This window comes from Papio anubis, chromosome 16, assembly GCF_008728515.1.
Source record: "Papio anubis isolate 15944 chromosome 16, Panubis1.0, whole genome shotgun sequence".
Taxonomy (NCBI): Eukaryota; Metazoa; Chordata; class Mammalia; order Primates; family Cercopithecidae; genus Papio; species Papio anubis.
In genome coordinates this window covers 71,017,474-71,078,421 of record NC_044991.1, presented here as the reverse complement: position 1 = coordinate 71,078,421, position 60,948 = coordinate 71,017,474, and the positions used below count along the sequence as shown (strand labels likewise).

Below are 60,948 nucleotides of genomic sequence, written 5' to 3'. Positions count from 1 at the left end.
TTAATTCACTCCTTCACCAGAGCAGATGTTGGCAGGGTCCCACTCACCACCCCTAGCCAGTACCCTTTCCTTGCTGCCCCAATGCTAATTGCCCTCATCTGCATGGCTAGGGCTTTCTTGGGGACTTGGGGGTTGGAGGCAGAGATTTGACCTCTCAACCAGGAGCAACCTTTAAGCAAAAACCACCCCTAGTTGGAATGTAGATCACTCCAGTCTCCTCCCATCTTGGGTGGTGCCCACGATAGCCCAGTGGGATTGATCTGCATTCAGCTGCCCACCATGGTAATGGGCTTGGCTCCTTTCCCTTCCTGCTTCACCCCACTAGTCCCCTACCTGGCTGTCCTGGGATCACCTTTCAAATAAACTACATGCTCTGGGATCCTTGTCTTTGGGTCTCTGCTTTTGAGCAACCAAAAGTAAGATAACCTGTATTCCTTATCTCCCCTCCCTCAAATCTCCAACTCCCACCCCGTCCCACTCTCAGCTGTTGACCTTGCTTTTTATTTTGAAAAAGAAAGAGAAACAATCAGAAGAGAACTTCCCATGCCCCCACCCCTAATCTGTCAATCTTCTCTCCTGTTACTGACCAATGTCTAAGGGGGTGCCTTAGGGGGCAGGTCTGAAAGGGGCATCAGAGTTAGGCAATTGAAAAAGGAGAGGCCACTGGGTCAGAGAAACAGCATAGGCAAAGCCTTCTGGCACCCTTGGCCCAGAGCAGGCCTGTACACCGGTGACGAGAAGCAGAAGTGACAAGAGGAGGCCAGGCTTCCCCGACCACCTGCAGCCTGGCCCAGCCTCTTTTGTTGGCTGCCTGGGAGGGGAAGTCCTTTGTTGGGCAGGGTGCTGACACTAGCCCCAGTCCCTCACCCTGCCACCCCTCTATCAACATTGCAGGAGATACCTGAATCTGGTCTTTCAGTTACAACCACGATTGTATTAATAATAATAAATAAAATTATTATCAAATAATTAGCTTTTCTTCAGCACTTACTATGAGTTTGGCATATTAGTCTGCTCAGGCTGCCATAAGAGAATACCACAGATTAGGTGGCTTAAACAATATAAATTTATTTCTGTCCTGTAGGCTGAAAGTCCAAGATTAGGAGTCAGCAGGGCTGGTGTCTGGTGAGGCCTCACTTCCTAGCTTGCAGATGGCCACTTTCTTGCTGTGTCCTCATGTGGCCTTTCCTCTGTGCACACAAGAAAGAGAGGGAAAGGTCATAGGGGGAAGATCTATCTCAGTTGTCTCTTCTGTTCTTACAAGGACATCAATCCTATCTGATTAGCCCCACCCCCACTTCCCTCATGACCTCGTTTAACCCTATGTATCAGTCTGTTCTCACTCTGCTAATAAAGACATACCCGAGGCTGGGTAATTTACAAAGGGAAGAGGTTTAATTGACTCAGTTCCAAATGGCTGGGGAGGTCTCACAATCATGGCGGAAGGTTAATGAGGAGCAAAGTCATGTCTCACATGGTGGCCTGCAAGAGAGCCTGTGCAGGGGAATTCCCATTTATAAAACCATCAGATCTCACGAGACTTATTTACTACTATGAGAACAGTATGAGAAACACCACCCCCATGATTCAATTATCTCCAACTGGTCCCACCCTTGACAATTATTACAATTCAAGGTGAGATTTTGGTGGGGACACAACCAAATCATATCACCCTAATTACCTCCTTAAAGGCCCTATCTCCAAATACAGTCAAATTGAGGGTTAGGGCCTCAACATATGAATCTGGGGTGGGGGTGAGGGAGACACAATTTTGTCTATAATTACATGGTTCTTTGTGTTTCACGTGTATTAACTTTTTTTCATATTCATGTCAGTGTCATAAGGTGGGCATTACTATTAACATTTTTTAAACGAAGAAATGTGGCACCAAAAAGCTTAGTATATTGCTGAAAATCACACAGCTAGTGAGGGTGGTGGGAGGATTTGAATCCAGGCACTCTGGCTTCAGAGCCTGTGCTCTTACCCACCCCTTCATTCCAGGCCAGGCAGCCCTGAGCTCAGATGGCAGAGCTGAGGCAATAGTCACAGACCCCACGGTAAACTGGCCGTGGAATCATAACCACAGGCTTGTTCCTCTCAGTTAATCTTCACAGCAGTTTGAGGAGTTGAGTGTTCATTGTGCCCACTTTATACATGAAGAAACTGAGGCTCTGAGAGTTAAGTAAGATGGCACAGGACTCAGACCAGGCCACACGTCACCCTGACTCTCTGCCCAGTTAAGATTAAGTGAATGAGTGATGGAATGAATGGATGAATGTAGGACATTCCCTGCCCACTCAGTCTGATGTGGGAGTGGCAGAGGCTGTGCGTGGATGGGCCATGAGCTGTGAAAACCTACTTGCTTTAAGACAAGAGACCAAGCCGGGCGCAGTGGCTCACGCCTGTAATCCCCGCACTTTAGGAGGCCAAGGCAGGAGGATCACCTGAGGTCAGGAGTTCAAGACCAGCCCGACCAACATGGCGAAACCCTGCTTCTACTAAAAATACAAAAATTAGCCAGGCTTGGTGGTGCATGCCTGTAATCCCAGCTACTCGGGAGGCTGAGGCAGGAGAATCACTTGAACCCGAGAGGCGGAGGTGGCAGTGAGCCAAGATTGTACCATTCCACTCCAGCCTGGGCAACAAGAGCAAAACTCTTGTCAAATAAATAAATAAATAAATAAACAGACAAGAGATAGAGTCAGGGTTTGAGGCTCTGAGACACTGAGGAGAGGCTCAGGGCAGAGGTGACTATGTGGGGCTGGGGACACAGGTTCTCTAACAGTTGAGGGTCAATCAGAGGAGGAGCAGCTTCTCCATTGTTGACTCAGTCGCCTCCAAAACAGAGCAGGATCCTGGGTCACACAGGATGAGCTTTGGAATCATGGGGATCAGGTTTCCTGCCTCTGTGTGTGAATTTGGCCAAACCAATTACCCTCTCTAAATTTCATCTTCCTCCTCTGTAAAATGGAGGTGACAGTTGCCAGCCCTAAGGCTGCTGTGAGGACAAAGTCAAGGGGCAGACGTGCAGTCACCTGGCAGGTGGCATGTGTCCTCCCCATTGGTGGCTGCTGTTGTCCAGTGGCCAGGCCAGGGTGGCAAGGCCCAAGTGGGTTCAGAGTGGGAGCCAGGCAGTGCCAGAACTGTGCCCCATGGCAGGCAGGATAAGCCACGGGCAAGTCCAGAGCAACTCTCTCCCCCAGTCAGGGTCTCAGTTTCTCCATGTGTAACACATAGCCCCACATCTCTTCCAAAGCTGACCTTCAGGAACTCAGTATTCACTGACACGTCCGGCAAAGGGAAAGTCGTGAGCCTCCCTGACCATAGGATCACCAAGAGGAGCCACAGAGAGGGGACATGGTCCGCCCAGTGTCCACCCACTACAGGTCAAGACCACACTGAACCACGATCATCTGATTCTCAGATTCAGCTTTCAACACCGGGGCACCAAGTGGAGGAAAGCATGCCGGATTTAGAATCAGCACACAGTGGGCCAGTCCTGGATCTGCCACCTGCATCCATGGACTTTGGACAAGTCACTTCCTCCATTTCCTTATCCGTAAAATGGGAAGAATAACTCTTACCTCTTTTAGAAGAAAATGTAGAAATGTTATTGGAGTAGGGAAGGATTTCTTAAACAATTCACAAAAAGCATAAACCACAGAGAAAAATTTGACTACATTAAAACTTAAAATTTCTGTGACCAAAAAGCACTAAAACCAAAATTAAGAGAGAGGCCACAGGCTTGGAAAAAAAATTTACAATACATATAACTGAGAAGGGATTAATATCTATAATACATAAAGAATGTTTACAATCCAATTTAAAAAGCAAACAGAAAAAGAGATAAAAATATCCACAAGCATTCACAGAAGAAACTCTAAAGTCCAATAAATTTATAAATACATGCTCAGCTTCACTGTTGACCAGGGAAATGCAAATTAACGCAACTAAAAGACTATTTCATAAACATCAGAGTGGAGGAAAAAAATCTAACCAAAGGTTGCAGAGGAGGTGGGAAAGACAGGAACTTTTAGGAAGAGAGTGTTGATACTCTTACCTGGGAGAGCAATTTGGCAATATCTAGCAAAGCTGGAGATGTTCATGCCCTAGGGCCTTATAAGCCAACAATTAGACTTTCAGATAAATATCCTGAAAGAGTAATTCCTATTCGTGGGCTCAGGATTTGCAGTGCAGCACTGATGTTATTGGGAAGAGAAAGAGAACAGCCTAAATGCCTATCAGTAGGGGATTGGGTTAGTAAATTTTAAAACCTTACACTAGAATACTAATTTAAGGCAAATGAACTAGATCTACTTGTAAAAAGGTAAATAAATCTTAAAAGCACATGTCAAGTTACAGTAAGTTGCGAAAGGACACATACACTATTATTGTACACAAATGTCAAAAGCCCACCTAACAAAGCTGTATATTCTTTGTGATCATACACAGTGCAGTAAGTTTTTAAACCTGAGTAAGACATGTCCCTTTAAAACACGGGTAGTGACAGCAGTTATCTATGGGCATTGGGATAAGGAACGCTCTGACTGTACTGATAATGTTTCATTTATTTAAAAGAGTTTTTATTTAATTTTCTTTCTTTCTCAGAGTGGGGATGAAGGGAGGGAGAGAGACAGAAAGAGAAATGAGGACAAATCACGGCAAATGTAGCAACACAGTAACATCTGCTAAACCTCAGTGGTAGATTTGTAAGCATTATTTCATTATATTAATCTCTGTACATTTCTGGATGGTTGTAATATTTCTGAATTTTAAATAAAAATTGTTGGAGTGATAGAAATGTTCTATGTTTTTATTGTGGTGATAGTTCTATGAATGTGGACATCTGTCAAAGCTCATTGAATAGGACACTTGAAATGAGTGCATTTTATTTCATTTTATTTTTTTGAGACAGAGGCTCGTTCTGTTGCCCAGGCTGGAGTGCAGTGGCATGATCTTGGCTCACTGCAGCCTCTGCCTCCCGGGTTCAAGCAATTCTCCTGCCTCAGTCACCTGAGTAGGTGGGATTACAGGCGTGCGCCACCACACCCAATTAATTATTATTATTATTATTATTTTGTGTGTGTATTTTTAGTGGAGATAGGTTTCACCATGCTGGCACTGGTCTCAAACTCCTGACCTCAGGTGATCCACCCACCTCACCTTCCCAAAGTGCTGGGACTACAGGCATGAGCCACCATGCCCGGCCTTGTGCATTTTATCATACATGAATTATGCCCCAATAAAGTCGATTCTAAAAGAGGAAACAATTAAATGTTGGCTGGTCACTGCTCAGCATCTCCAGTGGCATCTAGTTCCAGATGGAAGTAGAGGGAGGGAGGGAGGGAGGGAGGGAGAGACGTCACAGGCTCTGCTTCAGTCTTGAGGGTCTGTCCCCCAAACTGAGGCCTTTGGGCTACCCAAGACCTCATGGCAAACAGGATACCCTTTGCTTTGGGGTCAAGAGTAGGCTGAGCTCTCCTCACAGTTTGCTGAGTCTAATTTTAGAGCTTTGGAGGGTGGAGGAAGAGCTGGCTCTGCATCTGCAATGAGTTCATCATGTTTCTTGGCACCTCAAAGTTCTCTCCATTTAATTTTTCAAAAGTACCAACAAGTCAGGAAAGAAGCGTGCCCTGAAATTGCTGTTTGGTGAACATGACATTTGTAGCCCAGCGACAGAAACTGGAGGAGCTGTTGTCTTTGCAACTCACAACCTCATCTCACAGCCCGGACTCCCAAACGATACACACACTTGTGGGGAGAGTAGTTGCTTGGGTGAAAAAATTCAGCTGAACAGGCTCTCAATGAGGCAAGGAAGGAAAGAGGAAGGGAGAGAGGACAGGCACACTGGCTAACACATACCAAACGCTTACTACATGCCAGGCCCACTGTCATTTCTTCCTCAAAACACATATTACTACCCCCGTTTTAGAGACGAGGAAACAAGCTCAGAAAGGGAATGTGTTATCTTGCCAAGAGCACAAAACTAAGAAGTAGCAAGGTTGGATCTGACCCAATCTGGTTGGTGTCAAATTCCTTGCCTATAGCAAGGAGAAGGAGCTCAGTAAATGTTTCTTCCTTTTTATCTTTGTCCCTCCCTTTTCTTCCTTCCTGAGGAAACTGAGGCCCAGAGAGGTTAAAGGATGTGTTAAAAGTTATCAAGCTGTCTTGGGGACAGAACCAGGACTGACCAGGGTAACTGATTGGATGGCGAAGTTGAGGAAGATGGAAGAATCCAAAATGAGTCAGGGGTTCCTGCCATGCACAGAGAGGAGAAGCCTTCACAAGAAAGAGGCTGTTGGTGGGGAAGTGAAGGGAGGGTGTTAGATTGGAGGTACCTTTGGAGTAACCAATAAAGATGTCCTGAGACAACCAGGTTTCTGGCTATAAACTCGTGGAGACAGAGGTAGGCTAGGAAGATGGGGACCCCTCTAAACATGAGCCTCACTGTGATGAGACTTTCTTCTCAGAGCCTAGGAGGATCCCTCAACTCAAAAAGGAGTAAGGATTTCAGACTGCCTGACAGCCATGGGGTAAAGAGGGCATCACAGAAGACAGTATACAAACTAAAGAAGCACACTTGGCAGTCGCGGTGACTCACACCTATGATCCCAATGCTTTGGGAGGCTTAGGCAGGAGGACCCCTTGAGGCCAGGAGTTCAAGAGCAGCCTGGGCAACATAGCAAGACTGTGTCTCCAAAAAATTTAAAAATCAGCCAGGTGTGGTGGCACGCACCTGTAGTCCTAGCTACTCCGGGGGCTAAGCAGAAGGGTCACTTGAACTTCAACCAGGAGTTCAAGGCTGCAGCGAGCTAAGATTGTGCCACTGTACTCCAGCAACAGAGCAAGAGGAAGGAAGGAGGGAAGGAAGGAAGGAAGGAAGGAAGGAAGGAAGGAAGGAAGGAAGGAAGGGAAGAAGGGAGGATATTGATATTCAAGATAGTGATCCTTAACAGCAAGAAAAAGTTAACGTTCAGTGCCTTGCTGCCAATAAGGCAAGATGTCTAATTCTACTTTATATTGATTTCCATTCAATATCAAACCAAAATTGTGCTTAAGGTCGTAAGTTTTAGTTTCTAAGAATGTTCGCCTGGAGGAATCTCCTTCAGGGAGAGACTGTATGGGAAGAAATATCTCACAACAATTTTTTCATTTGTTAACAATAGAACACTTTTTACAAATGTAACCTTACCCAGAGGTGGACTATATAAAGCACAAGCCTGGTCTTTCTGTTTCCACCTCCACAGTTCCTAGTGTTCCTTGGAACACAGTTTGAAAACCACTAAGCTGGCCAGGTGCGGTGGCTCATGCCTGTAATCCCAGCATTTTGGGAGGCTGAGGCAGGTGGATCACCTGAGGTCAGGAGATCAAGACCGGCCTGGCTAACACAGTGAAACCCCATCTCTACTAAAAATACAAAAATTAGCTGAGCATGGTGGCAGGCACCTGTAGTCCCAGCTACACGGGAGGCTCAGGTAGGAGAATCGCTTGAACCAGGGAGGCAGAGGTTGCAGTGAGCCGAGATCACGTCATGGCACTCTAGCCTGGGTGACAGAGCAAGACTCTGTCTCAAAAAAAAAAAGAAAAGAAAAGGAAAGGAAACCACTGCACTTACCTAACAAGGCTACTTTACAGATGGGCAAACTGAGGAAAGGAAGAAAGAAGAAACTTCCCCAAGAAAGGAAGAAAGAAAGAAAGAAAGGAACTTTCCCAAGACCACCCAGCAATATAGCAAAGCCCATGCTGAGGCTGTGGTCTGGAGTCAGTTCCCAGACTTGGATTTCATGAAATCTGAAACCTTAAAGGTAAGAAGAGTATATTTTCGTTCCCAGCAGAGAGAGATGAAGCCCAGAGATGTTGAGTAACTTGTTCTGGTCACACAGCCACGACAAGAATCACAGTGTTTTTTCCTCTGCACAACCTGAAGAAAGTGATCCAACCCACAGTGGAACAGAAAAAGGACGCAGGCTGAAAATCCCAACCCAAGGGTGAGCCAGCACTTCTGTCATGTTTCTATTTCCAACAGAGAAGAACCCCACATTTATATATAGTTGAACTTATAACCACACCTGCTTTAAATGATGGTGAGTTTTTGACTTAAGAGTGAGCTAGTAAAAATAATAATAAAAATTTAAAACCCTGGGTAGTTGCTCCAGTGAAGTTCAATTAAACATGCCCTTAGGTAGAGTAGATACAGTGAGCGATGGCTTGTAGAATCCAATTTCTCTGACTAACACACTCGCCAGCATAGAGCAAGGAGGTTATTATTTCATTTGTTGAAAAGGAGTGCAGTGTAGTGGAAAAGACACAAAATTTAGAGTTGAACAGATCTAATCCACATCAACTCACTGCTATGGATGAGTGAAAGTCACTAGAAAATGGGCATAAAAATCCCTAGCTCAATAGGCTGCCAGAGGATTAAATGAGGTAATGCAAGGAAAGGGTGGTATGAAAATGTGCCTCAAAGAGTAATTACAGCTACTTTTGAGATATGGAATTGAATAACTCAATTATTTTGTGAGGTTTTCTCTAAAATTATCTGAAACATCTGAGGAAAGATGGTAAAGTAAATGCAGGCTTGCTCAATGTCTGTCTCCCCAAATTGAATAGAATGACAACCACAAATAGACATATACTTTTAAATGACCAAGAATAGCAGTTCTGAAGCTAGCAATGGGGACTGCTATGCTTTGAAGGTATGTGTCCCTCCAGAACTCATACATTGGAACTTAACCCCCAAAGTGATGGTATTAAGAGGTTGGGACTTTGAGGGGTGATTAAGCCATGAGGGCTCCGCCATCATGACTGAAATTAGTACCCTTAGGAAAGGGCTCAAGGCAGCCAGGAGCAGTGGCTCACCCTTGTAATCCCAGCACTTTGGGAGCCCAATGTGGGCAGATCATGAGGTCAGGAGATCAAAACCATCCTGGCTAACACGGTGAAACCCTGTCTCTACTAAAAATACAAAAAATTAGCCAGGTGTGGTGGCGGGTGCCTGTAGTCCCAGCTACTCAGGAGGCTGAGGCAGGAGGATGGCCTGAACCCGGGAGGTGGAGCTTGCAGTGAGCTGAGATCGCACCACTGCACTCCAACCTGGGCAACAGAGTGAGACTCTGTCTCAAAAAAAAAAAAAAAAAAAATCATTTTGGAAGAAGACATTTTAGAAACATAAAAAAAAAAAAAAAAATTAGACCACGGATCTATCATAGTCTCAAAGAAGTCAAAGATGAGATGAAAATTTAACAGGATAAGATTGGAAGAATTGCAGAGCCAGGTTAAGAAGTTGTGAACTAGAATAATTGAATTATGTTCCTATTAAATAGATAAGAAACAGCTAGGACAGAACTGACAATGGCAGGAATATAAAGAGGGAGAATTCAAGATGGGATAATAGAAAAATCACCCAAAATGCAAAGGAAAAGGTCAAAGAGTCAGAAACAATTTAGAGCAGATGATTGTTATGTATGACACACAATGGAAGTAAACATACCGATAAGTAGCATCTTTAAAGGGGAGAACAGAAAAAAATGTAGCATGGAAATGATCCATCATATAATAAAGAAAAAATACTGAATGTGAAGATTGAAAAAGTATATGGCTTTCAAAGAAACATTAGTAAAGAAAGGTGAAAATCTAGATATATTGTGATAAACATTTTCAATTTAAGGCATTTAAGAAGGATAATTATATAAGTACCTCGCCAGTAATACCAAGTTATCAATTAAAGGGAGAATATCAGACTGCCCCCACTGATTTCTCTGTATTAATATTTGATATCAGAAGACCAGCATAACATCTGCAAAGGTTTGAGGGAATAAAAGTATGACTTAAAAACTTTATACCCAATAAACAGATGTGAGGTGTTTTTATTTTTGCCATTGTTTTTAGCTTTTTTTCTTTCTAGGAAATTCATTGTATGTATTTAAGGTATACAATATAATGTTTTGATGTACATATACACAATGGAATAACTACTACAGTCAAGCAAATTGTTAACATATCTATCATCTCACATAATCTCCTGTGTGTGCAGTAGGAGTACCTAAATTCAGGGACTGTAGGATTCATCAACATTTCTTTTAAAAAATGCTTTTTAATAATAAAACCCAGGCCAGGCATGGTGGCTCACACCTGTAATCCCAGCACTTTGGGAGAGTGAGGCAGGTGGATCACCTGAGGTCAGGAGTTCAAGACCAGCCTGACCAACATGGAAAACCCCGTCTCTGCTAAAAATACAAAATTAGCCAGGCGTGGTGGCGCATGCCTGTAATCCCAGCTACTTGGGAGGCTGAGGCAGGAAAATTGCTTGAACCCAGGAGGCGGAGGTTGTGGTTAGCCAAGATCACGCAATTGCACTCTACACTGAGCAATAAGATCAAAACTCCATCACGAAAGAAAGGAAGGAAGGAAGGAAGGAAGGAAGGAAGGAAGGAAGGAAGGAAGGAAAATAATAAAACCCAGAAAACCAAAAGGTAATTCAAACTAAAGAAGTGAAGAATAGGAAAGCTATTGAAGGAAAGGTAAAGAAGAGGTTAAGAAGTGAATCCTGGGCCCAGCACAGTGGTTCATACCTGTAATCTCAGCACTCAGGGAGGCTGAGATGGGAGGATCACTTGAGCCCAGGAGTTCAAGACCAGCCTAGGCAACATAGAGAAACCCAGTTTCCACAAAAAAAACTTAAAAATTAGCCGGGTGTGGTGGTGCATGCCTGTACCACCAGCTACTCAGGAGGCTGAGGTGGGAGGATCACTGAAGCCACAGAAGTGGAGGCTGCAGTGAGCCGTGACTGCAAGAATGCACTCCAGCCTGGGCGACAAAATGAGACCCTGCCTGGGGGAAAAAAAAAGGGAATCTTGGATCCTTTTAAATATAAAATCAAGCCTCAATAACTGTGAAATTTAATTTTAAGTCAAAATTATAACTCCTCAAAGAAAATCTATATTATGTAAAGATAAACAATTAAAATAGAGTGGCCTATGATAAAAATCTCAGAGCATAACAAAGTTGAAATAAGGAGGAAGTATGAATCCACAGATCTTGTAATTTTTTATGGTAGAGAGTCACTATACACTATTATACATTGTTTTGTATCTTGAGCTGAGAAATCAAGAAAGAGAGATAAATATATCTCTTTTTAGAAAGTAAAAACATGTGATGAGCTATATCAGTAACTGGATAGTTAAGATGGGGGCAGGAGGGAGTGAGAGAAAAGGAAAGGATTGGGAAGGAATTTTTAAAAAATGATTTTTGAGAACCTGCCAGGCAAATATGAACTAAAAGAAATTAGGATTCATGACATTAATATCAACAAAGTTGAACTGAAACCAAAAATTATCAAATGAGACAAAGCATCGCCCATGTTGATAAAGGATGTAAAACACAATGAGAATGATTGTCAATGACATCATTCCAGATAATGTAACATCAAAAGACATGAAGCAAAAAACTCTTAGATAAATACAATGAGAAATCAGGAGAAACACAAGAATAGAAGACTTTAACTACCTCCTCTCAGAAATAAAGATATAAATAATTTAAATAATATAATTAATGACATTGATCAAATATGTGTGTATATAATATGTTAAACTCTGTCCACAGAAAACAGAGAATATTCCTTTTCTTCACATGCCAGTGGAATATTTGACATGTGCTAGGCTACAAAGGAAACCTAAAAAATCTAAAAGTAGATATAGTAGAATTCACAAGCTCTAACCTGGATGCAACAGAAGCATAAATTAATAGTAAAGGCAAACCAAAAAGTAAAAATTCAGACATTTTCTACCCCCTCAACAACTCCTAGCTGAAAGAACAAATAAACTTAAACAGCTAAAGCTGTATTCAGAAGAAAATTAATACGCTTAAACAATTACATTCCAAACAAACATTCACCGATATGTTCTCAGGTTTCAATAGTCTTTGACCAGAAATTAATTTTAAGATCCAAATTACTATGACTCTTAGCCATCCCAACCATAGTCCATCCTTCTGTTGGTTCCCCATAAAAACAATTCTGGGAACCACTGAGGACTGTTTGATTCTGTTCCACAAGTTCCTTCTGATCATCATCATCTTCTCTCCCCTTCTCCCTTTCCCTCTCCCTCTCTCTCCCCTCCTTCCTCCCTGCCTCAGCCTTCCCTTCCTCCCTCCTCCCTCTGTCACACTTTTCTCTCCCTCCCTTCACCTCTCTTTCCCTTTTTTCCTCCCCCTCCTTCCCTTCCTCTCTTTTTCCCTCCTTTCCTCCCTCCGTTTCTCTCTCTTTCTTTCTCTTTTTCCCTTTCTCTCCCTCCCTCCATCTTTCTTTCTTCCTCTTCCTCTTACTCCTCTTCCCTCCTTTCCTCCTCTGCCTTCCCTGCTGGTTAGCAACCACAAGAGAGCTTTATGCAATGATGGAATTTTCCTATGCCTTGATATGTGCTGATTACAAGAATATATATATATATATGTCAAAACGCATAGAACTGTACACTCTCCAAATAAAGTCAATTTTACCGTATGACAAAATACAATTTTAAAAATATAATTAAGGAATAAAAAAAGTGTTCCAGTGCATTTAGAAAGAAGAATTTTTTTGAATTTTAAATAAAGCAGGCATAAAAGTAGCACTAAAAGCTGAAAACAACAAGAAAAAAGTAAACTGATCCCAAACATTAAATAAAATATTAATGAATCACTTACAGCAGTACATCACATAACTACCATAATATGTCCAAGCAGGGGTTTGCACCAAGACTACAAGGTTGGTTCAATATTCGGTAAATCCATTGATTTACCATATCAATGGGTTAAAATAGAAAAATGACAAGGTCATCTCCTTACATGCCCTCCCAAAAGGTATTGGCTGAAATGAAATATCAATTTATAAGGAAAAAGTTAAAAATAATTGTATAACATTATTAAATATCTGGATAGCTAAATACCCAGATATTTAGCTATCTATAGATAACTACTGGATGGAGACATACTTATGTCTCCAATAACTAACATCTCACTCAAAACTTCAGTCATAGGAGCATTTCTTCTGATAAAACAGAATCAGGGCATCCACAAGTAAATAAGAAAATAATGTAAAAGAGGCCAGGCGTGGTGGCTCATACCTGTAATCCTAGCACTTTGGGAGGCCAAAGCAAGATGATCTCTTGAAGCCAGAAGTTCGAGATCAGCCTGGCCAACATAGTGAGACCTCATCTCTACAGAAAAAATAAAATAAAAATAAAATAAGATATAAGTTTTGGAAAGAAGGCAGCAAAATAATTATATATTATATAATCACCTTCCTAAAAATCTAAGAGTCAACTGATAAACCATTAGAAATAAAGTAATAATTCAATATAATATGATAATACAGGAATAACAATATAAGTTAGAAAAATATATACCATAGAATAGCTCACTAAAATGGCTCATTACAAAAATTTTAAGTAATAGCTGATATTTAAGGAGTTACTATGTAGCATGAACATTTCCATGAAATAGATATTATTTTTATCCTTATGGTAAAAATGAGGAAATAGGCTCAGAGAGGTGACGTCACCAGCCTGCATTTACACAGCTTTGAATATCAGAGCCAGGATTAAAACCCAGGTGGTCCTGTTCCAAAGGCTAAGAACTTAACCACCAGGGACTACTTCCTCCCACTATACTCTGACATATATAAGTAATAGCTAGTTAGAAAATATGATGGAATAAAAGATTCATTTCCCAATAGCAAAAAAAAAAAAAAAAAAATCTTAGGAATGAACATAATAGGAAATGTGCAGAGCCTGTAATGCAGAGAAATGTAAAGCTTAGCTTAGAAACATAATATATAAGAAAAGACTGCATGAATACTGATAGGTACCTTGTATGTAGATCTAACACCATAAAAATATGTATTCTCCTCAAAATACTCTAAAATTTAATGCAATCCAAATTAAAATGTCAAAAACACTTTTTGGGATTTTAACAAAAAGTAATTCTAAATTCTGCCCCCAAAAATAAATGTATAATGCTGTAAAAATCCTTTAAAAAGAACATTAAAGGGGGATTTTCCTTACCAGATATTTAAAAATTACTGTTGTATTATCAAACTACAGTAATCAATAACGTATTCTGTTGCCTAAAGAGACAGACAAATGAGTGAAACAGAATGGATAATCCAAATTAGACCCAAGTGTACACCGAGGTTTAATTTGTAATAAAGCCAGCAGTTCAAATTAGTCAGAAGTTTACGGATTATACAATAAAAGAGATAGGGGCTGGGCACAGTGGCTCACGTCTGTTATCCCAGAACTTTGGGAGGTTGAGGTGGGTGAATCACTTGAGGTCAGGAGTTCGAGACCAGCGGGGTCAACGTGGAGAAACTCCATCTCTACTAAAAATACAAAAATTAGCAGGGCATGGTGGCAGGCGCCTGTAATCCCAGCTACTCAGGAGGCTGAGACAGGAGAATCGCTTGAACCCAGGAGGAGGAGGATGCAGTGAGCCGAGATTCCGCCACTGCACTCCAGCTTGGGTGACAAAGTGAGAATTCACCCCCCAAAAAAAAGATGTTGAGATAAATGGCTATGCATTTGGGAGGAAAAAAAATTTCCAAACTTCCTTCAAATACCAAAATATATTCCAGAGAGATGAGTGAGGTATATATTTTTTAAATGTTTAAAATGGTAAGAAAAATATATCTATATAAAACTTTGGGAATATAAAACTCTAAAAAAGAAGTCTTATTTTATTACATAAAAATGTTAAATGGTAACATATACCATAAGTAAAATCAAAAGATAATTGGTTGCAAGGAACCAGGACCCAACATCTCTACAGTACAAAGAACTCTCATATCAAGAAGAGAATAGCTCAATATAGTAGAAAAATGGGCAAAATAAATGAACAAGCCATTCAAATAAGAAACAAGAAAAGATACTCAACCTTGCTAATGATTAAAGAGTTCAAATGAGGCTGGGCATGGTGGCTCACATCTGTAATCCCAGCACTTTGGGAGGCCAAGGCAGGCGGATCACCTGAGGCCAGGGGTCTGAGGATAGCCCAGCCAACATCATGAAACCCTGTCTCTACCAAAAATACAAAAATTAGCCAGGCGTGGTGGCACACGCCTGTAATCCCAGCTACTCAGGAGGCTAAGGCATGAGAATCACTTGAACCCGAGAGGCAGAGGTTGCAGTGAGCTGAGATTGCAACCCTGCATTCCAGCCTGGGTGACAGAGTGACACTCTGCCTCAAAAAAAAAAAAAAAAAAGTTAAAATGACAACATTGATATTTTTGTTGAAACTGTAAGACTGGCCAAATTGAGCACTTGGAAATAATGCAGGAAGTGGGCTGGTGGAGGCACTAGTCAGTGGCAAGGACACAGGGCTGGAGGTGGGGGGTCATGCCAAAGTGTGAGGCCCGTGGGCCTCATGGCCGAGGAGGCTGGCTGGGGCAGTGGTTTGGGGGGCTTTGAGGAGGTGTGGGCTGAGAGTCACAGCAGCCGCAGATGCAGAACAGTGAAAGGATGTTGCGGTGGTGGAAGATAGGTTATATGAAACAAATAAGCAAAGCAATTGAATACATTAGTACATATATTCGAGATAATGACAGCCACCAAGATTCTCATTGCCTAAGATATTTACAAATGTAAAAGGCGAAGGCTAGAAATAACCTTCTATTTCTAGAGGTATTGGATTGGATTTGAAGGTTTTAGTATAAACTCATGATTCGTGTGTGTGTGTGTGTGTGTGTACATATATATAGAGAGACACATGCAAATAATTTTTAGTTGAATAAGCATGAGTATGTATGTACACACACGTGCATGCACACACATATACCTACATCCCAGGTGTAATGAGTATACTGAGTGCCCTGATCTTGGTTGTAAATATCACCCTTCACTGAAATGAATCAGGGCTACTCCAAGAAATGACTAACGCCAAGGCTGAGGCAGAAAATGCACAATGATGAGATGAACCTAGAATATCTCATTATGCCAGAAAGTAAGGAAATAGTGAATGAATGATGAAGTCATAGTAAAAGGACAAGGCAGTCACTGTGTTCTTGAAGAGGTCCCCGCCATCTGGGAAAAGGTTTGGGTTTTTTTGACAGGGTCTGGCTCTGTCACCCAAATTGGAGTATAGTGGTATGATCTTGGCTCACTGCAGCCTCCACCTCCTGAGCTTAAATGATCCTCCCCACTTCGGCCCCCAAAGTAGCCAGGACTACAGGTGCACACCACCAAGCCCAGCTGACTTTTGCATTTTTTGTAGAAACAGCATTTTGTCCTGTTGCCCAGGCTGGTCTCGAACTCCTGAGCTCAAAGGATCTGCCTGCCTTGGCCTCCCAAAGTGCTGGAATTACAGGTATAAGCCACTGTGCCTGGACTTTTATTTATTTATTTATTTTTTTGAGACAGGGTCTTATTCCATTGCCCAGGCTGGAGTCAAGATTCTGATCATCAAACTAGGTAATGATAGAAATGAATTATAACATAGAAATCCATGAGCTCCTGCTGATATAAATACACCCGTACATACAAAAAGGAAAAGGAAAAGACTTTTCTTACAATAGAATACCAACTCATAGGTGTAGAAGGAATGATGAGAATACAAAAATTACCATTTGGCCAATATCACAAAGGTGACTGATCCAGAAGTCATCCATGAAGGGGGTTTAACAGGGAACAGAAAATATTGGCATCATCTCAGAAAACTTCCCCACAACACACCGACCAATTACAAAAAGGAAATGGTGAGTTTATGGTGGGGAAACCGAAGGCGGGGCACAGTAGCTCATGCCTGTAATCCCAGCACTCTAGGAGGCCGAGGCAGGAAGAACACTTGAGGTAAGGAGTTCGAGACCAGCCTGGCCAACATAGTGAAACACCGTCTCTACTAAAAATACAAAAAAATTAGCTGGGCATGGTGGTGGGCGCCCGTAATCCCAGCTTGAACCTGGGAGACGGAGATTGCAGTAAGCTGAGATTGCACCATTGCACTCTAGCTTGGGCAACAAGAGCTAAACTCCATCTCAAAAATAAATAAAATAAAAACACGGTGGGGAAACCTGGCAAGCACTAAGATGACCTGGTGCTCGAGATTAACACCTCCAGAGATGGCCACCATCTTGTGCCTCCTGAGATGATGCACTGAAATCATACAGCATCATCCTGCGGCCTTCCTGCCCAGGAACATGAGCTGAGTGTGGACACAGGAAACTTCAGATGGATCTAAGTTGAGTGTCACCCTAGAGAATGGAACCCTTTAAAACCGTTGAGGATTCAAAAGACAGGGCAAAATGAGGAACTGTTCCAGCTTGTAGGAAACCAAAAATGCACAAGAACTAAATGCAGTACATGTTCTTGGAGAAGGTTCTGGAACAGAGGGGAAAAGACACATTGTTGGGACGCTTGAATGGGGTCCAAGGATTGGATGGTGGTGTTTGTACTGATGTTGATTTCCTGATTTGAAGGGTTGCATTGGGGTTAGGTAGAGAATGAACTTGGTCTGGTGAAATACACACAACTATGTTTAAAGATGATGGAATATTATGTCTGCAGCTTGCCCTTCAAAGATTCAGAAAGAGAATAATGGAGGGGGGGAGAGACAGAGAGACAGAGAGAGAGAGCACACGTACGAGCCAGATGTGATTAAATGTTAAGAATTTGATGATCTGGGTGAGGGGTATATGGTAGTTCTATGTATTGTTCTAGTAATTTTTCCACAAGCTTGAAATTGTTCAAAGTATATCATCTTTTGAAGCATTCAAAAGAACAAAAATCCAATTAGAAATGTTAGTAGAAAGAATTGTAGAAGCACCTTTGGCATATTTGAAATAGGCCTGATTTTTGTTGAATTAAAGTGTATTCACATCCACTAAATAAATAAACACTCAATGTTGGTGAGGGAACAGATAAAAAAGATTCTGTGGTGATAGGTTTGTAATTTGGTACAATCTAAATAGGCCTTTCTTTGAATCTAAACAATGCATAAAGAAGCATGCAAAGATGTATATGTTTTAAGGATGTTTGAGGCAGAACAGGTTTGAAAAATTGGAAACGACCCATGTACCTGTGAGTGGTCACTGAAAAATTCAATCACGTCCCTACAACTTATCTCTCACGCACCCCAAAACAATGAAGTATTGTTTGATGAACATACAAAGGTGGTCACAATTTATTTTTTGAAAAACAAATTTTTTTTTTTTTTTTGAGACGGAGTCTCGCTGTGTTGCCCAGGCTGGAGTGCAGTGGCCGGATCTCAGCTCACTGCAAGCTCCACCTCCCGGGTTCACTCCATTCTCCTGCCTCAGCCTCCCGAGTAGCTGGGACTACAGGCGCCCGCCACCTCGCCCAGCTAGTTTTTTTGTATTTTTTAGTAGAGACGGAGTTTCACCGTGTTAGCCAGGATGGTCTTGATCTCCTGACCTCGTGATCCGCCCGTCTCTGCCTCCCAAAGTGCTGGGATTACAGGCTTGAGCCACCGCGCCCGGCCTGGGAAACAAATTTATGTATTTATTAATTTGGTCATTAGCTCAGCAAATATTTGTTGAATCCTATTATGTATGAATTGTCGGGTAAGGCGCATTAGATTTAAAAAGATTTATAAAGCACTGTATTTCCTTTTCTGAAACTCCAATTTCTAATTGAGGAGACAGACATATCAAAAAACAGTATTTATGATATCTTCAGTGAAAAGTACAAGTTGAGACCAGGCGAGGGGGCTCAGGCCTCCCAGCACTTTGGGAGGCCGAGGCGGGTGGATCACCTGAGGTGAGGAGTTTGAGACCAGCCTGGCCAAAATGGTGACACCCCATCTCTACCAAAATTACAAATATTAGCCAGGTGTGGTGGCAGGCGCCTGTAGTCCCAGCTATGTGGGAGGCTGAGGCAGGAGAATCGCTTGAACCCGGGAGGTAGAGGTTGCAGTGAGCTGACACTCAAGCCTGGGTGACAGAGCAAGAGTCTATCTCAAAAAAAAAAAAAAAAAAAAAAGGTGCAAGCTGTAGAACATTTGGAAAAAGAAATGATATGAACGGTAATGTGTGTGAGTACACGCATGGAGACGGAAAGCACAGTGGATCGAATACATTATTAGTGGTTCTCTCTGGGAATGGGTTAAAATGGGGAAAATTTTACTTCCTGTAGTGTTTTGAAATTTTTACAATGAGCATGTATTGCTTGTATAATCTGGGGTGATACAAGCAATAAAAATATCTATGACTAAGAAGAGATAAACAACGTCATGTTGCCTGAACACAAAACAAGGAAAAGACGGGTCTTTGTCTCTAACTCGGAGATGCAGCTCTGCCCCGGGAGCGATGCGCCTGAATTATTATTAATTGCACTTGTAGGCCTCAGCACTTTGCCATGTCTGCAATTTTAGAAAGTAAACAAACATCTTGTTCTCAAGATAATCCTGAACTGTTTATATTTGGTCTTCCTGAGAAAGGACGTTTTGTGACTCACCAGGGCCGCAGGAGGAAGGGCAGGCCCTTCCCAGATCTCAGGTTTGCCTGCTGTGGGAGGCCTACCCTGGGGATCAGCTCCTGTTGCCCCCCTAATTTTAGCCATGGAAGGGCCTCTGGTCATGAGCACTTCACCCTGGGGTCCAAGCCCCGCCCTGCTGACCCCTAACCCCGTGAATGACAGGGGATCTTCACGGAGGAGTTGGTAAACCTGGGAAGTGGGAAAAAAATTATATCTGTCTCTTCCGCACCACTGCCCTGAAAGTTAGCATTTCCTTCCCTTGAGAATGTCAACAACAAACCACAGTTGTATTAGTGGTGTGCTTGGCTTTGTCACCGAAAGAAACACAGATATTTTCATATCGCATTACAGTTATTGCTACTATCTCCATAGATCGTTTACACCCAGTACCACTTCAAAGTTAGGATACTAATTAGACCTGTCCCCAGTGCTTGTTATTTAGTGCATTAATCAAGAGGTACATTTATTGCTATATCAAAAGTGTTTTTAATATTTTGATAACTATGTTTCAACATTATCAGAATCCTTTGTAATCTAATGTATTTTTATTTTGTGCATTTAAAAGATGTGCTCAGAGAAGAGGCCCAGGGCTCAGAAAGGTCAGGAGTGTTTGATCATGAGGATTGCAAAGGGTTGAGAGTCCCAGGAGGCCTAAGGGATGGCTCCCAAACCCTGCGAACGGCCAGCCTTTCACAACTCCATACCGCTTGAAAACCCAAGTTTTGGCCAGGCACAGTGGCTCATGCCTGTCATCCCAGCACTTTGGGAGGCTGAGGCAGGCGGGTCACCTGAGGTCAGGAGTTCGAGACCAACCTGGCCAACATTGTGAAACCCCATCTCTACTAAAAATACAAAAATTAGCCAGGCATGATGGCGCACACCTGTAATCTCAGCTACTCAGGAGGCTGAGGCAGGAGAATCGCTTGAACCCAGGAGGTGGAGGTTGCAGTGAGCCGAGACTGCACTCCAGCCTGGGAGACAGAGTGAGACTTCATTTAAAAAAAGAAAGAAAGAAAGAAAGAAAACCCGAGTTTTCACTTTCTTCAAAGAAATAATATTTATGATATCTTCAGTGAAAAGTACAAGTTGAGACCAGGCAAGGGGGCTCACACCTGTAATCCCAGCACTTTGGGAGGCCGACGTGGGCAGATCACTTGAGGTCAGGAGTTCAAGACCAGCCTGGCCAACACGGTGAAACCCCATCTCTACTAAAAATACAAAAAAAGTAGCCAGGCATGGTGGCATGTGCCTGTAATCCCAGCTGCTCAGGAGGCTGAGACAGGAGAATTGCTTGAAACCCAGGAGATGGAGGTTGCAGTGAGCCAAGATCGTGCCACTGCCCTCCAGCTTGGGCAACAGAGCGAGACTCTGTCTCAAAAAAAGAAAAAATTGCTGGCAGTACTGCACCTGCCTCCCCTCCTGGAACCCAGCTCCCAGCACGAGTAGAGGCTTCTCCTTCAGCCAGGGCATCATCTCTAGTGCCCGGGCCCTAGCATGCCCCATCATCACACAGTGCCCCAGGCCTGCCATCTGCACAGTCTCAGAGCTGTGTACCGGCTAGATCTTAGTTGTCTCCTGGGTCCTCTGTAGCCATTTCTTTTTATAACCCTTAATCTAAGTCTACCTACCCATTTTCTGGGTGCCATAGCTGTGGCCTGAGAGGTGGGGAGCCAGGATTGCCGAGCTAAGTTAGTGGCACCCCCAGAATCACCCCGACTTCAGGCCTCTTCTGCTTATTGGCCAGGCTGTTGTCCCTGGAGGACCCCATCCCACCTCCCTTACATTCCACAGGAGTCCTTGGAGAAGGGACACAGCTGCAGGTCCTGTGGTTTTGGACACTCATTGTACTGCCCTGAGCCTTACTTTCTTCATCTGTAAAATGGGTATGATTTTGCCAGGTCTGGGACAAAGTGCAAAATGTAAGGAGGCGCTCACTAGCCTGACCCTGGACGTTCCCTCTTGCCCAGGGATGTAAGGAGGCCGTGGGAAAAGAAGAATAGGAAAGAAGTCCACACGGGGTGGGAGGGAGGGACAGCCACTCCGCTGCACTGTCTTTGATACATCTCACCCCCCAGCATCCTTTCTGCAAAGCAGAACTCACGCTGGGCGCGGTGCCTCAGGCCTGTAATCCCAGCACTTTGGGAGGCTGAGGCGGGTAGATCGCTTGAGCCCAGGAGTTCGAGACCAGCCTGAGCAACATAGTGAGAGCCTGTCTCCTAAAAAAAAAAAAAAGGCAGAACACGCCCCCATTCCTCTTAAGCTCCCTTGTGCCTCCCTACTCATCCACTTCCCTGCCTGGACTGACATGACAACCACATGCATCTGGATCCATTCACCCACACGGAGGGAGAGTGCAGCTTGCTACCGTCATAGCAAAAAATAACTTGGCATCAGCATCAACTAGAATCTTAAATGTCCTTGCCCTTTGATCTAACAAGCCTACTACTTGTGTAGGAATCTACCTGCACAAAGTAAAAGTTCAGTGTATAAAGATATTGATAATAGCTGCAGCCTCCAAATGTGCAAGGAGAAGATCAGAACCATGTGGGGATCCATCTCCAGGAGGGAAGCTGGACACAGTGTGACCTGGCCATCCTGTTGAATTCTATGAAGCCCTCACTCACAGCGGGGTGGACCTGTGCATTTCCACATGGAGAGTGCTCTAACTGGTGAGTGAAGGAAGCAAGACGCAGGCCGATACTCAAGCGTGATGCCATGGCCTGCTAAAAATAGCACGTGTGTGCTGCAAGAGAGGACTATTAACACACCCATCCCCAGCCCCCCGCTCTCCTCTCTGACAGAAAGGGCTCCTTTCCCCACCACGACCTCCCTGGAGAGCCCACACCTGCTCCTGGGCTTCTGTAGAGGCTGGGAAGGGGTGGGCGGGGACTCCCAGGTGGGAGAGCTGGTCTGAAGACAGCAGCTGCTGCTCCGTGACAGGGCATGTGTCCCTCCCCATAGCGCTGTTTGTGTGTATACATGTGTATGTCTATATAGACAGATCATGGTGAGACTAAGATCAGACACACCAGGAAAGGTGCACAGTAAACTGGTCCCCATAGTTACTCTAGGGTGGGATGAGGTGGCCCTAAAGTGATGGGAGAAATGACACAGATTTTAATAATGACATGGAAAGGTATCCACAGATGACTGGGATTGGGGAGGGGAAACAGTTGTGGGATAACAGGACTTGTGGACTACCACTTTCAAAATGACGTAGCTTTGTGTTTCCTTATATAGATACACCATGCTACACATCAAGCTTTTCCTGTTAGTTACTTCCTGGAAACGGGATCAGGAAACAGTGAGGGGCCGCACTGTTTACCTGTCCCTACACCCCAGGGAAAGGGCTGGTGGGAAAATCACAGCATGAAGCATTGAGCAAGGGCTTGGCACTTAAGGCGTCCTCATCCTCAAAGAAAGTGAGAGTTTGGCGGAACTAGCTGAATGGGTCTTTTGTTGAATAAATATTGTGGCTCACAGGTAGGCTGTGCCAGTAATCAAATCCCCGAAAAAGTTTTATGCAATAAAAATACATTAGCATTATACCTAGACTTGACTCATTTTTACAATGGATGATTCAGAGGTTTCTATATTTTTAAGAAACACTTAACTCTCTCGGCCTCAGAGATAACATGTGCTCCTGGTTTTTTTGTTTGTTTTTTTTTTTTTAAGACAGAGTCTCACTCTGTCACCCAGGCTGGAGTGCAGTGGCGTGATCTCAGCTCACTGCAACCTCCACCTCCTGGGTTCAAGCCATTCTCCCACCTCAGTTTCCTGAGTAGCCAGGACCACAGGCATGCGCCACCACACCTGGTTAGTTTTTTGGGGGCTTTTTGGTCTCTTTTGCTCATTCATTCATACACCCACTCATTCGTTCAGCGTATAATTATTGAGTTCTTATTACATGTGAGACACATTCCTTGGTGGTGGAGATACAAGTGTACACAAAACAGACTACATCCCCTGCCCCTGTGGAACTGAATTCTAATTGGAGGCACAAGACAATGAACAAATTAGTTAAATACATAGGTAGTGAGTGATAAGCACCGTGGAGAAAAACAAGGCAGGGGAAGAGAATCAGGAACGTGGAGCTGAAGAGGCAGTTGCACTTTTAAAATGGTCCTCAGAAAAGTTCTTTGGGTAAAGACCTAAATTTGATGAGGAAACAAACCATGCCTATTTCCGGGATGGGGAAGGGTGTTCCAGGCAGAGGGAACAGCAAGTACAATGGCTCGGAAGCTTAAGAGAACATGTAGCAACTGAAAATTGCATGGAGGTTATGGAGCATACGTTCTGGGAGCCAGTGGTGAGAAATGAGTGTGGAGACTGTTAGGGCTTTATCAGGAAAAGCCTTGGGCTTCGGGCTAATGACTGTGGGCTCCATGCAGAGGGTATTAGGGACGGAAGTTACCCCATCAGGCTCTGTGTGGGGAGGGCAGGCGCTGGGGCAGCCTGGAGGCAGGAGCCTGGTGATGAGGCTGTGACAATTGTTGGATGAGGGACAGAGGATGACTAAGGCGAGTGGGAAGCGGGGGGACCTGATGCCAGAAGGGGTGTGTTTGTTTCCTGTGGCCGCTGTGACACATTACCACAAACATGATGGCTTAAAGTCACAGAAATGTATTCTCTCGCAGCTCTGGAGGCCAGAAGTCTGAGGTCATTATCACTGGGCTGAAATTAAAGAGTCAAGAGCACTGTGCTCCCTCCGGAGGCTCCAGGCCAGAATCCATTCCTTGCCTCCTCCAGCTTCTGGTGGCTGTGACACTTTTTAACTTGTAGCAGCATGACTCCAATTTCTACCTCGGTGTCACATTGCCATCTGTCTGTCTGTGTCAAATCTCCCTCTGCCTCTCTCTCATAAGGATTGTATGTAGGGCTCATGCATTCTCAGATAATTTTCCCATCTCAAAATCCTTAACATAGCCAGAAAGACCATTTTGCCATAGAGCTAATATCAATATTTAGGGGCTGTGGGGATTCGTGCCTAGCACCTCATGGGGGCTGCTATTCAGCCTGCCACATGCATAAAAGGTAGATTGCTCAGACCCGGGAATCACCCTGGCCAGGCCTCACCCACATGGCCACTGATGATCTCCACATCACTAAGTCTCCTGGGCAATGCTCAGTCATCTTACCTAACCCGGCACAGCTCAGCTCTCCTAGTTCTCCTCCAACCCTGCAACTACTCCTTCTCATTGCCTCTGCTCATCCCTCCTCTTCTCCCCATGGCCCTGGGGCTCCTCCCTTGGTGACCATGTCTACCCACATGCCAGCCACTCTAGCCCAGACCTCTGTCCCCATCCGGAAGCCCATAAACCTGACTCTCTCAACATCTCCACTGGGATGTCTAGGAGGCCTTTCCACCCCCACAGCTCCAAAGCTGGACTCCTGATCTTCCCCCAAACCTGCCCCACCTGCAGACTCCCCCTTCTCAATTGTCAACCTGTCCAACCTATCAGGAGGCCTTGCCATCTCGGTCTTCACAACACACTCCAATCTGACCCCTTCTCCCCGGTCCCAGCCACCCTCTCCTCTCTTACCTGAATTTGGCTGCAGCCACCTCACTGGCCTCCCTGCCTCCCCTCTCTGAGTGAGCCTTTTTGAAGGTAAATCAGACGGCATCATTTCACCCAGGGTCAAAGTCAGGCCTTGCATTGTTCCACAAGACCCTGCATGATCTGCCCACTCCCTGTCTTCTCTCTGACCTCATCTCCTGCTAATATCTCTCTCCTCTTCCTACTCCTTCCTCTCCACCCACACTCTGCTATTCCTTGAGCTTGCGAGCACCATTTCTTCCCAGGATCTTTGCACTGGCTGTTCCCCTTCTTTGGAATTCTCTTCCCTTCAATATCCCTTGACTCATTCTCTTGATCCTTTAAAATCTTGCTCAAGGGTTAGCTTCTCAATAAGGCATGCTGCGACTACCCCAATAAATATTGCAACCTCCTCCAAGATTCCCAGTTCCTTACCCTGCTCCACACCCTCCAAGGCAGTCCGTGAGGCACATCATTTGCTTATTCATGTTTCCTCTTGAGTTAGCCCCTGCGAGATGGAATGTAGAAATGTTTGTTGATTTTGTCCACTGGTTTCTCCTTTGAACCTAGATCAGTGCCCGGCACATCATAGGTGCTCAGTGTATGTTTGATGCACGGATCACTAGGTATGAGGTTGAGGGAGCAGCAGAAGATCAGAATGGCTTTGGGAGCCTAATTCCATGCGGAGAGTCTCCTGTCTCCATGAGGCAGACAGAGCAGGGGCAGGTCAGGGGAGCTCAGGTTTGAGTGTGGAGGGCGTGAGGCACCCAGGACCCACAGAGATACCTCCCAGTGCAGCTGGCTCTCTGGAACAAGAGCTCAGAGAGACAGCTGGCTGCACGAAAGAGCCTGGCCTAAATGAGCCTGACTTCGACCCTGGGTGAAACTATGACAGAAAGGGCACCTTCCATCCCACCCCAGAGTCAAGCTCACCTGGGAGTGAATCCCAGCTCCTCCCATTGCTGACTGTGAGACTCTGGGCAGATTCCCTCCCCTGGCTGTGCTTCAGTTTCCTCATCTATGAAGTGGAGACAGCCACTGTACAGCATCCCACACCGTGTTGTTGAGAGGGTTAAATGAGACGATACTCAAAGCATTGAGTATGTGGCACATGCCCTTGACTCCGCCAAGGGCCAGGTGGCAGGGCAGGTAGCAAGTCCCCCAGGAAGCTGGCCTGGGGCTTTGATTCACCTGCAAGCCCTGGGCCCCTCAGGCATTTGAGGCTCCATCTTCAACCCCTCTCTCGAAGAGTCCAAGCCCCCACCTCTGCCTCGTGCTGGAGTCATTGCCATAGTGAAAGCAGGCTCTCAGCCACGTCTGAGCCTGAGTTAATGGACCTCTGACCCATTTTTCTAGCAGACTCATTACCTCTTATTTAGCCTTGAAGATTCTGGTGGCTGATTGGCAGAGAAGCTTTCACAGCTGGGAGGAGATATGGGATCTGGGTCAGCCGCCCGCTCTCCATGAACTCTGGCCTCAGCAGCTAAAGGCAGAACCAAGGCAGGCAGAATGAATTCCCTGACCCCAGGACCGGGCCCACCAGGGAGAGAGAGTCACCATGTCCCCCTTGTCTCAGCCTTGCCTGGCTTCCACGTGGTCCCTTTCCAGCCACCCCATGTGGGGGCTGTAAGAAAAGGAGGAGGACCCAAGTGTTCCCTCCCTGCAGTGAACCCCGACGCTTCCAGCTGATGCACCCCCAGGAGAGGATCACAGACCAGTAGGCTTTGCAGGCCACCCCAAGCCTGATTCATGCGTGGGCAGTGCCTCTTCTGGGAGGCCAGGTGTGGAGCTCTGCCGGGGCCACTCTGCCCACAGTAGGGGTAGATGAGGGCCTTGGACACCTTACACAGCAGGGTGTTGTGGGATAAAGCGGCCAGGCTGCATTCTTTAGGGCCAGTCACTGCCCCACTCGGGGTCTCAGTTTCCCCATCAGTTGAACGAGGGTTCTGAGCAGATAATCCCCAATTGTGCCATCCAATGTCACAGCATAAGCCACATGTGGTAATTGTGCCCTTGAAATGTGGCCTGTCTTGTAAGTGTAAAATACACGTGGATTTTTAAGACCGCACAAAAACCCCATCAAGAATATCAGAATAAGTTTACATGAGTTTCAAATAAGTTTTGCTTTGATTACATGTTGAAATGATATTTTAGATATATTGGGTTAAATGAAATATCGTACTAAAATTAATCTCAGCCTTTCTTTGCACTTTTAATGTGTACTTTTACTTTGTACTTTTAATGTGGCTACAAGAAACCTTAAAATGATATATATGGTTTGCATTGTATTTTCACTGATAGCAAGTGGGGCTCTAGAGACCTTCTGAGTTTGAATTTTCAAGGGGTGTGTGGAGGTGGGTGCCATGAGTGTGTGTGTAAGTGTGTGCAGGTATGCGTGTGTTGAGGGAAGAAACTGACAGGAGGAATGTGTGAGCACACGTGTGTACATGTATGTTGCATGCACATAAATGTATATATGTTAGGACCAGGCGCAGTGGCTCATGCCTATAATCCCAGCACTTTGGGAGGCCGAGGCGGGCAGATCACTCGAGGTCAGGAGTACAAGACCAGCCTGGCCAACATGGTGATACCCTGTCTTTACTAAAAAAACAAACAAAAAATAATAGCTGGAAGTGGTGGCACACACCTGTAGTCCCAGCTACTCAGGAGGCTGAGGCAGGAGAATCCCTTGAGCATGGGAAGCAGAGGTTGCAGTGAGCCAAGATTGCACCACTGCCCTCCAGCCTGAGCCACAGAATGGTACTCCACCTCAAAAACAAAACAAAACAAAAAGTTTCGTTCAGCCATGCTGCAGAAGGGAGGAGGTAGGAAGAGGAAACATGTCTCAGACCCAGGCTTGCTGGTCACTGACCATGAACCACAGCCCTTCATGCACATAAAGCGTCATCCTGTGAATCTCATAGAAACCTGTGGGTTAAGGGCCCTTGCCCCCATTGTATAGATGAGGAAAACAAGATCCAGGGACTTGGGCGTGGGTGATATTTACCTTCTATCCCACCAATGCCATGGTAGGAAGGAGGTAGGTCCCAGGTGATGAGTCTGGGGGAAAAAGACACGTTGTGGGGGCTGCGCTGACGGCTCTTTCATACATTCTCTCACTTAATAATCCCCACCACAGGCTGGGGGCACAAATAAGGAAGCTGAGGCTCAGAGAAGTAATCTCACCCCCCACACCATCATGCTCAGGCACCACTACCCACCCAGTGGCTACACAAACCAAAAAAGAGGGGCGTTGTTCTTGTCCTCTTTTTCTTCCTCACTCTTCACAACCACCCTATGCATCACCAGCTCCTCTGGGGGCCGCATCTTAGACTCCTCTCTGCAATTATCTCTTCATCCCTCCCAGCCCCACCCCACCAAAGCCCTCATCCCGCCATCCTCAGCCCTCCCCAAAACCACTAGAGGGAGTTTTGCAAATCGACAGGGAGATCTTGCCTCTCCCTGGCTTACAAACCCCTTGTTGGCATTTATTGCTCTCAGCATAAAGACTAACAGCCCTAACAAAAGCCCCCAGGCCCAACCTCCTCAGGCCCCCAGCTGATCTCTCCAGTCTCAGGTCTCCTCCCACTCCTCCTTGATCACTCTACTCCAGCCCCACTCGCCCTGTTCAACTCCCCAAATGTACCACAGTCTGTTCCCACCATAGGACTTTTGTACATGCTGTTCCTTCCGCCTGGAATGCTTATCCCTCCATTGTTGCCTTACTATCGCTGACTCATCTTTCACAGCTCAGCTCCAAGTCATTCCCTCTGGGAAACCTCCCTCGACTAATTATGAGAATAATAGTGATAATGATTTTTACAAGTAAGTAACATTTTTTAGCTCTTACTGTGTGCTCAGAACACTCTAAGCACTTTTTATGTTAATTCATTTAAAGCTTACAACAAACCTAGGAGGCATGTGCCTTAATTGTCTCCATGTTGCATGAAGAAACTGAAGCACAGAAAGGGTAAGCAGCTGGCCCATGGTCACACAGCAATTTAGCTCCAGAGCACTCCCTTTCGGAGCCCTCATCATCATCACCATAGCTAACCTTTGTTGACCACCGACTATATTCCAGTGTTGTAAGCATCTTATGAATCTTATCACTGTTGTAATTTTACATTTGTTGTAGGATGTTGGCTGTTTGATAGTTCCAGTTGCTCACATTCTTACTCATACCCTGTTTCATTTATACCCACAACAGAATATTAGCTAAGAACAGGAAGCCAGGCACAGTGAAGTTGAAATACAAGTGAATGGGCATCGCTGAAATGATAATTCACTGGATGTGCCTCGTGCTACCTTTCATTGGTGCCATCTGATCAGAATTCTTATAAAACACATCCATATGTTTCCAGCACCACAAAAACCAATTACAAAGAGAGAAAATGCAGAGATGGGCACAACCAATTTAACTTTTCATTTATTGGAGGGGAAAGAAGCTATCCACACCACAGTGGGTTCCCTGAGTGGGTCTTACCAACATCAGCTTGGAGCCTTCTCTCCTATTTATAGTCAATTTGAAACAAAACCTCCAAATTCACCAGTAATCCCATGGCTTTTATTTTAGGCACAAAACACACAAATCCCTATCATCCGGCTGTGAAAGCAGTTTTTCAATTACGTACAGAATGAAACATCAACGTACATTTTCAAATGCATTTATTCCCCCAAATTAAACATGAGATGTCCTTCAAAGATATATTTGTCAACAAATTGTGCCATTTATTACATAATTAATTCAAAAGAAATTCACAAGAAATTGTGTGTATCTCTTTTTCAAGGGACAAGATGATAAAAATGTCTTTTTCTGCATTAAACATGAACTTTGTAATACAGTCTTTAACAGTATGCTATCTAAATAATTAACTACTTTTTAACATATACCGTATGAAAGAAATGAAAAAGGCTGGGGGCGGTGGCTCACGCCTGTAATCCCAGCACTTTGGGAGGCAGAGACGGGCGGACCACGAGGTCAGGAGATCGAGACCATCCTGGCTAATATGGTGAAACCTCGCCTCTACTAAAAATACAAAAATTAGCCGGGCATGGTGGCGGGCGCCTGTAGTCCCAGCTACATGGGAGGCTGAGGCAGGAGAATGGCGTGAACCCGGGAGGCGGAGCTTGCAGTGAGTGGAGATTGCGCCACTGCACTCCAGCCTGGGCGACAGAGAGAGACTCCGTCTCAAAAAAAAAAAAAAAAAAAGAAAGAAATGAAAAAAATTACAGATCTTCTAAGACAGTTGGAGAGATTATTTTTACCATGAATGGGGAATACTTGTTTTGCCATGACCAGGCCCCCCTCGAGGCTCAGTTAGGGGAAAGGGCTCTCCAGAGGGGGTGTGACTGGCCACTCTAGGCAGCTGATCACTCAGGGAAGAACTGGGGCCACAGGCCAGGCCTCCTGCCTCCCAGCCTAGATGACGAGGCTTCACCCTTAATCCTAAAACACCCACACCCCATCCTCTCACCTAGAGGGTCTCTCCTACCCAAACCCACCCTCCACTCTCACTGGCATCTCTCACACCCTGCTGGCCACATCTTTGAACTGTGGTTTCCTCACCTCCTCCAGGAAGGCCTCTCTGATCACTCTTCCTACCCCCGATCCCCCCTCCAACCTTACCACCACCACCACCGTCAGAGCTGCCTGTCCTCAGCCGCTGCTGAGTGTCATTATGTAACTGTGCTTGGGCCTCTCATCTTCCTCCCCCATCTGACTGCAGCCTCCTCCCAAGCCCTGCTCCATCTCAAGCCTCTCTGAGCCCTCCTTGTCCAGTCCAGGGAATGGGTTCACTGTAAATGGAGGCTGTGTCTACCCTGAGCACCTGCAGGGCTGGGTTCTCTCCTGAGCTGGACTCGCTTACTTGTTGAGGGACAAGATCCCTGGTCCAGCCAGGCCACAAAGGTGGGCAGAGGCCTTGTGTAGCACTGCACCTGCCGGAGAGAACTCAGACACTTCACTTCACTTTGGAGGTCTCAGTGTTCCCACCTATTGAATGGGAGAAAAGTCCCTGCCCTGGCCCAGAGCGAGTCTCCAAATACCCAGAAGTCAGCCTGGGTAGATGCGCTAGATATATCTGGGTCTGCCCTTGGCTCAAGCCTCATCCCTCCCTCCTCAGACCAATCAGCCACCACCTCTTACCTGGGCTCCCTGCAGCCACCCGCAGTCCCTACCTGCCCCCATCTGCAGTCTACACTGGAGCCACAAGGTGCTTACACATCCTAAGTCAGCCTGTGTCACTCCTAGCCCCCACCCTTTCATGGCCACCCATTTCCTAACCCACAGCTAAAGCACCCTCATGTTCCAACACTGCTTCTCAGCTGGCCAGGACCATCTGGCCCTGCCCTCCCCACATACTTGCTCCCCCTCCTTAGGGCAGGAGTGGCAGAAATGCGAGTCCTCTTTTCGGTCCACAGTCCACAGTCCACAATCCTATGGCACTTTTCCCCCACTCTGAGCCTCAGCTCACTGTTCCCCGTCTTCCACAGCTGCTTGATTGTCTGTGTCGCCACCGAGGTCCCTGCTGTTTCCCCAGTGCCTGAGACAGTGCCTGGCACATAACAGTTGCTCAGTAAATATTTGTTGAATGAATGAATGAATGAATGAATGAGTAAATGAACAGCTAGGGGTGGTTGTGTGTGGTACCTCCATGAAGGCCTTGATGGGTGTGAGGGGTGGTTATTTAGAAATAGCGCAAAACACGCTATTTGCCTGGAGGCAGGTTCTCTACAGCATGGCCTCTGTCTAACCCCAGATCCCAGCTCTGCTCACCCTCCTCATTACCCTCCTGGTGCATCCCAGGAACACTCACTCCACTCCTCTCAGCCACGCTGACCAAGTGTGGTCAAGCCACGAGCAAAGCGTGTTTTAAAACCAGCATAGCCAGGTGCAGTGGCTCACGCCTGTAATCCCAGCACTTTGGGATGCTGAGGCAGGAGGATTGCCTGGGGTCAGGGTTTTGAGACTACCCTGGGCAACACAGCAAGACACTGTCTCTACAAAAAAATAAAAAATAAAAAAATTAGGCAGGTGTGGTGGCATGCACCTGTAGTCCCAGCTACTCGGGAGGCTGAAGTGGGAGGATCGCTTCAGCCCAGACGGTCAAGACTGCAGTGAGCCATGGCTGGACCACACTGAACTCCAGCCTGAGTTATAGAGCAAGATCCTATCTCTAAACAAAACAAAACAAAAACCAGCACAGAACAAACACCACCCTGACCTCAATTTGTGGCAATGTGATGAGTTCTGTAACACAGATTTGCCACCTCCTTCAATGCCACCAGGCTGAAGAATGCCACCTTGGGTGGTCCGAACCTCCATTGCCTCTATTTGTAAAATGGGGATAATTCCATGTACCTCCCAGTGTCACAAGGCTGAGAAGTGAGAATATATGAGAAGCAGCTTGCACATTGCCTGGTGCGTGGCAGCCCTCTGAGCCACGTTTCTCTCTCTCCAGTCCCATCTCCTCAAATCAGGGAAATTCTAGAATGCAGAATGTCTCTTGGTATTCGGAACCAATTACCAAGTTTCTGTGGGTGTCTGGCTACCTCTCGGGGACATCAAGAGTCTTAATTAATTATGATCTGAAAGGGTTTGATGTTCCAGGAATAAAAAGGCATGAGGGAGCCCAGACTATTTTCAGGAACATTAATTATTTAATGGACATTATTCGTAGAAAATTGGGACTGGAAAATGTAAGTTTAAGATGGGAGCAATATGATTATTTTTAACCCTAAGTTCCATTCACTGTCACCCATCATCAAGAACAGCCTGTTGGTCTGCAGACAAAAGAGAAGGTTCTAGTCTGAGCTGTGCCATGGATTTGCTGTGTGACCTTAAGTAGGTCACTGCCCCACTCTGGCCTCAGCTGCCTCTTGTTTCTTTCAATATAATACTTTTCCTTCTTTTTGTGAGACAGAGTCTCACTCCATCACCCAGGCTGGAGTGCGGTGGCATGATCTCAGCTCACTGCAACCTCCACCTCCCCGGTTCAAGCAATTCTTGTACCTTAGCCTCCCAAGTAGCTGGGATTATGAGCACGTGCCACCACATCCAGCTAATTTTTTTGTATTTTTAGTAGAGATGGGGCTTCACCATGTTGGCCAAGCTGGTCTCGAACTCCTGACCTCAAGTGCTCTGCCCGCCTAGGTCTTCCAAAGCACTGGGATTGCAGGCGTGAGCCACTGTGTGTGGCTGACCTGTTTCATCATCTGTCAGGGTCTGTCTGAGATGGTTTCCCAGGGGCCTAAGCTCAGACAAGAGTGCGTCAGAAATGTCCCATCCTGGGCCCCACTTCTGAAGTTCCCATTCAATGGGTCGGAGTGGGCCCCAGAATCTACATTTTAACAAAAGCTCGTGAACCTGCCTCCAGAGATCTTTGGGCCACACTTCAAAGAGAACTGGCTGTGACCCTGGAACATCCACGGAGGACCCTTCAGAGGAGATTTGCACATGAAAGATGTCCATTTTTATTAGCTGCTTACATGCTGAAAGGACATATTAAACTAAATTTAAATGAATTCACCCCAGTCCTTGATTTTCCTCTTCATCAAAGTTCATGTGGTTAATTCTGGGGTCAAAACATAAAAATGTCCTCTTGTAATTAGCTGCTAATCAGTTCACTACAGTGATTCCCCAGAGAAGTCATCATTCCTGTGCACAGGAACTGGAAATGGAACACACACATAGCTCAGCTCTCTGCCCATCATCTACGTATAAGGATGCCCTGAACACACAGAGAAGTTTACACCTGAAAACATGTCAGTGGGAAGTCATCCATCCACCCACGCATGTATTCATGTATTCATTCATTCATCCATCTACTCATCCATCCATCATTCATCTATCTGTCCATCAGTTCATCTCTCCATCCATCAGTCTGTCCATCCATCCATCCATTCATCCATCCATCCAAGAAATGCTTACTGAGGATATCCCAGGTATTGGAGGCACAGCTGGTAAACGAGACAACAAAACAAAGACAATTTGGTCTCTACCTTCCTGCCTCTGCAGTCTTTTGAGGGCATTAACATCAAACAAGTAAAACTAACTAAGTAATTACAAACTGTGGAAAATCCTGTGAAGGAATTCAACAGGTCTCTGAAATAGAATTTCAGTGGGGTGGGAGAGGAAGAAACCGACCTTGAGTGATCAAAGGAGACTTCCTTGAGGAGGTGACATTAAAGCTGAGACCTAAAGGATGAGAAGGCAGCACCTGGAACACCTTCCAGGCAGAAGGAACAGTAAAAGCAGAGACTCTAGGCATGAGCTGCATGGAAACTTGAGGCACCTCCTAGTCCGACACCCCTCCCAAGTGCCCCAGTTAAATGATCTAGCTTCTGCTCACACACTTTAGGTGACAAGGAACTCACTGCCTCTAGTAACTGCCTCCCATTACTGAGGATTTTGATAGGTCAAAGTTCATTCTCATAAGAACTCTATAATGTTCACTATCTGGTCCAGGTTATGACCTTAAGGCCCCCCAAGTTCCTTGAAGTGAGTCCACAAGACACCCTTGGGCAGCTGAAAGCAACACTGATGTCCCAAGTAAGCTGCCTCTTTGCCTGATGCATGGCCCCAGCTCTTCAGCCAAGGCCCACAGGCCATCCTAGCTGTTTTTGATGTCATCTCTTCAACGACGCCATGTTCTCCTTATAGTGAGAGTGTAGAACTGATGAGATCTGATCCAGATTGCAACAAGTGGGACTCTCACCTCCTTTATTCTGATTATTAAACCTTTATTAATGCAGCCCCAGTCACCCCAATCTTTCCTTCCTTCTTCATTGATCAAGCAGTCATCAGTACCCAGATAAATAATTGGCTCTTATTTTTTAACTCTTCAAGCTCCACTTCTACCTGTCACCTGTGCGTAGCTCAGCTGACCCTGTGAACAATGCTTGCCCAGCAGATTTGAGGCCTGACTTTTCTCCTGCTCCTGAGGCAGCATCCTCTGGTAGAAATCCAGGAGCGGCAGGCATCATATCCATGTTTCTCTGCAGAGTACCCCTAGCACCTGGAACGGTGCCTGGCACTTAGCAGGTCCTCAGCGCCAGGTGAATGGCTGGAGATGAGCAAATGAAGACACAGCCAATCCGGGCTCTGGTCCTGACTGCCTCTTACCAGCTGGGGAGTCTCTCAGAATCTCTGAGCCTCAGTTTCTTCACCTGGAAGTGGGTCTCATAATTATATTCCTAAAGGCTGGGTGTGGAGAGAGCTGATGACAAAGCCTGGCACACAAAGGGGCTGGAGAAAGACCATCCTGGACCTGGGCCTGGCCTTCTGTGCACAACTCACAACCTCATGTCCTTTGTTGGTGCCAAGCAGGGACCTCTGGCTCCTGGGGCTCAGCGGGCTCCGTGGTGAGAACAGTAACTAACATCTACTGAGCACTCACCGTGTGCCAAGGTGCTTGGATTTACTCATTGCATTCTCACAACCAGTCCAATGAGACGGGCACAGCTTATATCCCCATTTTACAAATGATGAAACTATGCAACTGAGGCACAAAGAGATGAAGTTCAAAGGCCAATGAGTGGCAGAGCTGGATTTCAACTCTAGTTAGTTTCCGGTTCCAAGCTCTGCTCAGCCTCTTGATAACTGGGCCCTGGGGCCTCATTTGGGGTCTTCTTCCTAAGGGGCTGAGTAAAGGAGCAGTTGTAAAAGCCCCTGGCCCACAGGGCTTGCTGGAGCTGACTATGCCACCACCCCACCAGCCCACAGCACAGGCAGGGGGACAAAGGTGGGCCTCCTGGGGGATCTGGAAAAGGTGTTTTTCATAACCTGATGGCATCCTGTGCCTGGAATATTTTTGTGCATTCATCAAATGCTTACCATGCACCCGACTCTGTTAGATGACGCCACAGGTACGCTCTTGCTTATGCTCATAGCAGTCACATGAAGGAACCATCTCTTGCCCCCATTTTATAGATAAGAAATCTGAGGCTCCAAGAGCCAAAGGATTCCATGCTTGCTAGACCTTTCCATCCTTTGTACCCAGATCATTCTGCCTCAGTTCAACATAGGCCACTTGGAAGGGAGGAAGTATGGGGAGGGAGTGTGCAGGAAGAGGGAGACAGAATGGGATGAAAGTCAGACAATGTGGGTAAGAGAAGCAGGAGGCAGCAGGGGCAGGTATGACATTAGCTAGGTGTGGGCTATTTAGGCATTGGCCCCATGAAACTCCAAGCAGATTAGTTAGCCTCCCTGAGCCTCAAGTCCTCCACGTGCAAAGTAGAGATTATACTAACAACTCTTCATTATCAAACGAGGAAACAGAGCAGAGATCTGGGCAGCAAATGGCAACTCAGTAATTTTCAGGCTGGTTTTGGGTGGGGTGAAGGGGACAATGAGAAGACAGGGGAAGCATCTACCATGGTCCAGGTGACCACAAAAGTATAGGCAAAGGCTGGGCAGCTTCAGGGGTGGTAGCGGAGGGTGGAGGTGGTGCCTTGAGGTTGTAGGGCAACTGGGGGTTGCAGGGGTGAAGGGGATGGATGTTGGCATGTGACCTGAAATTGTAAAGGGAATTGACATTGGGATTGTGAGGTGAAACAAGAGGGTGGGGTTTGATGGCAGTTGTAGAAGAGTCTATAAATGCATTGGGGAGACACTGGGAATCTGTCAGGATGGCTACAAGGGTGTGGGTGACAGCAAAATGTGAGGGGAGGTGATAGGACAGAAATGTGGCAATCAGAGGTGTCAGTGAGGTGATGCTGGGAAATGCAAGGTAAAGGGGGCTGGCAGAAAAGACCATGAAGATGGCGGATGAGCTGAGCAAGCTGGTGTCTCTATGGGGACTGGGGATTGCCCCGTGTCCTGCAGAGGCTCCCGACCTCCTAACCATCTCCACCTGGCAGTGGGAGAGGGTGAGGAAGGGGGGTTTTCTCTCTGAGAATCACAGTCCTGTGTGTGGCCAAAGCATCTTTACGAACATTCAGGCCCAGCTCCTGTGTATTAAACATGTCTCCAATGAGGTCCAGAACAGGGAAGGGACTTGCCCAAAGCCACACAGTTAGTGGGCGCTGGAAGCAGGGTCCACCTAGTTCTGACTTGCAGGCCCACACATGTCCCCACCTGCTGCTGCCACCTCTGTGCTGTCTGTGCTTAGCTTAGAAACTGAGGTTCATGATGGGCCCCAGGGACAACTCTGCTGTCATCCTAAGCCCTCCATGACAGTTATCAATAGCCACCAGCAACTCCTTCTCCTAACTTGTTTTTCTATTGATGCCATGCTGAGGTCACCGATTAATAGGAAAAAAACTTTGCTTTTTCCCTTAAAAATGTTCACCAAATGATTTTTTTCTTTTTTTTTTTTTTTAGACAGGTTGTTGCTCTGTCACCCAGACTGGAGTGCAGTGATGTGATCATAGTTTACTGCAGCCTCAACTTCCCAAGCTCAAGCAATCCTCCCACCTCAGCCTTCCAAGTAGCTGAGACTGCAGGCATGTGCCCCCACACCCAGCTAATTTTTTTAATTTTTTGGAGAGATGGGGGTTCCACTACGTTGCCCAGGCTGATCTCAAACTCCTGGGCTCAAACAATCGTCCCACCTCAGCCTCCCAAATAGCTGGGGCTACAAGGATGAGCCACCAAGCCCAAACCACAGAATTTTTTTAATAGTATCGTTATCATTATCTCTCACAGTCTGGGGACTGATTGGGTTCAGCTGGGCGGTTCTCAGCTCTCTCCTGCAGTTGCACTCAGACAGGAGCTGGGGGCTGGAATCATTTTAAGGTTCGCTAATGCATTTCTGATAACTGAGTCTGGTTGTCAGCCAAAACGCCTACACATGGCCCCTCCTGGTCACCTGGGTTTCCTCACAGCATGGTGGCTGGACTCCTACAGCACGTGTGCCTGGAGAGGGAGAGCCAGGCGAGGCTATATTGCCTATCATGACCTCCCTTTGGAAGACACATCGCGTCACTTCTGCCATACTCTGTTGGTCAAAGCAGTTGCAAAGATCTGTTCAATTTCAAGTGTCAGGGACACAGACTTCACCTCCTGATGGGGATGTATCAAGGTCACCTTGTAAGAAGAGCACATGGGATGGGAGCTATTGTTGCAGCCTCCTTTGGAAAGTACAATCCACTAGAGTTGGGAAAGAAAAGATCACTAACAGCAGCGAAGCTTTACCTAAGAGTTACTTACGTGTCAGGCACAGGGCTGTGATCTCTTGCCAGCTCCTCACAACAACGCCTAGGAGTGGACACTTCATTGCCCCCATCTTACACGTGACAAACTCAGAGCTCGGAGCATTTAAGTGGCCTGCCCAAGTTCACACAGCCAGTGAACTCCTGGAGTCAGTCAGGCAAAGCTGACTCCTGGCAGACTGGCTGCAGAATCCACTCTCCCAGTCACGCTGCTGGGCTGACTTATGTCAGAACTGAAGCACTGCGCATGGAAGGAGGAAGGAAATTGACATTCATGGAGCACCTGGACATTGGGCACTTTGCAAATGTTAACTCAGTCTCTGTGAGCTCCCCGTGTTACCCACCTAAGGATCAGAGCAGAGGAGTGACTTGTCTAGAAGCATCCAGTCTGTGAGTTTTAAACCACGTCTGTTTGAGGCCAAACCTTGCTTGTGCAACACCCTGGGCCATTTCTGAGAATAAAGGCCAGAAGCTTGGGGGCAGAAACCAGGACACATGGTGCCAGAGAGGGGCTTGGAGCAGGTGGCCTTGGGGCAGAGTAGACAGAAGCCTCAGGTAGTCTGTTCAACCCCATCTTGCCTAATCCCCAAGACAAACAATGAAGTAGTCCCAGTTGCCAACAGGGCAGCCTCTCATGTCATATCCTTCCTACATGTGAGGAAACTGATGTACCAGAGGGAATCTGCCCAAGATCACAGTTTGGAAAAGCTGGAGCCACTGAGGCAAGGGGGTCATTGCCTTGGTGGTAGACTAGACTAGGTGGGCGTAATGTCAGGAATGGGGTAAAAAGTGCAGTCAGAGAATATAATGAGGAGGTGCCAGGGGGCGGAGCCAGGGCAGACATCAGGAAAAAGCATTGAAGGTCTTATGGGGGCCTTGAATGCCAAGCTAAGAAGCATGGCCTTTATCTTGTAGGCAGGGGAGTGGCAACGGGCAGAAGCAACAGTCCTGGAATTACTTTTCAGGGTGAAAGTGGTTCCAAGGCCAGGCACAGGCACAATGCAGAATCCAGACACAGAGCAGTCACATTAGCCACATCACATGCCACCCAGGACACAGAGGGAACAGGCAGCAGAGCAGGACCCCAGTGCCCTGGGCAGTGTGCTATTCCTCCCCATCCCATGCCACCATGCGGTCCCCGCCTCCAGGGTGAAGATGCCTCTCTGTAGCCAGGATACGGTGTCCTAGGAGGGACTGAATTCACTAATTCAGCCAGAATATGTGGCTTCACTTTCCCACAGCAGGAATGGATGTCTCCAGAAGCTTGGTGATATGGTTTGGCTGTGTCCCCACACAAATCTCATCTTGAATTGTAACTCCCACAATTCCCAGGTGTCATGGGAGGAACCTGGTGGGAGGTGATTGAATTATAGGGGTGGGCTTTTCCTGCCCTGTTCTCATGATAGTGAATGAGTCTCACGAGATCTGATGGTTTTAAAAACAGGAGTCTCCCTGCATGAGCTCTCTCTTTGCCTGCCACCATCCATGTAAGATGTGACTTGCTCCTCCTTGCCTTCCACCATGATTGTGAGGCCTCCCCAACCATGTGGAACTGTAAGTCCATTAAATCTCTTTTCCTTCCCAGTCTCAGGTATGTCTTTACCAGCAGCGTGAAAATGGACTAATACACTTGACTTCCTTCTGCAAAGCTACCTCACTGTCTGACCTGATGTGGCATGTAGCCTGTCTCTGAACCCAGCTTTCAGGCCCCAGACTTAGAAATTACTTCCATCTTCACCTCCACCTGAGGACAACACATCAGGGGATAAAAGTTGAATCACATCTGTTATTCCAGGAATTCCTCACAACAACCATCAAGTAGATGTTGTTGCCCTCCCATTTAACAGAGACAAACTGAGGCAGAGAGAGACACACAGCCCATCTCAGCTGCCTTGGCCAACAGAGCCAGGGCAGCCTCTCTCCTGCAGGATGCAGAGGAAATCCTCTGAGGACTTGGGGAGTGGTGGTTGCCCTATCATGGGCCATGGGCAGGGATGACTTGTTCTCCCTTGAGCACCTAATGACCGTCTTTCCTCCTCCTTCAGCCTCCTTCCCTTTTTCCTCCATCTTCTCCACCCCCCTTGGCTACTCTATCAACTACTTTCTCATTCTCTCTGCTTTCCTTCTCTCCTCACTACACCTGGAAGCCCCCACTGGGGCTTTCAGGAGAACCCTCATCCCTCACTCCTGCTCCAAACCCCACTGGGGCTCCTCGTTGCCTGATGGACAGAGTCCCAGCTCTTCAGCTCCCGGCCTGTCATGAGTGGCCATCCCACACCCTCTTGGCTTTGGCTGCCCTCTGTTTCAGCTGCAGCTGCCCCATCAGGCCATTCTCCTCCAGCCTCTATGCCTGAGCTCATGATGTGCCTTTGGCTGGACGGCCACCTCTCCCTTGTCCACCTGGAAAACTCTTCCCTATCTTTCAAGAGCCACCTTGGATGTACCCTCTGCTTCTGTAAGGCCTCCTACAGGGTATCACCTATGTCAGGGGTCCCCAGGAACACTTCCATGATTTTCTGGAGGACTCACAGGACTCAAGGCAGAGTCATAGTGATGGCTGTGATTCATGACAGCAAAAAGACACGAAACAATCAGCCAAGGGAAAAGGCGCAGGGACAAAGTCCAGAGAAAACCAGGTGCGATCTTCAAAGGGTCCTCTCCCAGTGGCGTCACACAGGATGCACTTCATTCTCCCAGGGACAGGTGTTGACATGTGTGAGGTGTTGCCTACCAGAAAAGCTCATGAGAGAGTCAATACTCAAGGTTTCTACTGGGGCAGGCCATATAAGCACCCTCTGCCTAACATGTACCGAAATTCCAGACTCCCAGAAGGAAAGCAGAGGCTCAGCACATGCCTACAAACAGTTTAGGCACAGTGAGCCACTCTTACCAGTTACAGGAATGGTAGAATCCTCCTGAAACCCAAGTACCCAGACACCAGCCAAGGGCCAACCTTGCAAGTAGACCTTTCTGAGGATGCAACCTCAGGCCAGCTGTGTTGACTCTCCCTACTGGTATGCCTGGTTCATGCCACATTTAGAAATGCACCGATCACACCATCTGGGCTTGCATCATCACTACGGCAGCAGTAGCCCTAACAGGTTAGGCTTATTCCTGGGTTGGCCAGCTCACTGGACTGAGCTCTCCTTTTTAAAGAATGTCCACTAGCATAGGTGCTTAATGAATGCATTGAATAAATTAACTTAAAAATGAAGTATGTCCACAAAAAAAACTAAACATAGAAGTACTCTATGATATGGTTTGGCTATGTCCCCATCCAAATCTCATCTTGAATTATAGCTCCCACAACTCCCACATGTTGTGGGAGGGACCCAGTGGGAGGTAACTGAATCATGGGGGTGGGTCTTTCCTGTGCTGTTCTCATGATAGTGAATAAGTCTCAAGAGATTTGATGGTTACATAAAGAGGAGTTCCCCTGCACAAGTTCTCTCTCTTTGTCTGCCACCCTCTGTGTAAGATGTGACTTGCTCCTCCTTGCCTTCCACCATGATTATGAGGCCTACCCAGCCATGTGGAACTGTGAGTCCATTAAACCCCTTTCCTTTATAAATTATCCAGTCTCTGGTATGTCTTTATTAGCAGCTTGAGAACAGACTAATACACTCCATGATCCAGCAATCCCACTTCTGGGTATGTACCCAAAGAACGGAAAACAGGGTCACCAAGAGATATTTGTATACCTGTGTTCATAGCAGCATTATTCCAAATAGCCAAAAGGTAGAAGCAATGCAAGTGTCCATTAACAGATGAATGGATAAACAAAACATGGTCTAGACATGCAATGGAGTATTACTCAGCCTTTAAAAGGAGGGAAATTCTATGCATGCTACAACATGGATGAACCTTGAGGACATTATGCTAAGTTAAATAAGCCAGTCACACACACACACACACACACAAATACTGTATAATTCTATGTGAGGCACCTAAAGTAGTCAAACTCCTAGAGATGGAAATTAGAATGGTGGTTGCCAGGGCTGAGAGGAGAGAGAAAAGGGAATCATTATTTAATGGGTACAAGAGTCTCGGTCTTGCAAGATGAAAACAGTTCTGGAGACTGGTTGTACAATGAAAATGTACTTAACTCTACTGAACTATACATTTTTAAAAGGTTAAGATGATACATTTTATGTTATGTTTATTTTACCACAATATTCTTTTCAAATGAAGCACAACCCTCCCTGGAGGCAGGTGTCTGTTCTGTTTGACCTAGAGTTCCAACAATCATGTGAAAATGCAATAAACTACAGTCCAAGAGCCGAACATGCCTTTTATTCACAATCAGCAGAGAAGAGGGATCATTGGATATCTAATGATTGATTTTTAAATTCTTCTTGAAAGACCTGATGTGTATACTCAGAATCAGTTTGCCCTGCCATCCACTAAAAATGACTTATGACAGGAATTCACACATAATTGCTATCAGTGGAGTCGGCTTGTAAGAATATTCCAAGCATTTAATTGACTTTTAAAAGAATAGCTACAGCAAGCTAATTAAATATCACATTAGGATATGTGTTAATTGATATTTAATGAGGATGTCAATTGATGTCTAACTAGCCAATATGTCTCTTAAAATATGTCAATTAGGTACCCAAAGATCCTTTTCAAAGGGAATAGGAGTTAAGCACATTGAGGATGTAATTTGTTAATTTTTTATAATAACAAATCACAACCCTCCCTGCTGACTGTCTCTGGATCATAGAGCCATTTGTGAGCCACCTTGCCTGGTCTGAAAACAGGAAACACTGCCTGTTTCACATGAACACTCCCACAAATTTGCACATGTGGTAGCATGCAGAGATAACTGTGCATATCCCAGGACTTTCCAGACCTCCCCTTTCCTTCCACCAATCACCCGCTAATCCTTTTTTAATGAAATGGCTGCCTGAAAGCCAGCACAGGGAGACAGATTTGAGCTGGACTCCTGTCTCCTTGTTAGTCAACTTAAAAAGCTTTTCATTTCTCAAAAACCCAGTGTCATAGTATTGGCTTCTAGTGCATTGGGCAGCAAGCTCCTTTGGCCTGGTAACAAGTGCAATAGCCTAAGCGCCTCCGTGAAAGTGGTCCGGAATTCACTCCTGTGGCCAGGTCTGCTCCACTGCCTATCCCTCCCCAGGATGCAGGGAGAGTGCAGAGGGGAGAACAGGAAGTTTGAGGCAATGGCCTCGATGAGCATGACCCTAATAACTCTAGGGCTACAGCATTTTAAGGTCCCACTGACCCCACTGCAGGATAATCAAGTAAGACAACTTCTAGAACAGCCTTGTGCAGACCGTGGATCACTGTAAGATGCTACCCGTCCTCACAAATGATTAGGCAGCTCATGGTGTCATGAGAGAGGGCTAATCAGGTTTTCATGAGATCTCAGAGGAACGGGACAGAGTCAGAACAGCCATGTGGTCACAAGCACAGGTTTCAGAATCAAACAGGGCAAAGTTCAAGTTCTAGATCTTGCTAGCTAGATGCCCTTGAGCACCTTTCTCAACCTCTCAGAGGAAGCAGCAAAATAGACATTAAGTCAGTTTGTCCCACCCTCTCTGCTGGCAGAGGTCAAGGTGAAACAGAAGGGTGGCTTCAGCTTGCCCAACATCAAGTGAAGATCCCAATCAGCAAAGAGCTCAGCACTTAGGATCAATCAGCAAACAGCCTGGCTCCTCTCACTTCCAACTAGAAGGGAAAACCATCAGCAGCTCCCCCACGCTGTTCTAGGAAATGGTTATTCAGTTACCAATAACAACAGTTGCTATGGAGACAGGCGGTCCAGCCTGCCAGTCTGGAATTACTCTCAGGCCAGGGCCAGATTAGCCACCTCCACACCCTTTCCAAACCAAGAGGCAGCTTGAGCCCCAGTTCTCCCTCAATTACCTGATGAAGGTGTTTTTCCACTTGATTTTTCCTTCTTCTTCCTATAAGAAGGTCCCTCTATTTGAAAGTTAGTTGAGACACAGGGCAAAGGCATTGGAAGCCTTGGGGACTGCACAATCCCTAAGTCTTTGTAAAGTCCGAGGACTGCTTACGTTGGGGTGGGGTGGTAAACGAAGCAGCTGTGTTTTTGCTCAGGGCTGTAGCAGCACCAGCGAATCCAGAACATCTTGAGAGGTCTGTGTTGGGGTCAGGCTCCATGCAGAGGCCAGGGGCAGGATGGGCAGCTGGAGATAGTGCACCAGGAGGGATGGTGAGGGCCACACTTAAAGAGTACTCAGTTTCTCCAAGCCCTTCAATACTGCTCCTATAGAATAGGTGGCCAAATTAGAAAATACATCAGAATGTTAGTGGTGAAAGGAACCAGAGATCAGCGTTCTTCACAGGGAGGAAATTGAAACCCTCCCAGGGGATGGGGCTTAACCACAGTGACCCCAATCTCACACCCAGGAATCTCAACTCCCAGTCTGAGTTTTTCCCACCAGGTTGTTCCTAAAATGTTACGTAATGTGAGTGGAGCTTTCTAACAATAAGGGCACCATCTATGGTCTGGCTGTCTGCTGAGGTAGATAGTGAGTTTCCTGTCACTGGAGGTATACAAGCAGAGGTCAGACGACCTTTGGGCAGAGCATTTTAGAGAGGGTTTCAGTCTTGGGAGGCAGTCAGGACTGGATAACCTTGGGTCCTGTATTGTGTGGACTCCACTAATTCAACAGTGAGTAGAGGTGTCTCCACTCATGATCCAGATCCAAACCAAACGAATGATCCAGAATTGCTTCAAACAGCAGCATCCAGTTCAGCTATCTGTCCAGCAGCCTGTGCGAGGCCTGGCTAGAGGGCTACTCAAAAACCTACCAAGAGAGCACCCACATGTGAGAGATGGAGGCAGGGAGGAAAACAAGAGCTTCTCCTACTGTCCCAACGGGAAATAGACACAGACAGAGGGCCGAGCCAACAGTGCTCATCGTCTGATGTGAAGTTTAGAAAACAGTATAATATTGACCGGGTGTGGTGGCTCATGCCTGTAATCTCAGCACTTTGGGAGGCCAAGGCAGGCGGATCACTTGAGGTCAGGAGTTCGACACCAGCCTGGCCAACATAGTGAAATCCTGTCTCTACTAAAAATACAAAAATTAGCCAGGCGTGGCAGCAGGTGCCTATGATCCCACCTACTCAGGAGGCTGTGGCAGGAGAATCACTTGAACCAAGGAGGTGGAGACTGCGGTGAGCAAAGATCGTGCCACTGTACTCCAGCCTGGGCATGAGAGCAAGACTCTGTCTCAAAGAAAAACAACAACAAGAACAAAAAGAAAACGGTATAATAAAGATCTGACCCGGGCTCCAGCCTGTGTGCCCTCAGCTTCTCCAGTGTGAACCTGGGAAAATCTCCTGATGTTCCCAAGGCCTGGTTTCCTCGGGTGAACAGTCAGATACTCATAGCTGCTAATGAAGTGGATTTCGTATGAAGTTAGGAAAAGGATGCAGGACCGCGCCTAATGCAATGCTGATAGCAACTGATGGTTATAGGTTGCTCCAAACTAATGAAGAGGGGAGGCAAGAGGGAGAAGAGATGAAATGAGAATGACCCTGAGTTGATAATTAAAGCTGAAGTCCATAAAACCAAAACTATCTTCCTGGCCAGGTGTGGTGGCTCACACCTGTAATCCCAGCACTTTGGGAGGCCGAGGCAGGTGGATCACTTGAGGTCAAGAGTTTGAGACAAACCTAGCCAACATGGTGAAACCCTGTCTCTACAAAAAATACAAAAATTAGCCAGGCATGGTGCCTGTAGTCCCAGCTACTTGGAAGGCTGAGGCCTGAGAATCACTTGAACCCAGGAGGCGGAGGTTACAGTGAGCTGAGATCGCGCCACTGCACTCCAGCCTGGGTGACAGAGTGAGACTCCATCTCAAAACAAACAAACAAACAAACAAACAAACAAACCTATTTCCCTGATAATACTAGCATGTCATTTGCCTTTCTCCCTTTCCTTCTCCCATGAGGGTACTGTAGTTTTCCAGAGGCCACACAGCATGTGATGTCACAAAGATTGAATGAAAAAGCAGATATGAGAATCCAACTGCTCATTAAGCCAGGCATTCAAGATTTACAAAATGTAAAACAATGTCTTTTTCTCACTCATTTTTTTGTTTGGGAAATATTGGGGTTTTTAAACTAAGAATGTATTTAACATTTATTTGGATTGCTATTACAGAAAAATAGAAAATGTGTATTGGGGTGGATGTGAAGAAATTAGTACACATGCACACAGTTAGTGAGAATGTCAAATGCTGCAGTCACAATGGAAAACAGTGTGACGATTCCTCAAAAACAGAAACATCGGAATTACCATGTGATTCAGCAATTCCGCTTCTGGGTAAACACACAAAAGAACTGAAAGCGGGGTCTCAAACGTATCTTTGTACACCAATGTTTGCATTCACGATAGCCGAAAGGTGGAAACGCCCCAGTGTCCATCAGTGGGTGAGTGGAGGATCACTCAGTGGTGTACACATACGAGGAATATTCAGCCTCAAAAAGGAAGGCAATTCATACATGGGCTACAGCATGTGGATGAATCGAAGACATTATGATAAGTGAAATAAGTCATTCACAAAAGGACAAATATGACATGATTCCACTTATATGAAATACTCAGAGTAGTGAAAATCATAGAGACAGAAAGTAGAACAGTACTCATAAGGGGCTGGGGGAAGGCGGATGGAGAGCTGCTAATGGGTACAGAGTTTCAGTATGAGATGATGAAAAGGTTCTGGAAGTGGATAACAGTGATGGTTGCACAATGGGAGTGTACTCATCGCCATTGAACTGTACATTTAAAAATGGTTAAAATGGGGCCAGGCAGAGTGGCGCACACCTGTAATCCCAGCGCTTTGGGAGGCCGAGGTGGGTGGATTACTCGAGGCCAGGAGTTCGAGACCAGCCTGGCCAACATGGCAAAACACTATCTCTACTAAAAACACAAAAATTAGCCAGGCGTAGTGTTGTAGTCCTAGCTATTCTGGAGGCTGAGGCACAAGAATTGCTTTTACCCAGGAGGCAGAGGCTGCAGTGAGCTGAGATCACGCCACTGTACTCTAGCTTGGGCAACAGAGCAAGACTCTGTCTCAAGAAAAAAAAAAAAAAGAAGGTTAAAGTGGTAAACTTTCTGTTTCATATATTTTACTAGAATAAAAATCAAATAAAAGTAAATTTAATGGAGAATGTATAATTGTCATCTGAAAGCTTATAGTAGATGTAAAGTGTCAAAAACAAAAAAGTTATCGGTGTTAACATGTAATGGAATTATTGTTATTTTTAAATGAGTTAATAAATATTTGTAAGTGTCTGAGTTTTAATACCTAATATGGTTAATATCAATAGATGCACCCCAAATAAACAAAAGCCCCTTGAGGTCCTCAATAATTTTTTGAAAGTATAAAACATTCCTAAGACCAAAAAGTTTGAGAATGGCTATGTGATATCAGTATCTCTCTACTTCTGTAAATGTTTTTAATTTTCCATATGAGAAAAGCTTTTAAGTTTTTAAAATAATACTAATTGACTTTCCTTCTACCTGTCTGGGCAAATAGATTCACCTTGATGGAATTCAGCAGCCTCATCTGTCAAAGGAGCAGAAAATTCCAAAGCATGATTCTATGAATCAAACCTGACACCCACAGACACAGGAGCTCCCTCCTCCCCCACCGCCAACCCCCCAGCTTCCGCAGAGATCTGAGCCTCTCTGGGTTGAGGAAGAGAGGCAATGTTCTTCCGTATTAATCAGATCCCATTAATTTTTCAAAGTAGACAACAGCCCACTTACTCATCTGCTGTGGAGCCTCATCCATAATTGATCCTGAACTGCACTTACACAAACAGACCACATAGATGCCGGTTGCACGTAGGGCTCTGGGAGGGTTGTCTGCTGATGAGCCTACTCCAAGTAGCGAAGGCACTCACAGCCGTGACATGTGGTAACTTCAGTGAGCCTGACACTTTTCCTTCCATCAGAAACAACAAGGAAGAGGGAAGGAATGACTCCCAAGATGCTCCGAGTGCTTGTTCTGAGGTCATTTCTATGTACAAGTCAGCTTGAGGAGAAAACGGGTCTAAGCCAGCCTCATACCTGTGTCTTGATCCTTTTGGGCTCCTAGAGCAAACTAGCATAAATCGGGCGGCTTATAACTGAAATTTATTTCTCATCGTTCTGAAGGCTGAAGTCCAAGATGAAGTCACCAGCAGATTTGGTGTCTGGTGAGGGCCCACTTTCTACTTCAGAGATGACACCTCTCGCTGTGTCTTCATGCGGTGAAAAGGGTGAGGGGTTTCTCTCAGGCCTCTTTTGTAAGAGCACTAATTCCACTGATGAGGACTCTGCCTCCATGAACAAATCACCTTCCAAAGACTCCACTTCTTAATACCATCACCTTGGGGTTGAGGATTTCAACATACAAATTTGCAGGGAACATAAACATAAACCTGCCAGGTCGACCACCCAGGTCCATGAAGACCTCAGCAAGTTCAGCCCTCTATAATCACTTTGAACCTCATGCCCTCTACCTGAGGCCACACACTTCTCACCCCATCCCCTACTCCAAAATAAATGGCAGCTGGATTGAATATTTAAATATTTTTAAAAAGAATCGGACCAGGCATGGTGGCTTACACCTGTCATCCCAGCACTTTGGGAGGCCGAGGCAGGAAGATCTCTTGAGACCAAGGGTTCAAGACCAACCTGGACAACATAGCCAGATGTCATCTCTACTAAAAATAAATAAATAAATAAATAAATAAATAAATAAATAAATACTGGCCGGGCGCGGTGGCTCACACCTGTAATCCCAGCACTTTGGGAGGCTGAGGTGGGTGGATCACGAGGTCAGGAGATCAAGATCATCCTGGCTAACACGGTGAAACCCCATCTCTACTAAAAATATAAAAAAATTAGCCAGGTGTGGTGGCCGGTGCCTGTAGTCCCACTACTCGGGAGTTTGAGGCAGGAGGAGGCGCGGCTTGCAGTGAGCCGAGATCTTGCCACTGCACTCTAGTCTGGGCAACAGAGCGAGACTCCATCCCAAAAATAATAATAATAATAAAAATAATAAAATAAAAAAAAATACTAGTGGGGCATGTTGATGCTCACCTGTAGTCCCAGCTACTTTGGGAGGCTGAGGCAGGAGGATCGCTTGAGCCAGGGAGATTGAGGCTGCAGAGAGCAATGATTGTACCATCACACTCCTAGGCAATAGAGCGAGACCCTGTTATAAAAATAAATAAATAAATAAGTTAAAACTTTTAAAGACAACATAAAATGAACATTTATCTGATGAATAAAGACTTTGTAGTGAGAAAAAGAAAAGCAGCCCCTGGCATTGGGGAGCTTACCTGGCACTCACGGTTGGGCCCTGGTGTTTTCTTGTTGGACATAAACAATCTTATAGAACACCAACATCAGACAGGGCCATTATGTGACTGCACCGGAGCAAGACAAAAGCTAGACCATTCTGTACTCACATCTGAACTGCGTTAGTTTGCTAGAGATGTCGTAACAAAGTACTACAAACTCAGCCGTTTAAATTTAAATTATTATCTCAGCCGGGCACGGTGGCTCATGCCTGTAATTCCAGCACTTTGGGAGGCCAAGGCGAGCAGATCATCTGAGGTCAGGAGTTCGAGACCAGACTGGCCAACATGGCGAAACTCCGTCTCTACTAAAAGTACAAAAATTAGCCAGGTATGGTGGCGGGCACCTGTAATCCCAGCTACTCAGGAGGCTGAGGCAGGAGAATCACTTGAACCCAGGAGGTGGAGGTTGCAGTGAGCTGAGATCACGCCACTGCACTCCAGCCTGGGTGACAAGAGTGAGACTCTGTATCAAAAAAATAAATAAATAAAATTAAAATAAAAATAAAATAGACTAAGCATGGTGGCTCACACCTGTAATCCCAGCACTTTGGGAGGCCGAGGTGGGTGGAACACCTGAGGTCAAGAGTTTGAGACCAGCCTGGCTAACATGGTGAAATGCTGTCTCTACTAAAAATACAAAAATTAGCCAGGCATGGTGGCGCACACCTGGAATCCCAGCTACTCAGGAGGCTGAGGCAGGAGAATCACTTGAACCCAGGAGGTGGAGGCTGCGGTGAGCTGAGATCGTACCATTGCACTCCAGCCTGGGCAACAAGAGTGAAACTCTGTCTCAAAAATAAATAAATAAATAAATAAATAAATAAATAAATAAATAAATAAATGTAAATTATTATCTCAGAGCTCGGGAGGCTAGAAGTCTGAGATCAAGGTGTCTTCAGGTCCACACTTCATCTGAGAGTGGTAGGAAAGAGTGTGTTCCAAGCTCCTCTTGAGACTCTTGTACTTTCTTGGCTTATAGAAGCATAACTCTAATCTTCGCATGGTGTGCTGTCTGTGTGCATGTTTCTATGTCCAAACTTCGTCCTTTTTATAAGGATACCAGTCACTGGGTTAGGGGTCCACTCTGCTGACCCCATCTCAACTAGTTACATCAGCAACAACTTCAATTCCAAATAAGGTCACATTCTGAAGTACTGGGGGGTAGGACTTCAACATGTGAATTTGAGGAATATGATTAAATCTACAACCCATTAACTTATGCAAATATAGGGACATTGTCCAAACCACAAAAATGAACAAACACCCTCTGTATTAGTTACCTAGGGCTGCTATACCAAATTATCTTAATCTTCATGGCTTGAAACAACAGAAATGTGTTTTCTCACAGCTCTGAAAGTCAGAGTTTGAAATCAGTATCACTGGGTCAAAATTAGTGTGTCTGCAGGTCTGCACTCCCCTCCCCAGAGGCCCTTGGAAAGAATCCATTCCCTGCCTCTTCCAGTTTATGGTGGCTGTCAGCATTCCTTGGCTTCTGACCACAACTCTCCAGTCTCCACCAATCAACGTTTTCAAATCTCCATCGTCTCTATCTTCATATTACCTTCTCCTGAGACAGAGAGACAGAGACCGAGAGAGAAGTTTCCTTCTGTCTCTCTCTTACAAAGACACTTGTGATCATATTTAGGGCCCACCCAGATAATCTCCCCAGTCTCAAGACCCTTAATTTAATCTGCAAAGACAACTTTTCCATCTAAGGCAGCATTCACAGATTTCAGGAATTAGGACCTGATATCTTTGGCAGTCATTATTCAGCCTACTATACCCAATATGCTAGCTAATGAGGGTGGCTGCTGCTTCTTTACCAATTTCAGCTTTAATCGCACTTCATTCTTCCCACTTTCTAAACAAGATTTATTAAAATATCCAATCACAGAATTTCCTCCACTTCCAGAAAGCTTCTACTTCAGAGAAAAGCCTTGCTTCTTTGAAATCTCCTCAAAATCACTTGACACAAATCCTGTAATGGATCCTTCATGATACCTCTCATGAGGTGCCTCACAGTTCCCCAGGGTGTGTGGTCTCTCTTGTTGCAAGGTCAATAAACTCAACTTTGTTCAAATATAGGATATGCATGGTGGTATTTGGCTGGAGAATATTAACAGTGGCATTAAAAACCACGAGATGGGCTGGGCAAAGTGGCTCAAGTCTATAATCCCAACACTTTGGGAGGCTGAGGTGGGCAGATCACTTGAGGTCAGGAGTTCGAGATCAGCCTGGCCAACATAGTGAGACCTTGTCTCTACTAAAAATACAAAAATTAGCCAGGCATGATGGTGTGTGCCTATAAGCCCAGCTACTCAGGAGACTGAGGCAGGAGAATCACTTGAACACAGAAGGCAGAGGTTGCAGTGAACCAAGATTACACCATTGCACTCCAGCCTGGGAAAGGGCACAAGACTGTCTCAAAAAAAAAAAAAAAAGAGATGTCACAAAGAAGACAGTGATTGCCTACGAAGAAGTGACATTATCAAAAAAATGGCAAAGTAAGAACTTCCAAAAATTCTTTCTTCAATAAAAGCAATGAGAACACTGGCAGAATTTGTCAGAACCAACTATTTCAGAACTCTAGAAATGAATGAAAGCTTACAGCAATCTGAGGAGCATTTATTGAAGAAAAACAATGAATCTTCATAAGAACCTTGAGCCTTGTGACATTTTAACTTGACCTCATCTCATTCCTGTGCTTCAGCCCACAGTAACCTTGAAAGCTAATAGCCTATAATCACAGGAATAACCAATAGCCTACCAGCCCATGGAGAAGTTAGAAGAGGGTTGGAGTTCCTTTAAACCTCCATTCTCAGAGAATTATCATTATTTGACCTGTCTGGAAGCCCCCTGCAAAATCCCGCTCACAAGCCACGTCTTTATTTGACCTGACTTAGAGTTCATCCATTGTGAACATTCTTTTCTCCCCCTTTGGGGGCTTTTGTCAAAAACAATATGCAGAATTATTTAACACTCTAGATGCTTGAAGGGAAGATAGCAGTTTGGGAAACCAAAAAGCTTAAAAGGAAAACCTAGAGAATGAAATTCCCTAGCGGGTTTTGAAAAGAAGGCCATACGTATGTGAAGGACAGTGTACATGATCATGAAAGACATGAGACGGGCCTAAGGCTCACCTCTGGCTGACCTTGAGGCTCTCTGCAAGCAGACAGTGAAGACTAAACCAGAGTTGCAAATTGCTTGGCTGAGTATTGAAAGTGTGCCCCAGCATGCATACAGAGCCCCTTAACAAAGACTGGGAGACTTATTGGTTCAGAAGAAGAGAAGCAAAGGGGATAAGAAGAACATTTGAAGAAATAATGGGCAAAAACTTCCAAAGTGTTACAAAAAAAATTCATCTACACATCCAAGAAGCTCAGTGAACTCCAAGTAGGATAAACTCAAATAGCCATGCCTAGACACACCATAATTAGATGGTGAAAACCCAAAGACAAAGAGAGAACCATGAGAGCATTCAGAGAAAAGTGATTCATCACATACAAAGGATTCTCAATAAGATTAATGGTGACTTCTTGTCAGAAACTACGGATGCCAAAGTCAATGGAATGACATATTCAAAACACTGAAAGACAAAGACTGTCAACTAAAAATTCTATTTCCAGCAAAACTATCAAAAATATGGGAAAACTAGCAAAAATATGGCAAAAAATAAGAGCTTCCCATACTAAAAAAAAAAGAATTTTTTGCTAACAGACCTGTCGTATAAGAAATACTAAAGGGAGTCCTTCAAGCTAACATAAAACATCACTACACAACAGCTTGAATAAATATGAAGAAGTAAAGAATATCAGTAAAGGTGAGCTACACAGGTAAATTAAAAGGCAGTGTATAGGCAATTTTTGTTTGTAACTTTTTCTTCTATTTGTTTTAAAAGACACTTTCATAAAGCAGTAATTACAAAACTGTATTGAGGCCAGGTGTTATGGCTCATACCTGTAATCCCAGCACTTTGGGAGGCTGAGGTAGGAGGACTGCTTGATGTCAGGAGTTTGAGACCAGCCTGGGCAACGGAGTGAGACCCTGTCTCTACTGAAAAAATTTTTAATTAACCAGGCACAATGGCACACACTTGTAGTCCTAACTATTCAGGAGACTGAGGCAGGAGTATCACTTGAGTCTAGAAGTTCAAAGCTGCAGTGAGCTATGATCATGCCACTGCACTCCAGCCTTAGTGACAGAGTGAGACTCTATCTTTCTTTTTTTTTTTTTTTTTTGAGATGGAGATGCAATCTCACTCTGTCACTCGGGCTGGAGTGCAATGGTGCAATTTTGGCTCACTGCAACCTCTGTCTCCCAGGTTCAAGCGACTCTCCTGCCTCAGCCTCCCGAGTAGATGGGATTACAGGCACACACCACCATGCCAGGCTAATTTTTTGTATTTTTAGTAGAGACGGGGTTTTGCCAGGTTGGCCAGGTGGGTCTTGAACTCCTGACCTCAGGTGACCCACCCGCCTTGGCCTCCCAAAGTGCTGGGATTACAGGTGTGAGCCACCATGCCCAGCCAATTCTATCTCTTAATCAAAAAACCGTATTGATAGGCATACAATATATAAAGATGTAATCTGTATGACAAAAACAGCACAAAGTAGGAGGGAGGTAGCAGAGCTACATTTTTTAAAGTTTATGTATGTTATTGAAATTAAGAAGGTATTAATCTGAACTTCATTGTTATAAGTTGTTAATTACAATCCCCAGGGTAATCACTAAGAAATTAACTTCAAAAAACACATAGTAAAGGGGAAAAAAAAGTGTTTTTTAATGGTACACAGGAAAATACCTAGCTAATACAAAAGAAGACAATATGGATGCATAGAGGAATACAAAAGATCCAATGTATACAGAAAACAAATAGTAAATGACAAATGTAAATTCTACTTTATTAGTAATTACAGTAAATATAAATGGATTAAACACTCCAATCAAAGGGCAGATACTGACAGAATGAATTTTAAAACATTATTCATCTATGTGCTATTTATAGAGGCACATTTTAGATTCAAAAACACTATAATAAGTTGAAAGTAAAAAGATGGAAACAAATGTGCCATGAAAACAGTAGCTAAAAGAAAGCTGGAGTAGCTATAGTAAGATCAGATAAAATAGATGGTAAGACAAAGATATTTTACTAGAATGAAAAAGGAAATTTTATAATGATAAAAGGATCAGTCTACACAATAATTATAGGCTGTATCCTTTATCCAAAATACTTAGGACCAGAAGTATTTCAGATTTTGGAATATTTGCAATTACATAATGAGATATTTTGGGGATGAGGCCCAAGTCTAAACAAGAAATTCTTTTATGTTTCATATACACTTTATACACATAGTCTGAAGGTAATTTTATACAATGTTTTTAATAATTTTATGCATGAAACAAAGTTTGTATACAGGTACATTGAACCATCAGGAAGCACGTGAGGTTAGGACTGGAATTTGTCCCTTGTGGAGTCATGTTGGCCTTCAAAACTGTTTGGATTCTGAGGCGCTTCAGATGTCAGATTTTCTGATTAAGAAAATCAACTCGTATAAACATACATGAACCTAACAACAGAGCCCCCAAATACATTAAACAAAACCCAACAGAATTGAAGAAGGAAATAGACAAAAATTCAATAGTTAGACACTTCAATAACCCATTACGATAATGGAGGGAATAACTAGACAGAAGACCAACAAGAAAATAGTAGATTTGAACAATACTATAAACAACTAGACCTAACATCTATGAAACATTCCACCTAACAACAGCAGAGAACTTATTATTTTTAGGTGCCTATAAACATTCTCAAGGGTAGACCATATATTAGGCCATAAAACAAGGTTTAATAAATGTAAAATCATGGAAATTATATAAAGTATATTCTCTAACCACAATGAAATAAAATTAGAAATCACTACCAGAACAAAATTTGTAAAATTCACAAACGTGCATATTAACACACTCCTGAGTGACCAATGCTCAAAGTGATAGATATTCTAAATACTCTGACTTGATCATTACAGATCCTATGCATGTAACAAAATATCACTTGTACTCCATAAATGCGTATAAGTACTAAGTAACAATAAAAAACCAAAAGGAAGAAATTACATGTATATTAGAAAATACTTTGAGATGAATGAAAATGAAAACACAACATACCATACATTTGATGCAGCTACAGCAGTGCTTAGAAATTTATAGCTGTAAATGTCAATATTAAGAAAGATTTCAAATCAATATCCTAAACCTCCACCTTAAGAAACTAGAAAAATAAGAGCAAACTAAACCCAAAGCAAGAAAAAGAAAGAAATAATAAAGACTAGAGCAGAAATAAATGAAATAGGAAATAAAAAATAATAGAGAAAACTCAATAAAAGCAAAAGTTGGTTCCTTGAAAAGATCAACAAAACTGGCAAATCTTTACCTATACTGATAAGAAAAAATAAAGAGAGAAGACTCAAATTACTAAATCAGGAAAGAGGTAACATTACTGTCAATCTTACAGAAATAGAAAGGTTTATAAGCTGGGCACAGTGACTCACACCTGTAATCCCAGCACTTTGGGAGGCCAAGGAGGGAGGATTAGTTGAGTCCAGGAGTTCAAGACCAGCCTGGACAACAAGGAGAAATCCCATCTCTACAAAAAAAAAAAATACAAAAATTACCCAGGTGTGGTGGCCCACCCATGTAATCCCAGCTACTATGGAGGCTGAGGTGGGAGGATTGCTTGAGCCTGGGAAGTCAAAGCTGCAGTAAGCCATGTTTGTACCACTACACTCCAGCCTGGGTGATGGAGGAAGACACTGCCTCAAAAAAAAAAAAAAAAAAAAAGGTTTACAATGGAATACTATGAACAATTGTATACCAACAAACTAGATAACCTAGAGAAAACTTGAGAAATTTCTAGGAAGAAAAAAACTACCAAAACCAATTGAAAAAGAAATAGAAAATCTCAATGAAACTATAACAAATAAAGCAATTAAATTAATAATCAAACCACTTCCCATAAACCAAAGCCCAGGACGAAATGGCTTAACTGGTGAGTTCCACTCAATGTTTAAATTAATACCGACTTTTCACAAACTCTTCCAAAATAAAGAATAGGAAGCAGCACCTACTAACTCTTTCTTTGAGAGCAATATTACCCTGATACTAAAACTAGATAAAGATATCAGACAGTAAAGAAAACTACAGATCAATATCCCTTATGAATAAGCATAAAAATCCTCAACAAAATACTAGCAAACCAAATCTAGCAACTTATAAGAAGAATTACACACCATCACCTAGTGAAATGTATCCCAGGAATACAAGATTGTTTCAACATATGAATATTAATCAACATAATGCACCATATTAATAGAATAAAGAAAAAAAACACATGATCATCTCAAAGGATCCAGAAAAAGCAACTGAGAAAATCCAACTACCTTTTATGATTAAAAAAAAAAAAAACTCAAAAAAATTGAAAGAAGGAAACAACCTCAACCTGATGAAGGCCATCTACAAACAAATAAACAAACAAATTCACAGCTAACATTATAGTTAATGGTGTAAGACTGCAAATTTTATGCCTAAGATCAGGAAAAAGACAAGGATGTCTCCACTCATAACTTCTGTTCAACATTGTGCTGGAAGATCTAGTCGTGACAATCAGGCAAGAAAAAATAATAAAAGGCATCCATTTTTCCAAAGTAGAAGTAAAATTGCCTGTATTCACAAAAGACAGGATCTTGTATATACAAAAACCTAAGGAATCCATAAAATAATTGAACAAGTTCATCAAGGTTGCAGGATACAAAATCAACATAGAAAAATCAATTGTGTTTCTATATACTAGAAATGCACGACCAGAAAATGAAATTTAAAAAACAATTCCATTTCAAATAGCAACAAAATAAAATACTTAGGCTTTTTCACTGAAATTACAAAACATCCTTGAAAAGATTTAAAGAAAACCTAAACAAATGGGAAAACATCCACGTTTATGGATTGCAAGATTTAATTTGCTAAGATGGCAAAACTCTTTGATTGCTCTACAGATTCAATGCGATCTCAATCTAATCCTAGCAGGCTTTTCTGCAAAAATTGTCAAACTGATCCTAAGATTTACATATAAATACAAGGGAACTTGAATAACCATAGTAACCTTGAAAAAGAAGAACACAGTAAGAGGACTGAAACTTCCCAATTTTAAAACATATTACAAAGCTACAGTAATCAAAATAGTGTGAGACTTCCATAAAGATAGACATATAGACCAAAAGAATAGAGAGATCAGAAATAAACCCTTACATTTATGATCAATTAATTTTTGACAAAAGTGTCAAAACAATTTCAGAGGGGGTAAAACTGTCTTTTTAACAAATGGTGCTAGGATAATTAGCCAAAAAAAAATTTTACAAAAAGAATTAATCGAACCCCTACCTCACTCTATATATGAAAATTAACTCACAATGGATGCAAGATCTAAATGCAAGAGCTAAAATTATAAAATTCTTAGAAGAAAGGTAGAAATCTTTTTTACCTTGGATTAGACAAGAATCTCTTAGATATGACACCAAAAGCACTAGCAACAAAAGAAAAAAAATAGATAAATTAGACTTCATCAAAATTTAGGACTTTGGGCCAGGCACAGTGGCACACACCTGTAATCCCAGTGCTTTGGGAGGCTGAGGCGGGAGGGTCACCAAAGGTCAAGAGTTCAAGACCAACCTGGCCAACATAGCAGAACCCCATCTCTACTAAAAATCACAAAAATTAGCCAGGTGTGGTGGTACATGCACCTGTAATCTTAGCTACTTCGGAGGCTGAGGTGGGAGGATCACTTGAACCCAGGAGGCAGGGGTTGCAGTGAGCCAAGATCGCACCCCTGCACTCCAACCTGGGCGACACATTGAGACTGTCTCAAAAAAATAATAATAATTAGGACTTTTGTGCTTCAAAGAATACTATCAAGAAAGTGAAAAGACAACTCACAGTATGGGAGAAAGCATTTGCAAATCATGTATCTTATAAGGGAAGAGTATTTGGAATATATCAAATATGTTTAAAACTCAACAATAATAAGACACATAATCCAATTTTATAATGAGCAAAAGGCTTAAATAGACATTTCTCCAAAGACATACAAGTGGCCGAGAAACACATGAGAAAATGGTCAAGAGCATTCCTTATGAGAGAAATGTACACCAAAACCCCAATGAGATACTACTTAGCATCCACTGGGATGGCTATAATCCAAGACATTGAATAATAAATGTCAGCAAGGATGTGGAGAAATTGGAAGACTTGTGCATTGTTGGTGGGAATGTAAAATCATGCAGTTGTTTTGGGAAAGAAGTTTGGCAGTTCCTCAAAAAACTAAACATAGAGGGACTGAGCAATTGAACTCCTAAGTAAATAGCCAAGAGCAGTGAAAACATGTTGAAATAAAAACATCTCCATAAATATTCATAGCAGCATATTCATAATACTCAAAGAAGTGAAAACAACCCAGTGCCTACCCATTGATGAATGGATAAATTACGGTATGTCCATACAATGGAATATTATTCAGTCATAAAAAGGAGTTGAGTACTGACTTCTTCTACAACATGGGTGGATTTTGAAAACTTTATGATGCATGAAAGGAAGCAAACACAAAAGGCCACATACTGTATAATTCCATTCATATAAAATGTCCAGAATAGGAACATTTGTAGAGACAGAAAGTAGATTAGTGGGGTACAGGAGGGGGCTGCTATGTCTGACTGGGTGGTCAGGGAAGGCCTCTCTACAGAGGTACCATTGGAATAGAGTCCTGACAGGGTGTGTCATGCAGATTCCCTTGGGAAGTACATTCCAGGCAGAGGGAACAACCAGTGCAAAGACTCTGAGCTTGTGGGAAGGGACAGGAGGCAGGGCAGGTAGGCAGAACTACGTACTGTCAGGCCTAGAGTGCAGGATAGGGAATTTAAAGTTTCTCCTAAAGTAGAAGGAAGCTTTGGGGGTCCTTAATGGTATGTGGAGGATTGGGGGTTGGTTGGTATTAAAAAGACTTCCCTGGCTCCCATGTTGAGAATAAACTAGGGGGTAGTAAGTATAGAATTGAGAAGGCCAAATCAGAGAGGAGGGAAGAAATGGACATGGCCCCATTTCTAGTGGAAGCTAGGAAAACAGAGACAAGTGGACACATTTAAGAAAGCTTGTGAAGCTAGAGTGGATGAGATTGACTGAGGCACTAATGTCCATCTCCTAGCAAGAACTTTTTCCTCTGTTCCTCAGAGGCCTTTATTCTTCCCTCACCCATGTGTAGAGAGAGAGCAAATGAGGGTATTTTTAGAAAGTCTTTAGGAGGGAGAGCTGAAGAGATGGACCACCATCACCTGGACTGTCAAAACTGAAGCACAGACTGTCCACAGACACAACTGCATAGGAATGTCCGTGGCAGTTTATACCTAATAGCCCCACACTGAAAACCACCCAAATGTCCATCAACGGGAGAATGGAGAAATTGCATGTATTCCTACAACAAAATACTAGATAACAATGAAAAAAACAGTCTACTGCCACCAGCAACAACACCGGATACATCTCAAAAATGTAATATTGTGCAAATAAAGCCAGGCAAAATAGGAGTATATGCCTATGATTATCATACGAAGTTCAAGCACAGGCACAACAAATTCAACATAGTGATAGAAATCTGATAACTTATAGTGATAGAAATCAGTGGTTACCTAGTGGTGGGAAGCAGAGATTGGCTGGAAAGGGGCACAAGGGAACTTTCTGGAAATCTAAAAATGTTTTATATCTAGATCTGGGGGATGGTAAGTAGGTACATGTACTTTTTCACTTTATTTTATTTTATATTTTATTTTTTGAGACAGAGTCTCACTCTGTCCCCCAGACTGGAGTGCACTGGCACAATCTGGGCTCCCTGCAACCTCCACCTTCCGGGTTCAAGCGATTCTCCTGCCTCAGCCTCCCGAGTAGCTGGGATTACAAGTGCATGCCACCATGCCTGGCTAATTTTTGTACTTTTAGTAGAGATGGGGTTTCACCATGTTGGCCAGGCTGGTCTCGAACTCTTGACCTCAAGTAAGCCACCAGCCTTGGCCTCCCAAAGTGCCAGGATTACAGGCATGAGCCAACGTACCCGGCCAATAATGTCTTAATAAAATATGGTGCTGACATAGAGCACAGAAAATGCTCCCCAAGCATTTGGGAACTCAGCAGCAATAAGGGGGTGCCGAACTGTGCTCTCCCCAGGCCTGGCTTTCAGGAGGGCAGCTGACTACTCTTGCATTTCCCCAACACCTGGGGGTAATGCAACAGCTACTACAGGTCTCATGTCATTCTCTCAAAGGGTTCTGAACTCTCTTTACAAAAATTCTGTTTCCCTCTTGAATGTCATCGTCAAAAATTCAAATGTCCCACAGATGCTGGGAGTCAGC

The 60,948-nt window shown here is 44.4% G+C and overlaps 1 long non-coding RNA gene across 1 annotated transcript; it reads right to left on the bottom strand.

The window, feature by feature from the left end:
- Positions 1–23,180: 23,180 nt before the first annotated feature.
- LOC110740497 lies at positions 23,181–45,176 on the bottom strand. The gene is made up of 3 exons (XR_002515119.2): positions 44,036–45,176; positions 26,363–26,477; positions 23,181–25,502 (listed from the first exon to the last, which is right to left on the bottom strand). It is a non-coding gene; the product is annotated as an uncharacterized LOC110740497 (long non-coding RNA).
- Positions 45,177–60,948: the final 15,772 nt, after the last annotated feature.